The sequence below is a fragment of the Saimiri boliviensis genome, chromosome 3, assembly GCF_048565385.1.
Source record: "Saimiri boliviensis isolate mSaiBol1 chromosome 3, mSaiBol1.pri, whole genome shotgun sequence".
In the NCBI taxonomy this organism is placed as follows: domain Eukaryota; kingdom Metazoa; phylum Chordata; class Mammalia; order Primates; family Cebidae; genus Saimiri; species Saimiri boliviensis.
Genome location: NC_133451.1, coordinates 13,097,059 through 13,169,147, shown reverse-complemented (window position 1 = coordinate 13,169,147; position 72,089 = coordinate 13,097,059). Strand labels below are relative to the sequence as shown.

Here is a 72,089-nt window from a genome sequence, read left to right as displayed (position 1 = left end):
TTGGCTTTATTATTGACAAACATTGGAGAGAAATATCTCCATAGTTGCTTAACCAAACTCTTTTTTAGTAACTCTTGAATGTTGAAGCTGGGCCTATGCAAACTCTATTTCTTTGGGCCAATGCCCACACTAGTCTATTTCTATCTTCTTTAGTAAAAGTATACAATATGTATATAATAAACAAAAATCCAGGTTTTCTATAGACTAAGAGACTATGTAACAGTGTTACAAAGGACAGACAATAAAATCTGTGTTTTGGCATGGACTCCAATAAGAATATGTATCTTTCTCAGAGGGGTTTAAAACTTCGATCCCCTCACATATCTAGGAAGAGACCAAACAAGGAGAGGCATCATTTTCAGAAAAGTAAGTAAAACAGAAGGCCAGGATTTACTGGGACAGTTGGAAAAGACATGGTTGCAGGAAACATTTCAATCATTGAAGATTTAGAAGATTCTTCACAAAATTAGTTAGGATTTACATGTCCAAGTACAAGAAATACATGAAACAAAGTTGAACCTTGATTTCTTGTCTTAGTCATCTTAGGCTCTATAAAAAAAAATGACATGGACTGACAAAAATTTATTTCTCACAGATCTGGAGGCTGTTAAGTTTGAAATCAAAGTGCCAGCATGGTCAGGTCCTGGTGAGGGTCCCTTCTGTTTTGCAGACTTCTTGCTGTGTGCTCACAAGGCAGAAATGTCCTGCTAGCTATCCAGCTTCTTCTTAAAAGGGTGCTAATCCCCTTCACGAGGGCTCTACCCTCATGATCTCATTACCTACCAGTAACCCATCTCTAGATACTATTACATTGGGATTAGGATTTCAACGTATTAATTTGGGAGGACAAAAACATTTAGTCTCCTTCACCCCTCCTCCCAAGAAGAGAGGTGCAGAACATGGCAACACAGAGGAAAATCTAGGTAAAGTAGTTATAGCAGTTTCTAAGCAAGAATCAGAAGTTTCTACTTGTTAACTCTAATGAGTTTATGTTGATTACATATTGATGATTAAGCTGATCACATAGCAAATGTAGTAACATTTTCTTTCCAGTGTGCATACTTTTTCAATGAAAGCCTGCATACTGGGCCTTCATTCACTCCAAGGTTTCATTACCAACAGTTATCTGAAGTGAGTAACTCTCTGAGTTAATCTATTAATATTAAGCCCAGTATTAATAAAGGCTTATAAATAGCCCATATAGCCATAGTTTCTTTTTAAAGGTTTTATTACTGCCAAATACTAGTTCAACAAGAATGAACCCAGCATAATGGTTGATGAATATGTCCTTGTTTACATGTCAGATATAATCTAACAGTCTGGAAAGAGGCAAATTTTGAGCAAGCATCTGCAGTTTAGCAAAGCTGAGCCTGGTTTTTGACAATGAGCTCATACTAAGCAAGAAGAGACCTGGCTATGCTCAATGGCAAACTTCTTTTTTTTTTTTTTTAAGACAGAGTCTCGCTCTGTTGCCAAGTGCCAGGCTGGAGTGCAGTGGCATGATCTCGGCTCACTGCAACCTCCTAGTCCCGGGTTCAAACAATTCTCCTGCATCAGCCTCCCGAGTAGCTGGGACTACAGGCGTGCACCACCACACCAAGCTAATTTTTATATTTTTAGTAGAGACAGGGTTTCACCATGTTGGCCAGGATGGTCTCGATCTCTTGACCTCATGATCCACCCGCCTCAGCCTCCCAAAGTGCTAGAATTACAGGTGTGAGCCACCGTGCCCAGCCAGCAAACTTCTTCTACAATGTTCTTCAGGTTAACTTTGTCTCTAGTACTTTCAACATGATCACTTGCATGACTATAGTGCGATGTTAAGAGAGATAACTAAAAGAAAGGCTATTATCCAAAATACCCTTAAAACCCAGTAGAGATGGTCACAAACCCATGTCCAGAAATTATATCACCTGCCAATCTCTATGGTGCAAACAGAAAGTAAACAGAAGTCTTGACTTCCAAAGAAGCTAATGAGTAGCATACCAGGAAAAGATAGTAGGTGACCAACCAGCAGTAGAAATGAAGAAATTAAATTACATGTATATTACACTATTAGAACTTCAGCTGTATTCTGAATAGTGATTCCCAGTTCTCTGCAAAACTATTGCTTAGTTTCTGGAACTATTTTCAGTCTTCCTGCATTCCTTGTGTGGCCTTATCTAAATAAATAAATAAATAAATAAATAAACAGAAACCAACATAATATTTCACTATGTCTACATGGATTCTTAAGGTATGTCATCTGCCTAACTCCCAGATGTCACCTCTTCCCATTCTACCTACATTCTGGCCACAGACCTCACACAGGTCCTGCTAGCTCATGTTTATTCCTTTTCATCCTCCATATTTCAACTTATTTCCTTTAGGAGGCCTTCTCTGAACCACTGAGCTGCATTGCGTGTTCATGGGTATTAGGAAAGCTTCAGCCAGAGCAGTTGAATTAGATATATGTAGTATGTATGCACATACCTATTTATACACATGTGTATGTGTCACACATATCGTGGGTATATATATATTCACGTGTGTGTGTGGATGGATTTATTATAGGGAGTTGCTTTACACAATTGTAGGGGTGGACTAAGCAAGTTCGACAGGGCAGGCAATTAGGAAGGGAAGACCCAAGGGAAAGAAAAGCAATTACAGGCACAGATAATGCTTGGAGTATCTGATTATGAAGATGCTTTTGTAAGTCTCTTTATGAAACCACAGTCATCCAGAATAAATCTCTCTTGATCAACTAAAAAGTTCAATTAATTTGGAACTTTATATTGTATTGCTAAAATTCCTTTACTGAAGCACTGAGGCTAGCATTTTATTAACCAGGAAAAGATGTGTGTTTGTTGTTACAACATGGTTGAAGGTTCCCTTCCAGCTCTCTAATCTAAAAAAAAAAAAAAAAAAAAAAAAAAAAAAGAAAAAATTTGTAGCCAAACCTAACTGGAAACAAACATAGCAGAAAGGAAACTCTGAGGAGTACAACTTAGCCTAGCTGATCTGTCACAAAGCCATCATGTCACTGCTCTCAGTCCCTTGCTTTCATGGCACTTCTCACAAAATCAAATTACTCATGCACTTATATCTGCCTTCCCCAGAAAACTGTGTGCTCTCTGAAGACAAGTGCCATATCTGTTTCATGGAATATAATATCCCTATCACCAGCACAGTGTCTGCACAAAACAGAAGTCAATAAATATCTGAGGAATGAACAAAAGAATGAATGAACAAAAGAACAAAATAATGTGGTTATGTGAGTATATCTCAACTTTTTTGTCGAACCTATGTGACCCTAACAACCACTGCAGTAGCCAGGGAAATTGTCCATATAATGAAGAAAATAATCTCCACGGAATGAGTGGACACATAAATATGAAGCCATATCCATTTTAGTTAATTCTTTTTACATCTGTTCTTCCAGACCCAGCATAGTTCTTTCAATCTAGTTAAGGTTTTTGATGCAGAAATGGTTCCAGTAATGGATTCATTGAACCAAAATTGACAGAACACCCAGTTCATACCAGGAACTATATGAGGCACCTGAGAAACAAAGATGACAAAGAAAAAGGGCCTGTTCTTCAGTGGCTCACATCACAGTCAAGAACAGGCAGGCAGGCTGGTCTAATGGCCTGTAATTACTATAGTCTAATGCTAGATGCCCATGCAGGGTAATATGGTTTTGCTGTGTCCCCACTCAAATCTCATCTTGAATTGTAGCTCCCATAATTCCCATGTGTCATGGGAGGGACCCAGAGGGAGGTAATTGAATCATGGAGGTGAGTCTTTCCCATGCAGTTCTCATGACAGTGAATAAGTTTCACAAGATCTGATGGTTTTTTGTTTTTTTTTGTTTTTTTTTATTATTATTATTGCATTTTAGGTTTTGGGGTACATGTGATGAACATGCAAGATTGTTGCATAGGTACACACATGGCAGTGTGCTTTGCTTCCTTCAGTCCCCTCATCTGTATCTGTCATTTCTCCCCATGCTATCTTTTCCCACCTCCCTACCCCCGCCCCTCCCCCATTTCCCCCCAACGTATCCCAGTGTGTAAATTAATTCAACCATTGTGGAAGACAGTGTGACGATTCCTCAAGGACCTAAAAATAGAGATCTGATGGTTTTATAAATCGGAGTTCCCCTAGATAAGCTTTCCTACTTGCCACCTTGTAAGACGTGACTTTGCTCTTTGCTGTGATTGTGAGGCCTCCCCAGCCATGTGGAACTGTGAGTTCGTTAAACATCTTCCCTTGTAAATTACCTGCTCTTGGGTATGTCTTACCAGCAGCATGAGAGGAGACTAATACACAGGATATAATGGAGGGAAGAGTAAGTCATGAATTCTCTGTGTTGAGGAGTCAGAGAAGATGGTGCAGAAACCACATGTTTAAAATGCTTCACTCTAATTTGGTTGTCCAGAGTGGTATAGGGGGCTGCAAGGGGAGGTTGCAGCATGAGCAAAGCCCCCAGTGTTTTGGGAGAATTGAAGAATATGTTTATTTAATTATGTGTTTATCAGGGGCAGGCTGGATATAGGAGCCATTGAGCCTGTTAAATCTAGAGATGTACTAAGACACAGATCCTTCTCATGAGCCTTCTTTTTTTTAATTGTACTTTAGATTTTGGGGTACATGTGCAGATCATGCAAGATTGTTGCATAGGTACATTCATGGCAAGGTAGTTTTCTGCCTCCATCCCCCAACACCTATACCTGACATTTTCCCTCACATTATCCCTCCCCACCCTCCCTCCCACTATCCCTCCCCTACCCATCTCCAATGGAATCCAGTGTGTGATGCTCCCCTCTCTGTGTCCACGTGTTCACATTTTCAACATCCACCTATGAGTGAGAACATGTGATGTTTGATTATCTGTTCTTGTGTCAGTTTGCTGAGAATGATGGTTTCTAGGTTCATCCATGTTCCTACAAAGGACATGAACTCATCATTTTTTATGGCTGCATAGTAGTCCATGGTGTATATGTGCCACATTTTCTTTGTCCAGTCTATCATCAATGGGTATTTGGGTTGGTTCCAGGTCTTTGGCTATTGTAAACAGTGCCACAATGCACGTATGTGTGCATGTATCTTTATAATACAATGATTTATGGTCGGTTGGGTATATACCAAGTAATGGGACTGATGAGTCAAATGGAATTTCTATTTCTAGATCCTTGAGGAATTGTCACACTGTCTTCCACAATGGTTGAACTAATTTACACTCCTACCAACTGTGTAAAAGTGTTCATGAGCCTTCCTTCCCACTTCGCGATGACCAGAAGAATCTCTGATCTCAACCTGTCCCTTTGTCAAATCCACTCACAGCTTGTCTCAGTCTTTCATGGAATCCTCTTTGACTTCCAGCTAGGTCTGCTTTTTTGTTTTCAAGGAAACAATTCAAAGACATTGTGTTCAATCTCCCTCCTAATCTCTGGTGCACAAGCCCCTGTTTTACACATGCTGCAAAGATCAGTTTCCTGAGAGCCCAGGGAAAGGTCAGGAGACTATACTCAATGTTTATTAATGAGTAAGTATGTTATGGATCAATGCATAAGCCTTTATCAACTATGCTTTGAGACAATCAAAATAACTCTTATTGCTGACATGTTTCATATCATCCTAAACAGATGTCTGGAGCTAATCCAGGGGTTCTCAAGCTCAACTCTTTCATTTATTTATTTATTTAGATACAGAATCTCACTCTATTTCCCAGGCTGGAGTGCAGTGGCATGATCTCGGCTCACTGCAACCCCTGCCTCCCATGCTCAAGCAATTCTCCCACCTCACTTCCCCAAGTAGCTGGAACTACAGGAATGTGCCACCACACCCAGCTAATTAAGCTCAACTCTATTAACATTTTGGGGCCAGATGATTCTTTGTTATGGTGGCCATCTTGTGTTTTGTAGACCATTCATCAGCATTTCTTGCTTCTACCCACTAGATCACTAGCACCCTCTTCCTTCCCAAATTCTGAAAACTGAAAGTGTCTTCTGATGTCGCTAAATGACCCTATAGGGCAAAATCACCCATGGTTGAGAGCAATTGACCTAATTCTATATTTTGGCCAGTATATTTTATATATACCAATGGCCTCTTTTTATAAATGTAGTATGTTTTCATGGAGTTATTAATAATTTTTCATTGTCACAGATGATATTAATTAAATGCTATTTTCCAGACACTCTATGAAGGGGTGGCTGTTATTTACATAACTTTATAGATAGGAAATGTAGGACCACGGAATTTAATATCTTTTCTATGGGATAGAGCAAATGAGGAGTGAAACCAGAATTGGATCCAAGCTGCCTGATCTCAAAGATCAATCTCTTAGTGACTCTAGTACACTATTTCCTGAGCAAGAAAAACCAACATTTTTAGGTGAGTTTTATAGGAATGCCTGGAAACCTGTTAAAACCTAGTCTATCTAACTCAGTTTGGCAAGCAGAATCCACCAGATGTTTAATGGTTTGTCTACTTGAATAATAAGTGTTGAGATAAAATTAATGAAGGCCAAATCAGAGACACATCTGCTGAAATGTCTTCTCTGATGGCCAACCCATGCCAGGATGAGTTGTGCCTATTTCTTCCAGGGGATTCAGCACTTTCCTCATCATAACACATCACCCATTATATTGCCAATGTATCCTGACTTACATATCTATTCTGCTAGACTGGAGGCTTCTTGAGAACTCAAACGTTTTTCCTTTTTTTTTTTGCAAAAACAAGCATTTTTTTCCATTTACACATAGTAGGAATTTAATCAAAACTGGTAGAATGAATGAATAAATAAATCCCAAATACATAGAAAATTGTAAACATGCAGAATGGGAGTTACAGGTGGTGGCTCCTGGCAGCCGAGGTGCAAATGAAAGCCTTTCAACCACTTACAGAAAGAGTTTTCTATTATCCAGACAGGAAGCCACTGGGGAAAAAAGTATGTAGATTTAAAGCAACAAATAAAGTAAGAGAAAATTGGACTCAAATCAATAAAAATTGTCCATCTTCTTTTTAGTTTTATAATTTAGGCCATGGCTGACCCAAACCACCAAACTCAATTCCACCTTTATTTAGGACAATTACCTGCCTTGTTAAATATTCAAGGACACTGCCCCTCCGGAAAGGGCGTGCGTACTTTAGCACCACAAATCGATCCACAACGCCGCTGTGTGTGCAGCCTGTTGAAAGAGATTACAAAACACAGCGCCTGGTTTGACAAGTTTCCCAGACTTGAAGCTGGCAGCTGGGGGCAATTAGGTGGCCTCTCTGTCCCCACCACCCACAGCTCTGGACTCAAAGAATCGCTCCTTTATTCTCAGAATGAATTGCTGACTTGAAAGATTTCCTGATATATCCTTCCCTCCACAATTTTCATTTTTGTCTTTGATGATGATCTGAATCCTCTTTTGTCGGAGCTGATGAAGCCCAGAGTTACACTGTCTTGATGAGACACCTGAAGACCAAGGAGGAGAGATGGCCTGCCCAACATCCCTCAGGGAAGTAGTACAAAACTGGGGTTAGCTCTGAAAATGTTGGGCAGAATGAGCTGGTTAGGCTGAGAAGCTAATGGGTCGGGTCTTCCACTAGACTTAAAGGGAGGCTCATTGGAAACACTGATCAAGCAGGCTGGAGTTACGTTGGGAAATCCTGTGACTGGCAGTGGCATTATTCAGGATGGCTGTAATTGTTCATTCATTTATTTTTGCACTTATCAAATATCATAGTATGCCTACTATGTACTAGGTAATATGCAAGTTTCTGGAGATAATTGATGAACCAGGCAGACACAAACAGAGCAAACAAGATAGCAGAAAACAGAGGTAATATAATGTATAATATACTAGATGACACAATGCCATGCAATATAACATATTATATTACAGTATATAGTAGCATACATAATCACATTTGGTATCACAAGATACATATTATCTTAGTCCACTCAGGCTGCTAGCATAAAATGCCATAGACTGGGTGACCTAAATGACAGAAATTTATTTTTTCACAATTCTATAGGCTGGAAGTCTCAGATCCTTCTACCAGCGTGGTTGGGTTCTGGTGAGAGCTTTCTTCTGCTTGCAGGTGGCCTCCTTCTTGCTGTGTGGCAGAGAGAATTCCACCATGATGCTGCAAGACTTTTCCTTAGTTTAGCTAAAGGCAGGGGTTCTTGTCCTTCCCATGGCCATGGAAATTTAGGCTCACAGACAGTTTAAAGGGTGAGTAAAGCAGGTTTCTATTGGGTGAAAAGGAAAAAAAAGGAGTGTGTTGGGGAGTGGGGGACAGGGATCCTCTGCAAGGCCAGAGTCCCCTGTTAGAGCACGTCCCGCCTGGCCTTTGGAATACCAGATCCCACACAGAAAGAGGCAGAGCCAGGCTCCTCCCTGCTGCAAAGGGAGCTTACTGCTTAAGGCTCCACCCCTCTAAAAAGGCTGATTGGGGTTTCTCCATGGACCCCCTCTCACCTGGCTATCTCAATGAGGGCCCCACCCTCATGCCCTTGTCTGATTCTTATTAAAGGCCCCATCTCCAAATACCATCTCAGTGTGGTTAGAGATGTTAGCCATCTAACATATGCATATTGAAGGAGGGCACAATTCAGTTCACAGCACATATAATTGGATATGACATGATATGTTATAGAAAGTAAAGACTACTGAAAGAGGAAAAGGCCAGAGAAGGGTTTTTGCAGGAAGTAATATTTAAAATCAAGTGTGACCTTGAGTTCAAAAGACAATCATGCAAGTCAGAAGCTAGAGATTGATGCAAAAGATCCTGACTGCATGTAGGAGTGGATAAGGAAGCAAGTGGAAAGGCAAGAAGGTCCAGCTGCACAGCTCACAGGCTAGAGTCAGGCAGAAGTCAGGCACTTACTAGATGTGGCCATGAACAAATCATTTGAATTCTCTGAGTATTGAATTCCACAATTGTAAAGTGTGGAGGATAATTGTAGCTTATTTATAGGGTGGGTGTGAAAGTTGCTTGAAATTATTTACTTAAAGATCTTAACCCTGGCCCGGTGTGGTGGCTCACACCTGTCATCTCAACACTTTAGGAGGCCAAGGTGGACAGATCACCTGAGGTCAGGAGTTTGAGACCAAACTGGCCAATATGGCAAAATTCCATCTCTACTAAAAATATAATTAGTAAGGCATGGTGGACCACACCTGTAGTCCTAGCTACTCAGGAGGCTGAGGCAGAAAAATCGCTTGAACCCAAGAGGCAAAAGTTGCAGCGAGCCAAGATCACACCACTGCACACCAGCAGGGGTGACAGAGCAAGACTTTGTCTCAGAATAAATAAATAAATAAATAAATAAATAAATAAATATTTAAAAAAAGATCTTAACACTGAAGAAGTCACATTATAAGGGCTTGATAAATGGGAGCTATTATTATTGAAATGTTAAAAATATTCCATCAACACATCCTGTTGGCTTTACCTTCAAAGTGCATCCTCCATCCCACTGCCTCCAAGTCCACCACTCTGGTCTAACATACCAATAATCTGTGTGACCTTGCATTGATTATTTAAATTATCTATGCTTTAGTTTCTGCATCCGTAAAATAAATACAATATTACAGCCTATTCTCATAGACCTGCTATGAGTACTTCTAAATTAATGTACATAAAGTAATTAAAAGGATGTCTAGACCCTAGCACATTATAAGTGCTAAATAAATGGCATTTATTATTATCATCTCCTGTCTGGATTGTGGCCATAGTCTCTCACCTACTCTCTCTCTCTCCTTCTACCCTTCCTCCTGTGGTCTGTTCACAAAGTGGCCAAAGCAATTCTTTGAATAAATAAATTACATTACTTCTCTCCTTGCACAAAATCCTACAGTGAATTATCATCTGGCTCAGAGTGAAAGGAAAGCCTTCTCACTGAACTGGACCCCATGACCTCTCGAGCCTGACTCCCACTGCCTCTGCACCCTGGCCTCTCATGCTGCTCCTCTGACATGCTTGCCACCCTGCATGTCACAGTCTTTGTACTTGCAGCTTTTTCTCCAGGAATGCTCTCGCCTCAGGTCTGTTCATGACATGTATACTCACTCCATTCAGTTTTCAGTTTTAATATCACATCAGCAGGAAAGCCCTCACTGACCTAAAGTAAATAGTATGCACCGTCCTTACACATCATATTACCCTGACCCTTCATCATTTTCCTTATCATCTGACATGCAATGAATTTACACAGATAATTTTTTATTGTCTGCTGTCCCAACAAAGTAAGCTCCATGAGGGCAGGCATTTGGTCGTTCACTGCTGTGTCCTTGGCGGCAAGAAATGTGCTGAGCACATTGTAGAAGTTAATAAATATTTGTTCAGTAATACATGAATCAGAGACATCATTGGGGCTGAGATGCTTAATGTCCCCCCAATTGGCCACTGACCATCTGGGCAAGGGTAGGTCCCTGGGACCAGAATAAACACTGGCTGTTGTCCTCAGTGAAAAAAAGACTTATGGGCCCAGAGTCTTTCCTAGGAGCATAGTCAAAAGTTGCACAGGATAGCTCTTCAGGGCAGATGACAATTAATACACATTGTTTAACAATTCAAGAATTACTTTAATGACCTCATAAGTCACCATAAAAATCTGAGTATCTGCAAAACATGGTGACCTGAGAAACTGCTAACTCCAGCAGTCTCCAGGGGCACTCTATTAGTGATCTGTTTTGGATGGGTCTTTTTTTTTTTATTTTTGTCTAATTTAATTATTATTATTATTATTATTATTATTACTACTATTGTGTTTTGGGCTCTGGTGTACCTGTGCACATCCTGCATCCTGCAGGATTGTTGTATAGGTACATACATGCCATGGTGGTTTGCTGTCTCTACTCCCCTTCCCCCCCACCAACCTCAACAGACATTTCTCCTGATGTTATCCCTCCCCTTCCTCCCCACCCCCCACTGCTGTTCCTATCCTCCACTCCACTACCCCACCTAGCCCAGTGAGTGTTGTTCTCTTCCCTGTGCCCAAGTGTTCTCATTTTTCATCAACCGCCTATGAGTGAGAACATGCAGTGCTTGATTTTGTGTTCTTGTGTCAGCTTACTGAGAATGTTGGTTTCTAGATTCATCCATGTCTCTACAAAGGACACAAACATGTTTTTTATGGCTACATAGTATTCCGTGGTGTATATGTGCCACATTTTCTTTGTCTAGTATATCATTGATGGGCATCTGGGTTGGTTCCAGGTCTTTACTATCGTGAACAGTGCAGCAATGAACATATGTGTGCATGTGTCTTCATAATAGAGCGATTTATAATCCTTTGGGTATATATCCAATAATGGAATTACTGAGTCTAATGGAATTTCTATTTCTAGATGCTTGAGGATCGCCACACTGTCTTCCATAATAGTTGAACTAATTTACACTCCCACCAACAGTGTAAAAGTGTTCCTTTTTCACTACATCCTCTCCAGCATCTGTCGTCTTCAGATTTTTTAATGATCACCATTCTAACTGCTGTGAGATGGATGGGCCTTTTAAAGGCACTTTTATTTTCCACTTGGGTCAGGGTGCAAGAGAATAAAGGGAATGTGCTTCATACAGAGCATTATAATCCATTCACAGGCAAGACAGGGCTGTAAATCCCGCAGAGCGTGTGAATGTGTGTGCCTGTGCGTGTGTGTGTGTGTGTACGTGCGTGCATGTGTGTGTTTGGGATAGGGTAGATTCCGTGGTATTATTTCAAGCAGAAACTTTAGTCCAGGGAAGTCATGAAGCTAAGGCTCTTTTATATATTAAATATCACTGAAGCCACTTCTCAAAGCAGATTGGCTTCCCACAGTGTTTCTTCCTCACCTCCTTACTCAAAGGACTCGTCTTCCATTTCATCCTTAGTGTAGTCACTGTCTAAACTATCCCTGTGTAGCCTTATCCTTAGATCTAGGCAACAAGGGCTTCTACCCTCAGCCTCATTCTTTAATTTGTATATCACAAACTATAAAAAAAATTTATTAAAGAATATACCATCACCTCTGCTTTTTAGCATCCAGCTCTCTGCTCTGACACAGCATGATCCTTAACCGCAAACCTCCTCCCTTATGTGCGTTCAAGCCACGGGGAAATGCTTCTCCACACTTCTCGCCCTATATCCTCAAAAGAAAAGGTCAGTGCATCCAAATGCCGTGAAGGTCTGCAGGTGTGTCACTGTCAGTGTCAGAGATGAATGCTACTGGGATTGGAGCAGCAGGAGCACCTTCAGCAAGAGAATAGACACATTGATTAACTTGTGAAATCTTGCCTCATAACCAGTAAAAATGCAAAAGATTTCTGCATGAAAAAGTAGTGCAAAGCATCCATTTTTTTGCTTGTAATTTAAATTCCATCTTATAATTCTAGACGTAAGAATGAGTTGGTGAGGTATTCACATCAGTTTCATAAAGTAGCTAAGAAACACTGTCTTGTGTTAAACAATTCATATTGCTCTTAATGGGCCCGAAGAGAATAATGCTGATTCTTTACATTAATAACTAAATGGACATTATATGCTAGAATACTGGATAGAATTATAGCTAAAAAAAATTGAGAAAGGTTTAATTAAATTTTCAAACAACCAAATAAGATATTCAGCTTTATTTAAATAATTTAAATTTAACTATTGATATATGATATAAAGTAATTGCAATTTGAGTTTGGACATTTCTCAAAGAACTTAAAAAACTATCGTTCAACCCAGCAATCTCATTATTGCATACAATCCCTGAAGAAAGCAAATTGTTCTTCTGAAACAACACATGCCCTAGCATGTTTATTGCAGCACTATTACAAATAACAAGGGCATAGAATCAACCTAGGTGTCCATCAATGGTGAATTGGTACATAAAGAAAATATGGTACATATACACCAACACAACCATTAAAAAAATGAAATCATATTCTTTGCAACAACATGGATGCAGCTTAAAACCATTATCCTAAGCAAAGTAATGCAGAAACAGAGAACCAAATGTCACATGTACTCACATATAAGTAGAAGCTAAACATTGAGTTCAAGCCACAAGGAAATGCTTCTTCACCTCTCTTGCCTAAACATTGAGTTTAGCTTCTACTTATATGTGAGTGTATGTGAGTACATGTGATATTTGTACTAACATTGAATTTAGCTTCTTCTTACATGTAGGACATGTATGTAACAAACTTTACATCATGAACATAAAAATGACAACAACAGAGAGTGGAAACTATTGTGGGGGGAGGTGGAAAAATTAATTTTAGGTACTATGCTCAGTACCTGGGTGATGGACCTCAGATCCCAGCCACATTTTCTGATCCACGTGAACCAAGAACAAAGTCAATATCTTCATTACTATTTAACTCCTATGAATGTGTCTCAATTGATTCTGAGCTTCCAAGAGGGAAGAAATTACATGAGATCTGTTTTTTTTTTTTTTTAACAACTCTCTTCCAAGCAAGAATGATTAATTTTGATCAAGTCTTCAAGTGTTAGCCATATAACTTCCTTGTGGTAGATCTCCACTCTCACTTTATCTGGCCCACTTTTCAGACAAACCTTCATTTATTCCTATATTAGGGCGTTCTCCACCTTCCTCCTCATGGTCTTTGCCCTTAGTACTCTCCAAAATAACAGTCACCACAGTGAATACTGTATTATCATGTTATTTGTTTATTCTCGGTCTTCACAGTCCCTAGATTCTATGTTCCTTAGAAATAGAAAGATAAAGGCTTTGTCTTACTCTTCACTGTATTTCTTGCAGCTAAACCAGTGCCCAGGACTTACAGAGCAATTAATAATTAAGTATTAATAAAAAGGGAAATTAATAAGTTGATGTGTAACTCTAGTACCTTGGAATTACCTTGCTGTTTAAAAACATTATTCAAAACAATTCAAGAACATATCCTGACATGCTCACATGTTACTCAAGCAAGCAAACTAGTGAGAGGCTATCACCAGGTTGGAACAGGTTCAGTCTGGGGCTATGGGGGCTCAAATGCTAATGCTCCATCTGCCTTCAGCTTGTAGTATAAATTCCAGAATGTGAGCTCTCTGGGTGCATGATTTCAGGCCCACATTTTACATTCTGATAGCATTCCTATGCCTCTATAAAATCATATGATTCTTGATTAATACAAAGTGAAGAAAACATCTTTTGCATCTCATTCTAATGAATGAGGAAGATGAAATCTGCAGAGATGAGTTGGGCTCTTCAAAGACACAATGGCAGAACCAGAGTCAAAAATGGCAGTTTTTGTCTACCAGGTCTGTGTGTTTCTCTAAGTTTTTCAAGAAGCTATCCTGTCTCTCATTAAACACCCACATTCCAGGATTCAGTAGACACTGAAGATTAAATTGGGCTCTGGGAGTTCAGTGTCTGATGGAGGATAAAGTTTATTCAATCAATAGTAATAGATAAAATTGAACAGATGTTATTATGTGGTTTGATTGGGACCCAGTATTATAAGATACCATGCAGAAGAATCTTTTAAATTCACTGAGGTGTGCAGGTCACCTGAGGCCAGCAGTTCTAGACCAACCTGGTCAACATGATGAAACCCTGTCTCTACTAAAGAAAAATACAAAACTTAGCCAAGCATAGTGGCATATCTCTGTAGTCCCAGCTACTTGAGGGGCTGAGGCAGGAGAGTCACTTGAACTCAGGAGGTGGAGGTCACAGTGAGCCAATATGGCACCACTGCTCTCCAGCTTGGGTGACAGAGGGAGATTCTGTCTCCAAAAAAATAAAATATAAATAAAAATAAAATAAATTCACTTAGGTAGAAAGGATGTTAGTCTATTTATTCCAAAGTGATTCTTGATTTGTATAGGAGCAGAGGATAGCAATAAGGAGGTGTAATCATAGGGAAAACTGAGGTAATGTGGAAAGAAATTCTTCCACTCCATTGTCAAACTTACTTTCTATTTTACAATTTTTCCACTTCCTTAACACATCTACTTCTTCTAGAGCCTTTACCATGCAGAAATACAGGTCCCTCCACCAGAAATATTCCCACCCCCATTTCCATGTGGCTTCACATCTCATTCTTCACACTTGACCTTAATTATAATTTTCACAAAGAGGATTTCTCTGTCTGCCCCCTGTCTAAAGAAGCCACCCATCCTCCCATTATTTTTCTCATAGAACAATACATTTTTATTCAAGTGCTTTAGATAAATTTTCATAATAGATTCACTTAGAGGTGAAAGTTTTAATGTTTGTCTCCCCCATTGGACTGTAAGCTTCTGAGAACAGGGATCATTTTTGTTTTCCTTTCTACTAAACACACAATGCCTTATAGAGTACTTAGCACATAATCACTACTTAGTAAAGTCTTTCAAATGAGTGATTACATTCAAGGATTAATCATTTCTATCATCATTTTTAAAAATTTTATGAGTGTGAATAAACTTATTGACAATTAGTGTTTACTAGGCACCTACTATCTACTACGCACTGTTCCAATGGTTTTAAAATTTGTTGCCTCAGTTATTCATCTCAGCATGCTTATGAGAGAAATGCTGGTGTAACCTCCATTTTACAGGTGAGGAAATTAAAGCACAGAGGTTAAGTAACTTGTTCAAGTTTTCATAGCAGTAAATAGCAGAACTGGAATTAAAACCAGATGGTCTAACTAGAGAGTTTGTGCTCTTAGCCAGGATGCTATGCTGCTTCTCATGAATGAATGACTAAGTGAATGAACAAACAAAGTGTAAGCAGAAAACTGTGTTCAGGGAACTGCCAAAGGTTCAGCATGACTGTTGGGGTGAAGTGTAGGGGGGCATAGCTGGAGGGCAAAGAAGCAGAGAGGCTCAGAGCATGAGGGGCCTTGGATACTGAGTTAATGGATCCTAATTTGGTTGGCAGGTGCAATAAAGGCTTTGCAGTAGAAGAAATGGATCAAGATTTTCATTTTAGACATTTGTCCTTAAATGGTGATTCAACTTCAGCTCTGATTTAAGCACCCTAACTGTAACCATGACGTTATATTTCCACCCCATTCCCTTATATCTGTTGCCCTCTCCATAATGACCCTCACTGATTAGTAATGTCAACAGACTGTTTTAAAAACAACCTATTTTAAAAACAACCTGCCACTTGTTAATGTGTCTCCATTCTTCACTGACTCTCTGTTTTGCAGCCAACTGAACAGCACTACAATTAAACTCTCTCCATAGACTATTTTGTTCTACCAGGCTCAAATCCTGCTGATGTATCTAAATTTCCAGCCTATGACATGTCAGGTAAGTGGCATAGGACTTATTTACTACACTGTGAAGGCAGGGAGGTGAGCTCATCTACAGAAAGCAGTATGCATAATATTAAGTAGAGAGAAGGATAAGGAATGAGTAGACTAGTATTAGTTGTGAGGCTATCACAGTAGTATAAGCTGAATTTTAAAATGTTTTGCATTCTCTTGATGTTAATTGGGCAGAACAAAGCAGAGAGTTGCAAGATTGGATGCAATGAAACTTGGAGAATTAATAGCAAAAGGCAAAATAGTACACCAAATCAGAGAGCCTTTTAAGGTTTTCAATCTAAGAATCTGGAAAAAACTTCAATGGCATTTAAAGAAATGAGAAACTTTAGTGTTTAAAATATAGGAAAGGAAATTGAAAATAAGATGAGATTCCTTTGGACATATTGAGTCTGAGGGACTGGCTTGGGATTATAGGGGGACATGTCCAGCCTAAAGCTGGTGATGGGGTTTATAAATTAAAAAAGAGACATAAAATAAGGATACAGCCATAAGAGCCATTCTTGTTGATTTGTTAATTAAAACTGTAACTTGAAAGTGAAGTCACTGAAAGGAGTGTGTAGAAATAGAAGAAAGCCAAGATAAGTGCCATGACAAAAACTACCACATATGAAGTACGTAATATGATACTTAGGGCATAGAGTTTGTAGTCATGCAAATATGCCTTGGCTTCACTTGAATCTAGGCTGCAACACTTTTTGGATGTGTGACTTTGCAAGTTACTTAAATTCTCACATGCTCAACTTCCTCTTCTGTTAAATCAGGATAGTAATCTGCACCTCCTGGGGTTGTAATGAGGAGTCATTAACAAGCACTGAAAGGGCCTGACATGGTGGAGTCAACAGTGGATCTCAGAAAGTACTAGCATTTTCACCTCATTTAATACGAAGTAGTTATGAGTACCATTATCAGTGTTTGAAAAATCACTGCATTTGCCTGCTCTATATAGTTTCTCTTTATACCCTTACCGTAACAGTATATATAGACTTTATATGAATGTCTCCATTATTTATTTGAGGAAATTTAAATACTGACACAAAAAAATGGTTTAAGCTCAAAGAAATTAGGCATTATAACAAACGATTCCCAAATCTTAGCTTAACACAACACAATTTTATTTGTTGCATAATTTATACTCAGTATTGGTTGGGCAGAAATTTGGGGTGACTTTTATAGGAAAAGACTTGGAAATTCAGGTTTTTCCATTGTGTGATGTCACCATTTAGAAAACTTTTTCTACACAGTCGTCCATGGAAGAGGGTGAGAGACAAAAGAGGACAACTCAGCTGGGAGTTTTTAGTTAAAACTGAAGGAGTCCACATAGCTTTTACCCACAGTCTATTGGCCAGAGCCTTGTCATATGTCTGTTCTCAAACTAATTTCGTTGAAAGACTGGAAATGTAGTCATCTTTTTGTCAAGAAGAAGAAATAAGATGAATAGCAGGACTCTGTTGTGTCTTATAGATAACTGGTAAAGGTGGGACTTAAGTCATACATTTAGGGGTTGGAATGAGATAAAAAGATGGAAAATAAACCTCTGATGAGTAAGAAGAGACTCAATATAGGTCCCACATCCTGGAAGCCAAGGGAAGAAAGAGCCTCTCTCTTTTCAGATCCCCACTATGTGCCAGATTCTATTCTAGTTCAATGTTGTTAACTCATGAAGAGACAATATATAAGATGAATATTTGGAAAAGTTCATTGATTTTGGAAATTATACATATGAGAGATTTGTTTCAAGAGAGGTGGATAAAGAGCAGAGAAAAGAGACAGGTTAGTTGTCATATTTTTCTATAGCAGAGGCATGAAACACACAGTTCTATCTCTTGAAAAGAGCAGTGTTGCTTATTTGATCTTTATTATTCTTCTGAAGGAAGAACTCTGTGAGACACCGAAGACCTCTCGAAGAACAATGATAACTTATCCCTGGTTAGAGAATGGCAAATGTGTCTCTCCTCCATCTTCCAGTGAAAAGACAGGATAGACTGAAATGAAGAATTGAAAAATAGGGCTTGGGAGGAATAAAAAAATTACACAATGCCAATGGTATCTCTTCATACTTTTATATTTCATCTTCTGATTGAGGAGTAGCCCTTAAAGGAGAAAAATTAAGCATTAGCCAAAGAGCTGGAGCTAATAGAATCTTTTATAGGAACTACTTTTCATACTCAAGAACTCAGATAATTAAAGAAGCCATCTAACTTTGCAAAAGGTTTAAAGACTCCCTCCTGCCACACCCAGAACTTCAGATTATCTAAAATATGCAGTGGCAGATAACTGTTTCCCACTGGTCAGTTTCAAACGCTTAGCCTATAACAGCATTCCTAGTTTCTACCTCATTGCCTTCTCATCTCAGTTTCCCTCTTTAATGCTTGTGAGTTAAGGATTTCTGTATATAGTCTACCTGACTTCCAAGCCATTATGTCCCTAAGATATCACCCATCAGGACACTACTACAGCTTGCTGAAATCAATGTGCTATGCCCATCTGAACCCATTGTCCAGGATACTTCATGCCATATTAACTCATCATCCTTTCTTTAACCCACCTCATCTGGGAGAGCAGCTTGGGCAGATATGGTCCAGGAAAGACAACGTGATAAGATTCTAGCTGAATATGACTGGCTGTGTTCTTAACTTCAGGGAAGAAATGAAGAAGGCCTCATAGCTTTCAGATTGTCCAGCCCAACTGCTCCACAGGGAAAGAAATTAACTGGTTCAATCAGAGAACATGTCTGTATGCACCAGGAAAGTTGCAGACAATACAACAGTAAAGAAAACAGATTCTATTCCTGTCTCGAAGGAATTCACAGTATATGGGAGATGGGTAAGAGGGTAAGTAGTTATAGAGCATTTACAACACTAGAGACAGTAGTGGATGATAAGGCAGCGCCTATCCAAGCCTAGCAGGAGGGAGTGTGCTCAGGGAATGTTTTCAAGAAGGTGAGGCTGGAAATCTTGAGGCAAAACTACTGCTGAAGAATGGAATCACTGTGACATAGCTCAAAATCTTAGGTGGAAAGAGGCAAGTGGGTTAACAAAACAAAAATAAATAACCAAGGAAGAGGAAATCCTTGTAGTGTAAAGTGAAATAAATAGGAGACATGCTGACTTTATGAGCAGGAAATAGAGCCCATAGAATTTAGTATTTAAGGAAAAAGAAAAACCGAACATATATGTGAACTAAAGGCAACAGGTCAATAAAGAGGGACATGCTGAAGATGCTACAGAGTGAGAGGGGTCAAGCGCCACATCCCCGAAGGTGCCAATTGGATTTGTAGACAACTTCCTCCATGTGGAACATCTGTCAGGGAGTGAGAAGTGAAGTGACAACACAAACTGCAATCCCAAAGGGTAAAAGATAATGAAAGTTCATAGTCTTTGCAACCCCTTTGGTGAAATGGAAGAGGCTGTGTTCCGAGTTAGAAGATCTGGTTCTGTTATACAGTGACTCAAGGAATTTCAAAAAAACTTCCCACTTTCTACATCATCTTTTGGATAACGAAGAAATCTGAAGGAATAATGCTATGGTTCATTTCCAGGAAACGAATCTCCAACGCCTTTTTTTCTTTCTATAGGTTTGCACTTAGGAAGTAACTTTCCTTCTATGTAAGCTAACATCTAAAATAGATTTTTTGATGACCTATGAGACTCCAAATATCACATATGAATTTTCATCTGTTAGCATGCTTAATTTAGAGTCATCCCATCAGAAATGATAGTTGGAGACTTAAGATGGGTGAGAAATTCTTGATTCTAAAACTCTCCAGTCTATTAAAGAAAAAAAAAATGCTTTTTGTTAGCTGCACTGTCATGGTCATTTTCCTTCTATTTTCAAAAAAAGAGATATCACAGAATTTTATAAAAACTCATTTTGGTGCTCATGAGACTGAGGGAACCTGGCGTTTTCTTCTATTAGTTGTTGAAAGTGAAGTCTGTTGACTTCTGCTGCTCTGAGTGAAGGTATGTGTAAGCATGTATGTGCTCCCAGTTCAATAGGTAATAAAAAGATTACATCTAAAAATGGTTCTATTCTAGAAGATATGACATTTCACATTGAGTTGTATTTTACAACATTTTTAGGTAGAATTTTATTACTGTGAACAATTGACTATTGATTCATGTTACTCAGAACTCAGCAGGGCATCGAGAAAAGTCTTAGCCAATTGCAAATTCTTGGAAAGTGTTCTCAGGCAACATGGCTTATAACCAAAAGTGCTGGGCATTTAAGCAAAATCTTAATGGTTTATTCCTACACTCTATCAATGAAATAACTTACTCCTCCTCACTGAGCTTCCCTGGGACAAATATAGCTAACTCCTCCTACATCAAATGTCAGAACCATATAAAATTGGTTCAGTGTGACCCTGGCATTTTCAGTAGTACAGTTCCAGCTGAAAAAAAAAATTAGATATTATCTTGCCTCTATAATTAAAGCCATTTCAATGTAGCCTTAATCTTTACTGTGCCCAATCAGCTCTGATGGTCATCAAAAATTAACATGTTAGATATTTAAAACATTCAAAAGATTCATTAAAGTTCAATAGGTCTGAGTTCAAATCCTAAACTGAGAGGCCTTGAAAAACTATCTTAACCCATCTGAATGTCATAAGTAAAACAAGGCTTACCTTGAAGGTTTCTTGTAATGTTTAAACGAGATAACAAAGGAAAAATGGAAAATAATCATTGAGTGCTTACTTAGCATTGTTTCACTATAATCTTACTGTGAGCAAATGTTTACCAAGTACTTTATGAGTATTAACTTTATGTAATCCTTTCAACAACCCTATAAGTTTTGACACTGGTATTATTACCATTAATGGTAGAAAATATTATCTATAAAATAACTAAGTCCAAGACAAGTTAGGTGATGTACCACAGTAAGTAAGTGGTAGTTTTAAGCTTCGAATATGCTAGATCCTATGCTCTTAAATACCATAATATGTATGGCATTTTATTATAATCCTGTCAATGTGAGCTTAGACTACATTTATGACTTAAAGCCTTCTCTGATTCCCATGATAGATTTGGCTCATTTTTTTATTTACTGCAAAATGATTTAGATATGTATTTAGCTATTTTTAATAATATAACAAACAGAAACTTAAGATGGAAAAACCAAACTGTGAAACTTTACAGTAACTTAAATCTCACTGTAAAATTTCCTCATCAGGTCAGACCTCTACTTCTACAAACAGGCTGTAAATATTAACTAGAATACTGTATTTGTCATTTCCTTGCTTTTCTTTCTATGTAGTGCCATCTTTTTGGATTTCTAAGCATTAAATGCAAAACATGCACACTTGCACCTAATAGAAAATTTATAATTAATACATTTTACTTTTTTGAGACAGGCTCTTGCTCTATCACTCAGCTGGAATGCAGTGGCACCATCTCAGTTCACTGCAACCTTGATCTCCTAGGCTGAAGCAATCCTCCCACCACAGCCTCCTGAGTAGCTGAAACCACAAACATGTGCCACTGCATCCAGATAATTTTTGTATTTTTTTTGTAGAGACAGGGTTTCACCGTGTTGGTCAGGCTAGTCTCGAACTCCTGAACTCAAGCTCTCCACCCGCCTCAGCCTCCCAAAGTGATGGGATTATAGGCATTGAGCCAACATGCCCAGCCAATAATATGTAAATTTAAAGGTTACTTTTTTCTTTACATTATGACACTAAAAATTCATTTCTATCTTTACTATCACCTTGACCCTTATATAATACTCCATGCGTGACTATTTCTCAGTCTATTTATCTACTCCCCTGAGGATAGACAAGTATGGTACCAGCTTATCATTATCGCATTTATCATAGTACTCATTATAGCGCTGCTGGAAAACATTTTTCGCATGTCTTTTGCTATACATGAGTAAGGGTTTCTCTTTTAGTATTACTCCAGAAGTTAGTTTTCTGGGTCAGAAGTATGACAAAATTTAACTTTAGTAAATAACTTTGAGCCATTTTTAGGAGCAATTCTACCGTCTTAAAGGTCCACCAGAGAAAGTGTTGTGAATCCACATCCTCTTCAACACTTTTTATTGTAATTTTATTTTAACTGTGCTGATCCAATAGGTGCAGAATAATATGTCATTGTGGTATTGATTTTGTAATAAAGGTAGCCATTTTCTTTCTCTTTCATTTATGCATCAGATATGTTCATTTGAAACACATACAAGATACAGGTGTTTTTTCTTTTATAAAATGCATCTTTATATCTCTTGTACATTTTTCTATTTAGTTATCTATATTCTTATTGTATAATCTTGATACTAATACTTTGTTATTGTAAAAAACATTTCTACCTTTTCTCATTATGTAACTTAGATTTTCACTTTCAGAGTATTTCAGTGGAAACTTATTTTAACTTTTAGCAATATTTAACTCACTGTGTCATTTCTCTCTATTGATTGAATCCAACTGATACACATGCATGTTAATCCTAAGGAAGATTAAACCCTAAAGAAGTAATTAAATACGAATTGATTCACAGATTCAAAAATCAAATAAAATTCACGAGAGAGAGCAGACTAGGATAGGGGACATGTAAGACATCAGTACTTACTATACAGCTGAGATTAAGAGAGTGGATACTATTAATATTTATGTAAGTAGAGGATAGAAAATTGACCAGTGGAATAGACTGGAGGATCCAGAAACAGATCCTTATTAATATATGAAAATGTAGTATGTGACAACAGCGATGTGACACATTAGTTGTGAATAAAAAGAGACTGTTCAATATTCACAGTTGTATAAAATGTATCTATAAAAGAAATCTATCCCTGCCTTATACATTATGCTAAAATCAACTCCAGATGAATTAAAGACCAGAATGTATTATAAATGGAAAATTTTAATAATCTTAGCACATATTGTTGGTATCATTTAGAACCAAGGATAAATACGTATTTCTTAAAAACAACAAAAGCTTTAATCTTTTCACCATGTTATTGAGAATCTCTTCTATGATAAATTCTCTTTGATAAATATCAACATGAGATATTCTCATTTGTTCACATGCATATCACTTCCCTAAGACTCATTGTTTCCAATCTTATATTCTTATTCCATCCAGTCTCCACGTCTCATCAGCCATGTCATGTATTATTATTAGGAACCAATATGAGGAGATAGTCCCATTTGTTCACGTACATATCACTTCCTTAGGATTCTTTGTTTCTAACTTTATGTTCCTATTCCATCTAGTCTTCTATCTCATCAGTTATGTCATATATAAATATTAGGAACCAATTAACATGGTATCCATATATACCATACTAATTCTTACTTTACAAAACAATGAACTAATGAGGCTTTTGTTACCTGCTAAATATGCTGCTCTTGTAAATTCAGATACCAAAAATATAACTAACAGACTAGGTTTATAGATTAATTAGACATAATAAGAAGTGAAATTGGCCTCTGTAAGTTCCCTGTCTAATCAGAGGACCATGGGGACACTTACAGATTATGTGGCCACTGGTTTGGCAACCCTGTAGTCAATAGTCTCTAAAATATGAATCACTCCCAGCACCGTTTTTGGTGGCAGTTAAAGGTTTTTATGCGAAGTTATTAGAAGCATGTTTATTATGTATTTGTGATGGCATTTGGGGTCTTTCCTTAAGGGGTTCTGGCCTCTGCCGTCAATCAATTGGCTTTGGATTTGTGAATCAACTTCAATCACGAAGCTGAATGAGAGGCTATAATTTTCTGGTGCCTTGGTTGATGTTAGCCCTTGTCATTCTCCACTGACTTCCATTACTCTAAGTTACAGGCACAGAATTTCAATTGTCTTGCACTTCCATGTTGTGTGGGCACTGACCCATCTCTCTCACCTCAGCAGGAACAGAGAAACCTGAGATTAGAAGATGAGAAAAGTACAGTGCCATCATGAGGTTGTATGATTTTAGATTGTGCCTATATAAATCACTTGTCATAAGTTTTTGAGTAAAGCAAAAGGCCAAGAGTCCTAGAAATAGTTGTGGCCAAGAAGGCATGGGAAGAATAATAAGATGCATCTACTATAAGTTGATATAAAGTTAATGAGGATTGGAAATCCTCTCAGTAGGAGAAATTAAGAGCAACATCTTTTTTTCCTACAATTTTTAGATTGGATTTATATAATATATATTCTGTACTATATAAATGTCCAGAGGGGACATCTACTTTGGAAGTGTTCACTAGGACAAGATAATTTATACTGTGGATATCAGTATCTTTCTCAAGGCCTATTGATATTTGTTCTGTAGGCCAATGCACAAAGTATCCTTGACTTTAAGGAAGAAAGCTATGCATGAGCACAAAGGCATGCATTTATTATTACTAATAATGTTGTGAATTAATTATTACTAAGGCTGATCCAGGTACTGTCATTGCTGAATATCTATCTTGACAAGAATGGATGCTAATATTGAACACCAAATATAACACCCTTTCCTGAGATAACTAGCCAGTCACCTATTGGCCAGTTGATAACATTGGATCCCTTCCATCATTGAGGTAGTAATTTGTATTCTTGGAAATAGATACCTATTCTAAATAACGATTTATTGTGTCTATTGCACTCTGTAAGCATCATTATTTGTGGACTTGCAGAATGCCATTCTCGTCACCTTGGGCTGCAATAACAAACTAACATAAACTGGGTGACTTGAATGACATTTATTTCTCATAGTTCTGGAGGCTAAGAATTCTAAGATTAAGGGGCTGGTAGACCTGATGTCTGGTGAAGACCTTCTTTCTAGTGTGCAAATGACTGTCTTCTTGTATCTTTACATGGCAGAGATAAGAGGAAGGAAGCAAACTCTATCAAATTTTTCTCATAATGGGACAAATCTCATCATGAGGACCACACCCTCATGACTTCATTTATACTCAGATATCTCTGAAGGTTCCTCTCCATATATCATCATTCAATATATAAATGTTGGGAAGACATAACATATTTAATCCACAGCATATCCAATATAACATCTCTTTCAACTAAGGAACTGATTATGTGACAAAAATAAGTAAAACGCAGCTTTTGTTTAAGCAATTTGCTTGTCTTACAGTGTCTAACTTTTTAACTATAAACATTTGACCTAACAAAAAGTGGAGCTTATGCATAGCCTTCCCTGTTGTCAGGGATACTACTTAAAGCTTATTCATAGAATGACCTGTAAGAAACCACCTTCTGGTATAATGCTGTCTTACATAATGCAATATTTGATTTAAACCAATAACCATCATCTAGTGTTATTTTCCCCAAGGTCAAAATACATAGGTCTAGGAACTAAGTAATGGAAGTAAAAGGGGCCATTCTTACTATATTACACTCAATAACTCAGAGAACATTTGAATTCCAGTGGTTGAATTTCTTAAGAAAGGAATGATTCCCTTAGGAGTCATAGCCAAGTTTCTATTAACTTAGAGGCCAAGTAAATACCCTGGACATTTGGGTTCCTCATGTCACTGAACTGACAGACAGAAAACGTGCTTAACATAGGTGCTTGATTTCATTTACTAGAGAGAAATTTAGTTGCTTCTAATCAATAGAGAAAAGGAGAAATATGGTTGGAAATCAGTTAAATTGTTAGAGTAATATTGATATTTATTCTGTATATTCTTTTTTTTCCCCTATGTTATTTTATTGTTATTTGAGCCATGGACACTGACGAAAGCATTAGGAAAACTCTTTTCTCTCAATTCCTTGAATAGTGCTTCTTTCTTTGTTAGTGACCCACATATTTATACAAATTATTCTATCTTTATCGGGTTGCCATAACCTTTCATTTACTGGGACTATTAGAAAGAGAGTGACAATATACATTGTGTCCTCATATTAATTTGAGCTCTTAAAGATAAGAATATACAGAACAGTGATAATTCTGTCAAGGAGCTATCACTGTTCTGTATATTCTTATCTTTAAGAGTGCAAATTAATATGAGGACACAATGTATATTGCCACTCTCTTGCTAATAGTCCCAGTAAATGAAAGGTTATGGCAACCCGATATAGAATATTTTGCATAAATATGTGGGTCACTAACAAAAGAAAGAAGCACTATTCAAGCGGTTGAGTGAAGAGAGAAGGAAATTAGACTAAGTAATAGGAAAACAAAGTTTTGATTACCAACGTGTTTATCTATGCATAACAAGTTATTGAGTTATTTATTCTACCCCTCCAATGTTTACAATACCATTGTTTGAATACTGCTGCTGATGTCTAACATTTACATCCCCGGTGGCAACATAACAGAATTGGCACCCCTGCCACCGTAATTGCAACTAGGGTGAGGCGTATGAGACTCTTAGGACACAAAATTTAAGAAGTCACTCCCTTTTAGGGTGGTAGAAGTTCACAGTGCTATCTGTGCTGAAGTGGTGTTCCTGCTGTATTTTTCCTTAGTGACATCCTGTTGACACTTCTATAATTCTAGACTGACAATATACATTGTGTCCTCATATTAATTTGATACTTCTATGATACTAGACTGACATCCTGTTGATACTTCTATAATACTAGACTGACAATATACATTGTGTCCTCATATTAATTTGAGCTCTTAAAGATAAGAAGCTCTACCTCATTCAAGTCAGTGTTCTTAGTGATTAACATAGTGCCCAGAGCATTGTAGACCCTCATTAAGTGTCTGTTCAATGTAAGTACGTATGGTCTCAAAAGATAAATGTTTGTTTGTTTATACAGGTTTTATTACACAAGTGTTCGCAAACCAACACCAGCACTCTACATATGTTCTTAAGAAGGAGCAGGGTCACTGCTTACAATGAAATAATCAGCATAAATTTCAAGTTAAAATATGAATAAAATATTATATGAGAAGAGTTTAATTAAAAAGAAGACAGATAGTGGGAAATATGGATAGTAAAACCTATATTTAAAGAACAAATCTTTTAATTACTAACTCTTGGACCTGATAAAAGTTACTTAGTCTTACTGTTAACTTCCTTTATTTCTAAAATAGTGTATATTATCTAGAATGTCAACCTTACAGAGATGTTATGAAGAATTAAAATAAGTTTTAAATATATATGGAAATAATCTATAAATTTTAAAATACTACAGAATTGTAACAATTTATATTTAATTATTTTAAGGCTTTTCTAATGTAGCAGTAATCACAGATTACTCAGTGTGATAGATGGTTCTGCATGTATTGATCTTCTCTTTATAATAAAGGTCTCTGATGTCAGTGGAGATTCTCTCTCTGTCTCTTTTTCTCTGTCTCTTTCCTTAATATCTATCCTTAGAATGTACTACAAGTTAAGGACTCAGTGATTTCTATTAGTTGAATTAAATAACCTCTATCAAAATCCACTTGTTTAACATTTTTTGTCACGTGTTAGGTGTCATGTTTATCTTACACGAGTCATGATTCAAACCAAGTAAGTGCCTAAAATTATAAAAATAAAAAAAAAAAACCAAACGGGCAATTAAGTTGATATAACATCACATGAAATTACGTTTTGTGGTTTCAATGAAGCAAGCTGAAGGGAGTAAATACTAAGAATTTCTGCGAGAAGATAAATAACACTGAGCAGAGGGAAAGGAGAAGTGAATTGGTCTAATACAGAGAAAAGCTACGGCACCACCGTGCTCCGTGGTGCTGTCCACGGTGCTGACCAGTTTCTTAATCTTGGGGAAATTAATAGTCCATCCAGTTTCTCCCTGATTTTCCTAACCAGATAAGTGAAGAAATCATAAATGCAGACACAAAGAAAACTCTAATAAATAAAATGGATTGAGGTTGTTGGTGATATTTATATAGCTCTACAATATTGAGGAAACAAGTATTTTTTAAAAGATCATTATTTGAGCATCATTTTTATGAAATCCAAAGTTACCAAGATAGGAACCACAATATGATATTATTAGAATTTCAAAGTAACATAAAATTATAAACATATAAGACACGATATAAAGACTATGCTAGCGTTAAAAAAAACCCACTTTTCACAATGCCAAGACTGAAGTTACATCACCAATCAAAATAGTTTTTTTTTGACAAAGAAATATTGACTTTTTAAAGCTGCATTTTTCTTTCTGAAGAATTAAATTATGAATTCTATTTTGAAATATGTATTATTAATTTTGTATTAGTATGACGGTTTTAATATACTCTTGACTATTATAATTCCTTTTAAATCTATAATTTATTGTATTGGGGGAACATACAGGAGACCCTGCCTTTTGTTTCTTTATCCTATGTCTGATACTTATGTCAGAGTTATTAGCAACAAATTGTCTCTTCTCTTCATGTGCTTTTAACAGCTGTTATCATTAACTGTCAACAACAAAGCTAGAGGTCACACTTAAGTCCTCTTTGTGTTGAAATTGTTTTCTGCTAGACCTTTCCAAATATATAAAATTATCTCTCTATTGGATATGAGCTACTTTCTTTATAATTAAAACAAACTCCATATTTATTTGACCAAGATTTTCTTTTTATGACTCACTACTCTCATAAAACTGTTGTAGTCCACTTACTATTCCAAAAACGTGCCATGCTTTCTATGCTTTCAGGTTTTTGCTGATGCTATTTTCTCTACTCAGAATGTCGTTTTTTTTATATTTTTTTTTCTGGACAAAACTCTGGTCATTTTCAAAGACCTAGTCAAAAAGTTACCATGAAATGTACCAGCAAGAATTATTTATTTTTGATAATGTCACTGTCATAGTTCTTAGTCTGGATAATTATAGCAGGCAATTATAGACGACTGTAGACTAGGAGAAAGCATAAACCATGGTATTAAAAGAATTGGGTTTAAAGTTAGCACACATTCATTCAGCAAATATTTGCTAGAACTTTTCAGGGACTGGACACTTTTCTAGGAACTGTGACGGTGAATAGAATAGTAAAAGTACTTGCCTTCATGAAGCCAAATTTTAAGTCAAAAGTGGTACAAAATCTTAATATAAATGGAAAACATAAATTAATGAACTAATTTTAGATAGTAAAATATATTATGAAAATAATAAACCATAGTAATAGGCCAGTAAGCTTCCATATATGGCAAATGCTTTGCTGCGTTGACTAGGAAAGTCTTCTTTGATAAAGCAAGTTTATCCTGTGTGTGTGTGTGTGTGTGTGTGTGTGTGTGTGTGTGTGTGTACATAGTGTGTGTATGTAACTGAGTAACTGAAAGCCTAAATAAAATGAAGGAGTCAATGATGTAAAGGTAATACTCAAGAAGAAAGAAGGAGATGGTGGATGAGTGTTAAGAGAAGGAGGATTATGGTAACAATGTGGTAACAATGATTATGATAACCAGTATTTGGAACTTTAATGTCTTTCATCTAACTGATTAAAATTGTGCAATTATGAGCTGGGCAATACTACTATTTCCATTTATGATGAAGCAAAATAAGTGTTCAAAAACTTCAAGCTCAACATAAGTCAAAAAGCACAATCAGGTTGCTTAAAAAGGATTTTGGTCTCAAGATGTCTACATTGGCCAGTGAAAGGAACTGCTTTCTGAGGTCTCCTGATGGTTTTTACTTGTAACCAGCATTTTTATAACCAATAATTTACAACTGATACTAGCAAAAAGTGCAAAAAGTAGAAAATGCACACCAAGATACAAAAAAGAATTCAAAGTATAAAGAAAAATTATTATAAATTATTGAGGGCTGAATCTACATGTATATATCCTTTTAAAAATGTGCCTGTGTGCATTCCATATGCAAAAGGACTGAAGTACATAAGTTCATGTACAGAAAAATGGAATAGAAAAACAAATTTTTATTTTTATTTTTATTTTTGAGAAAGAGTCTTGCTCTGTTGCCAGGTGCCAGACTGGGGTGCAGTGGCACTATCTTGGCTCACTGCAAATTCCACCTTCTGGGTTCAAGCAATTCTCCTGCCTCAGCCTCCCGAGTAGCTGGGACTACAGGCACATGCCACGAGGCCCCACTAATTTTTGAATTTTAGTAGAGACGGGGTTTCACTATGTTGGCAAGGATGGTCTTGATCTCTTGACCTTGTGATCTGCCTGCCTCGGCCTCCCAAAGTGCTGGGATTACAGGCATGAGCCACTGAGCCCGGCCAAAAACTGTTTTTAAAAAGGTTAAATTGAAGTAGTGTATAATAATGGATACAATAAAATATGGCATATAATAATAAATATAAATTTCAAAAAGAAATACTGTATGGCAAAATAAAAAGTCAAGTCAGGAAGAATAAAAATGTGTGTGTGTAGACAGCTATTTATATAAGTGATTGTGCATTCCAAGAAATTGCCTGTCTAAAATTGTCTGCGGATAAATCGTAGTAAAAAGATAACCTTAGGAAAAAAAATTAGACATTTTGCTTTAGTCAAGTGATTATTTTGTCAGTGTGTGTGCGTGTGTGTGCATGTGTGTGTGTGTGTGTGTTAGTTTAACATTAGTCTTGAATATTGCTTTCTCTGATCTAAGTAAACTTATTTTCAAATTCTAAAGTTTGCCAAGGCTTCTTTTTAAAGAATTGCTTCTCATATAAGTCATTAACCTAGCATTTCATTTTTCAGAAAGGCTCTGAATCTAGCCTTTCAATCACTGGTGGATATTACCTCTATTTTGTTAACAGTCATGTAGTTGATGCACAGATAGTTAATTGTGAGATTTGCTTACACAGACTTAGCAGTTATTTATGACAAAAATTTTTTATATTTATTTATGAGATATGTGTGATAAGAAACCAATGTTCTCTGCTGCATGTTTGTTGATTTTTTTTAAAGGTTGAATTGCTTGGAGATGCCTTTTGTTACAAGTAACTATTTCTCTCAATTTTGAATGATTGTTTATAAATCATACAAAACCATCCTTTTTGTAATTGATTTTCATACATATCACAAAGTGAGTGTAGGATAAGTGCATCACGATTTATTATGTTTCTAAGGGTAACCAAATACAGAATAAACAAGTTACTCAACAATATTTGTAGGTCAGGGTATGTAGGAATTCCACTGACTGATGTCCGTGGGCTTTTGACCACTCACCAGTAAGGAAGTATCTTGCTACTTAGGCAGTTGGAACCCTACTTCTGAAAGTGTCTCCTCTAACTTCTAGACTGAGCAGGATGCAATAGTAGATATGCATTCTTTTATGTATGGTCAGCCAGGATAAACTTCATGAGATTCTATGTCCTGATATTTCTGACTCTTTGTTATTTTCGCTGTGATACATTACATTGAAACCAAGTAGAATTCTTTTTCAGAAAAATTCCCAATAGAACAGTGATGAATGAATTGAGGTTAACTGTGGAGCATAATGTAGTCAACATATATTTTAGCATGAAGTATCTAACAGTCACACTTTAGAAAACCACAGGCAAAGAATGTTTGACAATAAAAAATAGAAAATAAGACAGAATTAATTACTTCCTTGCATTATGGAAAAACTTTTTCAGATTTTTTTTCCTTTTTTTTCAGAGAACAATCAATGAAGTTGTTCAGTTTTCAAAGGCACAGATTATCACTTCAAGTGGAAATACCTCTTGTACAGGTAGAGCCTATATAGTCTTCAATTTTCTTGATTCATTTATTCTGGATATTAGAATTTTTATTCCGTTTTATTCACATGTCAAATTAACTGAATAGTCTATCTGAGTAGTCTTGTATCATCTGTCTGAAACTCCTCAGGTCTTTCATACCTGCAGACACAAAATACTTTATTGTAACATTAGCCACATGAGAGATCCCACATATGAAATGAAATGCATACTGTTGTCTGGGTGTGCTGCTTCATGCCTTTAGTCCCAGCACTTTTGGAAGCTGAGCTTGGTGGATTGTTTGAGCCCAGGAGTTTGAGGCCAACCTGGGCAACACGGTGAAACCCCACCTTTGCAAAAAAAAAAAAAAAAAAAATTAGCCAGGCATAATGGTGTGCTCCTGTAGTCCCAGCTACTCTGTAGGTTGAGGTGGGAAGATAGCTTGAGTCTGGGAGGCAGATGTTGCAGTGTGTTGATGTGCCACTGCACCACAGCCTGAGTGAAAGAGACAGACCCTATCTCAAAACATAAAATAAAATAAAGAAATGCATGCCATTAATTAGTTAACACAAAAATGCATAAACATGTGCAGAGAAATAAATACATACAATAAACATACCCAGACACAAGCACATATATATCTGTTTTCTACAGTGTGTCTGACACTAATTGCCAATTTTGCATCACAACTACATTGGTGAAGAGACTAATATTAGTGAAGATACTGCAGGTAGAAAGACTATTTAGAGACTACTGTCATGACTAATGCATAAATTAATGTCTGATGTGATGGACAAAATAAGTTGTGCCAGTAGGTGATGTGTGACACACAACATACAGAATTTGAAATCTGATTGTATTTAGAAGTGAGGGAAAGAAAAACTTCTAGAAATGGCTTTGAATTATTTAGCTTCACCGTCAAATGATACAAGATGTTAGATAGATTTAAAGTCTATGTGAAAAAAAGAAAAAAAAATAAACAGAGGATACTCTTCAGCTGCAAAGATTGCTGTTTGTGGGTTCAAGAAGCATTCTTAAAAAAAAATGCACAAAAAAGGCTGATAGTAAAGAGGAATGTGAAAAAGAATACCAACATTTCCTCTGAATATATTCCATGACTACTCTAATATTAGTCAGAAGACTAGGAGAGATTGCAAGAAAAAAATGACCCCACAATCTCAATGCTTAAAATAACAAGCATACAGTTCTTATGCTGCATGTCTGAGCAGGTCAGCAGAGGGAGGGGCAAAAGGTGGGAGATTTTCACGTTGAAAAATGGCTTTTTCTGCCACTCAGAAATCTGGCCTGATGGAGCAGACACTGTCTCAAACATTGGCAGTAAACATACCACAAAGAAGGAGAAAACTGGAGGGTCTTAACCTAGTGATTAAGAGCTTGTCTTTTGTCACATTTTCTCACAATCTTGGTAAAAAATATTCACCCAGATCCTCTCCAGCATCTGTTGTTTCCAGATTTTTTAATGATCACCATTCTAACTGGTGTGAGATGGTATCTCAATGTGGTTTTGATTTGCATTTCTCTAATGACCAATGATGATGAACATTTTTTCATATGTTTGTTGGCCTCCTGTATGTCTTCTTTTGTAAAGTATCTGTTCATATCCTTCGCCCATTTTTGAATGGGCTTGTTTGTTTTTTTCTTGTAAATCTGTTTTAGTTGTTTGTAAATTCTGGATATCAGCCCTTTGTCAGATGGGTAGACTGCAAAAATATTTTCCCATTCTGTTGGTTGCCGATTCACTCTACTGACTGTTTCTTTTGCCGTGCAGAAGCTGTGGAGTTTGATTAGGTCCCATTTGTCTATTTTGGCTTTTGTTGCCATTGCTTTTGGCATTTTGGTCAGGAAGTCCTTGCCTACGCCTATGTCCTGAATGGTTTTGCCTAGATTTTCTTCTAGGGTTTTTATGGTGTTAGGTCTGATGTTTAAGTCTTTAATCCATCTGGAGTTAATTTTGGTGTAAGGTGTCAGGAAGGGGTCCTGTTTCTGCTTTCGGCACATGGCTAGCCAGTTTTCCCAACACCATTTATTAAACAGGGAATCCTTTCCCCATTGCTTATTTTTGTCAGGTTTGTCGAAGATCAGATGGTTGTGGGTATGTTGTATTTCATCTGAGACCTCTGTTCTGTTCCATTGGTCTATATCTCTGTTTTGGTACCAGTACCATGCTGTTTTGATTACTGTAGCCTTGTAGTATAGTTTGAAGTCTGGTAGTGTGATGCCTCCTGCTTTGTTCTTTTTGCTTAGAACTGACTTGGCTATGCGGGCTCTCTTTTGGTGGGAATGTAAATTAATTCAACCATTGTGGAAGACAGTGTGGCGATTCCTCAATGACCTAAAAATAGAAATCCCATTTCACCCAACAATCCCATTACTGGGTATATATCCAAAGGACTATAAATCATTCTATTATAAGGACACATGCACACGAATGTTCATTGCAGCACTGTTCACAATAGCAAAGACCTGGAACCAACCAAAATACCCAACGAAGATAGACTGGATAGGAAAAATGTAGTACATATACACCATGGAATATTATGCAGCCATCAAAAATGATGAGTTCACGTCCTTTGTAGGGACATGGATGGAAACCATTATTCTCAGCAAACTGACACAAGAGCAGAAAATCAAACACCGCATGTTCTCACTCATAGGTGGGTGTTGAACAATGAGGACACATGGACACAGGGAGGGGAGCACTACACACTGGGGTCCGTTGGGGGGAAATGGGGTAGGGATGGGGGGATGAGGGGGTGGGAAGAGATAGCATGGGGAGAAATGACAGATACAAACGGGGGATGAAGGCAGAAAACCACACTGCCACATGTGTACCTATGCAATAATCTTGCATGTTCTTCACATGTACCCCAAAACCTAAAATGCAATTAAAAAAGTAAAAAAAATAAATATATATATTCACCCAGAATTTACAAAGAACTAAAACAGATCTACAAGGAAAAAACAAGCAAGCCCATTCAAAAATGGACGAAGGATATGATCAGACACTTTACAAAAGAAGACATACAGGAGGCCAACAAATATATGAAAAAATGCTCATCATCACTGGTCATTAGAGAAATGCAAATCAAAACTACATTGAGATACCATCTCACACCAGTTAGAATGGCGATCACTAAAAAATCTGGAAACAACAGATGCTGGAGAGGATGTGGAGAAATAGGAACACTTTTACACTGTTGGTGGGAATACAAATTAATTCAACCATTGTGGAAGACAGTGTGGTGATTCCTCAAGGACCTAAAAATAGAAATCCCATTTGACCCAGCAATCCCATTACTGGGTAGATATCCAAAGGATTATAAATCATTCTACTACAAGGACACGTGCACACGAATGTTCATTTCAGCACTGTTTACAATAGCAAAGACCTGGAACCAACCCAAATGCCCAATGATGATAGACTGGATAGGGAAAATGTGGTACATATACACCATGGAATATTACGCAGCCATCAAAAACGATGAGTTCACGTCCTTTGTAGGGACATGGATGAACCTGGAAATCATCATTCTCAGCAAACTGACACAAGAGCAGAAAATCAAACACTACATGTTCTCACTCATAGGTGGGTGTTGAACAATGAGAACACATGGACGCAGGGAGGGGAACACTACACACTGGGGTCGGTTGGGGGAAAATGGGGGAGGGACAGGGGAATGGAGGGGTGGGAAGAGATAGCATGGGGAGAAATGACAGATACAGGTGAGGGGATGGAAGGCAGCAAATCACACTGCCATGTGTGTACCTATGCAATGATCTTGTATGTTCTTCACATGTACCCCAAAACCTAAAATGCAATAAAAAAATAAAATAATATAATATATATATACATATATATATACATATATACATATATATTTTTTTTTTCACCCAGCCTCGCCTAAATTTTAAAGGCATCAGAAGTTCTATTCTGCCATGGGCTTAAAAAGACGAAAGTCAGGAATATTCCTTAAGTGGAATTTGAGGCTACTACAACTTCCATGCTTCACTTTTGTGAGCATTCCATTTTTACCTATAAATAAACCTATTCTTTGATTTGTATGAAAGCTTTTGTCTGACAAACACTGATCTCCTGAATGAAAGAAAGTGGTTTTTCTTTCTTAATATTTGTATTTAGCAAGAAAATATATAGCATCTCTGCTAGGACAGGTGTCCTTATTTTCCAGTCCATAGAAAATATTCAATTCAACTGAGTCTATTCTATCAACTCTATTCTATTCCATAGAATCTGATCCAATAATTAATATTAGCAGAATCAAAAAAGGACCAAAGCTTTTATAATTACAGAAAACTGATCCCTTGATATTCACTACTGCTTGTCATCAATCTGCACGATGACACACATTTACAAAAAAAAAAAAAAAAAAAAAAAGGAGAGAGAGAGAAATTTAGTCTTTATCCTAACAGGTGACACTACAGTACTCACTGAGCCCAAGAAATAAGCTCCTCTTCCAATAAATACCCTTTTCTGGGGATAGCCATGTGATATGGTAGAATGAATCCAGGATTAAGGGTTAAAAAAGCTTGAATTTCATTCCTTGCTGTATCACTAACTATGGAATCTTGAGCAAAATGGCTTACTTCTCTTTGCCTTTTTCTCTCTGTGAAACCAGAATAAATAAAATGCTTTAAACATGGAAGACTTGTAATACAATTTTGTATGGTTCCTCCATCCTTTCCTTCCTTAACTTTCCTTTAACCGAAATAGCACTTTATACTATTTACACAATTATACTCTTTCTTTGTGATTTTCATTTCTTGATAATAATATTTGCAAATATACAAATGAGATGACATTGTTAAGAAATAAGTAATTCTGTTTACTATAACCCTTGGCAATCCTGTATCAGATACTATATCAAATGAAAATCCATTTTAGAGATGAAGAAACTGAAACTTCAACATAGATTAATCAATTCCTACTCTTTTCTACCTCACCAGGTAGTAGGGATGATGAAATTTAGCAATTTAAGCCATAGCACTGTAAATGGCAAAGTACTATTTCCTCACAAATCATAAATCCCTTTCAGGCAGAATCTATATTTATTTTACCTGCTCATTCCCATAGAATCAAGTTCAGCACCAGGTAATGGTATGAGTTTGAGAAGCAAAAGTGCCTTTAAGAACTCTCTTCCTTGCTCAAGAATGCATGGAGACATATATATTAAAGTAATGTTTTAGCAACCTGTATACTTACAAAGAGTATGGTGAGCCAGCATGATTAATGGCAACAGCAATCTTTTTTTATTTTTATTTATTTTTATTTTTTTGAGGAAATATTAGTTTCACTCTTGTTGCCAGGCTGGAGTGCAATGGCAACATCTCTGCTCACTGCAACCTCTGCCTCCCTGGTTCAAGTGATTCTTCTGCCTCAGCCTCCCAAATAGCTGGTATTACAGGCTCCTGCCACCATGCCCGGCTAATTTTTTGTGTTTTTAGTAAAGATGGGATTTCACCATGTTGGCCAGGCTGATCTCAAACTCCAGACCTCAGGTGATCTACCGACCTCAGCCTCCCAAAGTGCTGAGATTACAGGCATGAGTTACCATGCCCAGCCAAAAATAACAATCTTTAGTCACACACACACACACCTGTATTCAAATTCTGGTTCTGCCACTAAAATCTCGGTGTTCTTGGGCAACATGAACTTGATTTTAGATTGAAAAGAGTAAATAAAATAATTTATATAAGATACTTTGTATAGCTTTTGGAACACAGTGGAACACAATAAAAATAAATGGTAGAACTCATCCTTTCCATGATTATTTTAGAATTGTGTGATATATGTGGAAGGAATTGACATAAGGCACGAAAGCAAGGCATTCATAAATGGTGATAGATTCACAATTATATGCAATATTGGATTCGCGATTATTTCCTTTCTTCCTGTTCCAGGATGTCTATATTCTTGCATTTTGTATGTAAGTATTGATAGTTTCTTAATATTTAGCTCAGATGGTTGAGGAAGGAAGATTTATACAGCTGTCATAACTAAAATTTATTCACAGAGATTAAGGAAACTACTTGTAGAACCACTTGACTTACATGAACCAAAAAAAAAAAAAAAACAAGCCGAGAACCTCAAAAAGGAAAGAAGAAAAATCTTTACTTTTTGGGCATCCACTTAGAACATAAATTACCTATGCAAATTCATTCTTTAGGCAGAAATTCTGTATTAAATTGCTTCAGGTTCTTTAAAAACCTGTGTCACCTATATTCAACCTTGGAATTTTTTCCATTTCAGTGAGTCCTCTACTTTCTGAAGGAGAAAACACCCACATAGGGTGGGATAGAACTACTAAAGATATTTTGGTTCAGTCTCCTGCCTGGGAGCAGGTGTTGCACTGAAATTGTCTATCCAAAATCCCAAATCATAGTATTTCAGGCTGATTATAAACAAGATAATTTTCAGTTGACCTTTGTTTTTTGTTGTTGTTGTTGTTGTTGTTGTTGTTGTTGTTACTTTTGTTGGCTGACTATTAAAAGCATCAAATGGAAATGTGTAAAGCATTAAAGTAAGAAGACAAGCATCAGGTCAGGAAAGCTGATTAAGTCACCTCTCCTTTAGGGTCTTCAGTGTAGGACTGGGGGCTCCCAGGGAAATTTGTACAAAACATTTTCTTCCTTTGTATTCAGGCAAGAGAAGGTTATAATAAAGACCCAAGATTTAGGGGTCATGTAGGACAAAGATTCTGGAATCACATGGTTCCAGTGTCAGCCCTGATTTTGCCCATCACTAAGTCTATGACTTTAAGGGAAAGTCACCTAACATCTGTTGTCTGACTTATTTATTACTGACTTCCCCCAACCTTGTACCATTTCTAAAATATAATAATGCTGATTAGCTACTTTTTAATGTAGCAAATGAGTGAACATATAAAATTTATTCTTCCCCTCTGTAATGTGGAACAATAATTATTTCTTCCTTATAAGAAATAATGAGAAAGGCATTGCACCCAAACCGAGATGGGGTGAAGCCTCCTCAACTATGACCTCAACCGGCCATGATTCCACCACAACCAAGCAGTGAAGAAGTAGGCAGAACCCCCAGTGTCACTTCAAAGCCAAACATTAAAAAGGGAGCAGTTCCCTGCTCCATCCTCCGTCTAGCGCAGGTAAAAAAGAAAGGCAAAATAAAGAAGCTTAGCCAAGCAATTGAAGATCTCTTCGTGGGACTGCAAGGGATGGATCTGAACCTTGAGACTGAAGCACTGGTTGGCACTGGCTTAGTGTTGGATGAGCAGCTAAATGTATTTCATTGTCTCTGGGATGATAGCTTCTGGGAAAGCCTTGAGCAGCTTCATGCCATCAAGGAGCAACTGATCCAGGAGGGCCTCCTAGATCGCTGTGTGTCCTTTCAGGCCTGATTTACTGAAAAGGAAGAGCTGATGTTGAATATACTGATAGATATATTGGTATGTATCTATCAGCCTAGAATATATTGATCTAATGGAAACAACGCAGTACATGAATAAGGGAGAATTCCGCGTCCTACCAGACACCTATGACTCAGTTTGTTTTCATCTGAACTTATACTCCTGTGCCTGCCTGGCCTCGGGCTCTGTCATCAGGCTGGTGGATGTGGTCCTGGGGGCTGAAATCTGGAATGGCATGGCATCATTAGGCTTCCTGGACATCATGCCCAGCACAGTCTTATGGACAGCTATTGCATATTCAGTCATGTGGCTGTGGTAGCCCTCTACGCTCAACAGAAACACCACATCTGGAGGGTCTTTAAGGTGGATTGGGATGTGCACCACAGTCAAGGAACACAGTTCACCTTCAACCAGAACCTCAGTGTCCTCTATTTCTTCATCCACCGCTACGAGCAGGGTAGGTTCTGGCCCCACCTGAAGGACTCTAACTGGTCCACCACAGGTTTTGGCCAAGGCCAAGGATATACCATCAATATGCCTTGGAACCAGGTGGGGATGAGGGATACTGACTATATTGCTGCTTTCCTTCACATCCTGCTGCTGGTCATCCTTGAGTTCCAGCCTCAGCTAGTCCTGGTGGCTGCTGGATTTGATACCTTGCAAGGGGATCCCAAGGGTGAGATGGCCGCCACTCCAGCACAGTTCACCCAGCTAACCCATCTGCTCATGGGTCTGGCAGGAGGCAAGCTGACCCTGTTTTTTGAGGGTGGCTACAATCTCCACATCCTGGCGGAAGGCATCAGTGCTTTGCTCCACACCCTTCTGGGAGACCCTTGCCGCATACTGGAGTCCTCTGGTGCCCGCTGCCGGAGTGCCCAGGCTTCAGTCTCCTGTGCTCTGGAAGCCCTTGAGTCCTTCTGGGAGGTTCTTGTGAGATCAACGGAGACCATGGAGGGGGACAACGTGGAAGAGGACAATGTAGAGTAGAGTGAGGAGGAAGGACCTGGGAGCCCTTGCTCCCAATCCTGACATGGCCAGTGCTACAGTCTCACACAGGGCTGGTCTCTGACCAAAGTATGATGAATCACTGCAACTTGTGGGACAGCCACCACCCCAAGGTACCCTAGCGCATCATGAGGATCATGTGCCGTCTGGAGGAGCTGGGGCTTGCTGGGTGCTGCCTCACCCTGCCATGGCACCCCACCACAGACGCTGAACTGTTCACCTGCCACAGTACTGAGTACGTAGTGTATCTCCAGGCCACAGAGAAGATGAAAACCCAGGAGCTGCACCGTGAGAGTTCCAACTTTGACTCTATCTACAACTGCCCCAGCACCTTCACCTGTGCACAGCTTGCCATTGGCACTGTCTTCTGCCTGGTGGATTCTGTGCTCTCAGGAGAAGTTCTGAATGGTGCCGCTGTGGTACATACCCCAGGACACCACGCGGAGCAGGACGCAGCTTGTGGTTTCGCTTTTCAACTCCATGGCTGTGGCTGCTCGCCATGCTCAGGCTATCAGTGGGCATGCCTTGCAGATCCTGATTGCGGATTGGGATGTCCACCATGGTAATGGAACTCAGCACATGTTTGAGGATGACCCCAGTGTGCTATATGTGTCCCTGCACCACTACGATCGTGGCACCTTCTTCCCTATGGGGGATGAGGGTGCCAGCAGCCAGCTTGGCCGGGCTGCAGACACAGGCCTCACCATCAATGTGGCATGGAATGGGCTCCTCATACGTCATGCTGACTGCTTAGCTGCCTGGCATCACCTGGTACTTCCCACTGTCTATAAGTTTAACACAGAACTGGTGTTGGCTTTGATGCTGCACGGGAGACCTGCAGGGGAGCTGCCAGGTGTTACCTGAGGTTTATGCCCACCTCACCCACCTGCTGATGGTCCTTGCCAGTGGCCACATCATCCTTATCCTAGAGGGTGGCTATAACCTGACAGCCATCTCAGAGTCCATGGCTGCCTGCACTTTCTCCCTCCTTGGAGACCCTTACCAGTGCTCACCCTGCCAGGACCCCCACTACCAGGGTTCCTGGCCTCAATCACTGAGACCATCCAAGTCCGTCATAGATACTGGCCCAGCTTACGGGTCAGGAAGGTAGAAGACAAAGAGGGACTCTCCAGTTCTAAGTTGGTCACCAAGAAGGCACCCCAACCAGCCAAACCTAGGTTAGCTGAGTGGACAACCACATAAGAAAAGAAGGTTCTGGAAGCAGGCATGGGGAAGGTCATCTCGGCATCATCTGTGGAAGAGTCAACTCTAGGCCAGACTAAGTCGGAGCCAGCTGTAGTGGCACTCACTCAGGACCAGTCAGTCCTCAGAGGCAGCCATGGGGGGGAGCCATGCTGGCCCAGACCATCTCCAAGGCAGCCATTGGGGGAGCCATGCTGGGCCAGACCACCTCAGAGGATGCTGTTGGGGGAGCCGTGCTGGGCCAGACTACCTCAGAGGAGGCTGTAGGAGCTACGCTGGCCCAGACCACCTCAGAGGCAGCCAATCAGAGAGCTGCACTGGACCAGACTACGTCAGAGGAAGCTCTAGGGGGCACCGAGCTGATCCAAACTCCTCTAGCCTCGAGCACAGACCACTAGACCTCCCCGCCATCCTCACCTGTGCAGGGATCTACACCCCAGATATCTCCCAGTACATTGATTGGCAGTCTCAGGACCTTGGAGCTAGGCAGCAAATCTCAGGGGACCCCAGAATCTCAGGCCCCAGGAGAAGAGAACCTACTAGGAGAGGCAGCTGGAGGTCAGGACATGGCTGATTAGATGCTGATGCAGGGATCTAGGGGCCTCACCAATCAGGCCATATTTTATGCTGTGGCACCAATGCCCTGGTGTCCCCATTTGGTGGCAATTTGCCCCATACCTGCAGCAGGCCTGGACGTGACCCAACCTTGTGTGGACTATGGAACAATCCAAGAGAATTGGGTATGTCTCTCTTGCCATCAGATCTACTGTGGTTGTTACATCAATGCTTACATTTTCTGACACCACGGAAACTCTGGACATCCGCTAGTCCTCAGCTACATCCACCTGTCGACCTGGTGTTACTACCGTCAGGCCTATGTCCACCACCAGGCTCTCCTAGATGTGAAAAACATTGCCCACCAGAACAATTCTGAGGAGGGTATGTCCCACCCACACCAAACCCCAGAATACGCTCCCTCTTCACCTTCTGAGGTCCACGGTAGACCAGCTGTAGCTCATTCCAGCCTGTACCTTGGATGAGGGGTAACCTCCCACTGCATTCCATCCTGAATATCCTTTGCAACTCCCCAAAATTTCTCATCTAAGTCTTAATACTTTTAAGAGAGCTGCGATGATTAATTGTGGATCTCCCTATGCCCATTGCCTGCTTGAGAGGCACCACTACACTAGCCCAGAAGGAAAGGGGGGAAACTCAGTGGCCCGAAGAGGGAGCTGATATCATGAGGATAACATTAGCTGGAGGGGAGTTAACTGGCAGGCATGGCAAGGTTGCATATATAATAAAGCACAAGCTGTTCCCAAAAATAAAGAAAGAAAGAATAAAAATGAAATGTGCTGTAAAAGGTATACCTAGCAAAAGAAAAGGAGGGTAGTGGCAATGCTATGTAAGAAGACTTGTAATTTGAAGAAGGGTAGCTCATGTAGTTGGCTTTGGGAAGATGGACTGGCTGGTGGCGGTTGGACAGAACATTGAACTACATACAGTAACTTTAGTGTTCTTCCACTTACTAATTAAACTGTAATTCATTCATCTTTAAAGTAGGGATAATAATCACACCTTTCTTATAAGTTTTCTATAACAATTTTTTAAAACTTCAGGTAAAGTACCTTGAATAGAGACTACACAGATGCATAATAAACTCTCAATAAATATGAGTTATTACTACCATTATTTTTATCTTGAGCTCTGAGGGGTAATCCAGAAGACAGCCTCACACATCAGCATCCTATGGAGACTTCCTTCACTAAATACAGCCCAAACTCACAACCTGTTCCTTGGACTGTCTGCACTTCATAACTGCTCAATATAAGGGTAGAAACTAGACTTGGACTTCTGATTCTTAACTTGAGTCAATGCTGAAGGATCATCCAGTCTTAGTGCTCCCCAGAGGATTGGTTGAGGCTTCTGATGAGGCTGCATCACTAATCTTTACTTATTGAATTTCCCTGGGAACCTAATCTACCACATTATTATAATTCAAAATGTCTGTCACCTCTACATCAGTCCCCAGCAGGAACAAACTTCAGAAAGTCTAAATGTCATTCAGGCAACGTGGAATAAGCCATTGATCCATTTTTCTGCTTTCTGGTCTATTTCCTGTATATCTGAATCTCGAACACCTCCCTCTTGCTTCCAATCTATAATGAAATTCTTAGAAATATTCTTGACAGAAAGTCATATTTTATTCAATTCTCCCTATACTTGTTCCCCAGTCATTTAATTTCTAAGAAAGGGAAAGTCAAACTAATTTTTGAAATTGACTAATGAAATAATCATATATAGAATGAGTAATTCCTCACATACACCTTTATTCTAATATTAGCATGTTTCCTGACCTATTGTGTCAAGATCTTATTGGTTAAATGCTCAATGATTGTCAGCTCTCATAAATGTACCTGTTGTTTAGAGATGGTATTTCTAACTTGAGGAATATATTACAAAGTAATTGTAAAATGACTGAGAATTTTACAAGAGATTTCATAAAATGGATGAAAGTAATGAAATAATCTTGGAAAAGGCCCCAATTCTCATAAAAGTGTCGATTGATAAGAAGATGGAAGGGTTAAACCAGACAGCCATTGAGGAAAAGACAAACTACAAAGATAAACTAAAGTATCTCCAGGGAGAATAATGTGATTGTTAAAAGATTAAGAAGAGACTTTTGAAAAATGAGTGAAGTGCTAAATACTTTTGAAAACAGTAAGTACTTTAAGGTAATGCTATAAAAGGAAACAGTACTTTCCTTAAGGTAATGCTTACAGTAACACTGGAAAGTGAAGAGCATTTTATCCGGATCTCATATGTGTATAACAAAAATTATTTACTCACCTTTAAAACAGTAAAGTCTACTCGATCCATTCTTTGCTTATTCTAAGTATTAGATTGTGATTGCATTTGCAACTTACACTTCTAAATAAGATAAACTTGTAATTTTTAGTTTGATTTATCATGCACTTTCTCAGTCAAACTCGGTTTTACTATTTTTTCTAAATAGGTGTCCCAATGATTGTGGATTCTCTTTAAATGGCCTTTTCTTGTATAAATTATCCTGAGATAATGAGGCATCCCTCTCCTGTTCCCCTGGGTTGACCTCCCGCTTCCTCAGCATATCTTTATTTCTACTGCTCCTCTGGACCATATATTACCTCTGTTCATAGACTGTTAAGGTGTTACATCTTAACATCTTAAATTTTACCATCCAAACTAATAGCATCCTGAAAAGCCAAACCTCTACTCTTGATCATGCTCTCAGCATCTGAAACCTCCCACTAGGAACTAAATTTCTATTTCTTTATAAACAAAAAATTATTATTTTCCTGAATATAAATAAAAACGAAAAATATTTGCAGGTGCATAGCATTGAAATATGTGCATAGGCCAGGCACAGTGGTTTGTGCCTATAATCCCAGCACTATGGGAGGCCAAGCCAGGCAGATCGCTTGAATCAAGAGTTCAAAACAAGCCTGGGCAACATGGCAAAAATCTGTCTCTACAAAATTACAAAAATTAGGCGGGCCTGATGGTGTGTGCCTGTAGTCCCAGCTACTTGGGAAGCTTAGAAGGGAGGATCCCTTGAGCCTGGAAGACGGAGGTTGCATTGAGCCACGATAGCACCACTGCACTGCAACCTAGATGACAGAGCAAGACCCTGTCTCAAAAGAAAGGAAAATTGCAAAGGTGTACTTTGTATAGATGGAATCTGTGTGTATAAATACATGTATGTATATATGTGTATCTAAATATACAAAATACCCACACAGGTTTCTATTTTTCACGATTTAAAAATCCATGAAAGAGAAATATTCATATGGGCATATGAAAATGTTATGGCATATAAATTTAGTGATTATAATCTAAGTGCTTTTAATTCCCCCAAATCCCGAACCACAATAAGACTAAGTTACTAGAGTGACTGTGGAAATGTGGTAAGTTACCAGACTTGGCTAAGGAAAAGGATGTTCTGCTGATGAGATCTTTCTTGCATGACAAACAACGGGGGCATCTATCAAATTAAAAACATGTTCAATGTGAAATCCTATTTGCATGATAAACAACAGAGCATAGTCAGAACACACACTAGTGCTTAGGACCTGGTAAAAATTCTGCAGAAATAAAAAGCAGCAAAGGAAAGTGGGTACCGAATTTAGGGTTAAACATGGAGGTCAGAGAGAGGCATAGGACTTTGGAACAGAATGAAGCCGGTCTACAAGTTTCAGGAAAAAGCATTCAAAACAGCATGCTTGTGTTTTTATAGCTTCGTAAAATGAGAATAAAGTTCACACTAAAAGAGGAAAGGGAAGGAGGGGAGGAGAGAGGAAGAAGCAGGAAAGGGGTTGGCAAGTAGCAGGAGGAGAGAAAGCATGGGGAGAGAGAGCGGGGGGGAGGGTGGAGATTGAGAGAGAGAGAGAGAGAGAGAGAGAGGGAGAGAGAGAGAGAGTTCTTTCTTCCCTGGAAAGGGGACACAGGCAGCACCAGGTCTGAAGGGAGATAATCCACCAGCCCAGCAGTCAGTAGCTCAAGGGTTTGAAAGGCTGCAGGAAGCAGATGTGCTTGGCTGTAAAGCAAACATTGCTTGCCAGGCCCCGGCATCTTCCCAGACTCATGTGTACCATGCAGACACATGTGGCTGATGATAGTAACAGACAGAAAGAAGCTGGCAGCTCCGAATCAGGTTTATACACAGACCTCAGCCATCTCATACATCCTCAGGCTTCTTAAGCTCTCTACTAGGAATCTGGAAAAGAAACTTTGGAGTCTGTCTTATCCATGCCTTGGCACAGTGTTAGAGAGTCAGTCTGTCATCATGGAGAGAATATGAGCTCTGGATTTAGGCAGAGGTGGCCTTATAACTTACTAGTTCTGTGGCCTTGATTATGTTTTCTTCAGTGTCCTCATCTAAAAATGAAGACAAGAGTATAGTTTTTTTATGCAGATTAAAAGAGATACAGGTGATCACACAGGGTATACACTATGTGTTGAATACAGGGCAGGCCACACCCCTGTCTTGGTTATTGGCAGGGCCTGTCTTTGGTAGGGTTATGGCCACCAAATTTAGGTTTCATGTCATTTTGTGAAGGAGACTGCTAATCTGCATTCTTTCCTCTTTAATTATGAAGTAGTCTTTATTACGGGAGGCAGCATGAAGAATTATACAAAAGCAACTCTGAACTGAGAACCAAGAGAGTTGGGAAATATCCTTTCTTCTTTCTTGGGCACTAGCATAACTTTAGAAAGCTTCCATCTCTGTTTTTCAGTACCCTTATTTGTTTAAGTCAGAGTTCTCCAGGAAGACAGAACTAATAGGATGTGTGTGTGTGTGTGTGTGTGTGTGTGTGTGTGTGCATGTATGGGTGTGTGCGTGTGTGTGTGTGTGTGCATGTGTGCATGTGTGGTGTGTGCGTGTGCATGTGTGTGGTGTGTGCGTGTGTGGTGTGTGTGTGCGTGTGTGTGCATGTGTGTGTGCGCACATGTGTGTGCATGTGTGTGCGTGTGTGTGGTGTGTGTGTGCGTTTGTGTATGTGTGTGTGCGCATGTGCGTGTGTGTGTGTGTGTGGTGTGTGTATTATAAGGAATTGGCTCACACAGTTATGGAGGCTGACAAGTTCCAAATCTGTAGTTGGCAAGATGGAAAGTCAGAGGAGCCGATGGTACAGATCCAGTGTAAGTTTAACAGCCTGAGAACCAGGAGAGCCAATGGTGTAAGTTCTGGTCTAAAAGCCGGTGGAGTCAAGACCCAGGAAGAGCCAGTGTTTCAGTTCAAGTCTGAGGGAGGAAAAAGAATATGTCCCAGGGCAAGGTGGTCAGACAGAAGGAATTCCCTCAGACTCTTAGGAAGATGAGGATTTTTGTTATAATCAGGACTTCAACTAACTAACTGGGGGCCCATACACATTAAGAAGGACAATATGCTTTACTCAGTCTATGAATTCCAATGTAGTATCTCATTCAGAAACTCCCTCATGTCACATCAAGAACAATGTTTAACCAAGCATCTGAGTACCCTGTGGCCCAGCCCAGTTGACACACAGGATTAACTGTCACATCAACCACACCATGTGGGAGGAAAGAGAAGAGTAGAGGTGTGTAAAGTCTAGAAATGTAGAATTTGACTTCCTGGGAATCCACTGATACTTAGCATCCTCCAGAAAACACAGTAGAACATCTAGATTCTGTAGAAAACTTGGAAAAACACATGGAAGGAAGTTGGCATTGTGCTGCACTGTGAAGAAACTGAGCATGAGCTTTCTAAAATGAATTAAATCCTTAACAATGAAGAGGGTTATTACTACTGTTTTAGTGTGTGTCTACTATGGGTGAGGCACTTTACGTACATTATTCCTCACAGTGACCCTCAGAGCTGGGCTTCATTATGTCTCTCTGAGATGAGAAACTGGAGGCTTAGAGGGGTTAAGTCACATGCCCAAAGCCCACTTAGCTGGTTAGTGACTGTGCTGGGACTTGCCTACCACCAAAGCTTCTACTCCTTTTACCCTGTGGCTTAGTTACCTGCTGCATGTGATGTGTTCTGTGCCTAAGACCTTGCCTAGAAAATGGCAGGCATGCAACAAACATCTGTGGAGTGAACAAGGTGCGGCACACACACCACCTTCAGTCTCCCTTTGATGTCACCAGCTCTCTCACCGGAATATCCAGTCAACCCTGCTCACCTGTCACATTGGCTCTGTTTCTGCCTCATTCTTAAACAGATTGAGAAAAGGTCCTTAATCTCAGCCCTAACAGCTGATAAGGGCTGGATATTTCTTCTCACAAAAATGAAGTTTTCCATATCGTATAAAAGAACTCTAGAAACCTGTACAATCCCAGTATTGTAGTGCTTCAAATTCATTTCCCTGTGGGACACTCAAAACAAGACTCATGCTTCCTCTTTGGCCTTCCTTTCCAAAGAGGCACACCCACACCATGTGCTACGAAGTGCTCTTCTACATGACAACCACGAGAATAATTGCCATCAATGGGGCCTGAGTTCACACCTGGTTCTCCAATTTGGCCTTATTAATGTGAGCAAAGAAATCAAATTTCTAGAATGCTTTTCCCATCTGTAAATTTTCTGATTGTGTCTAGCATATAGGGCTACTGTGAGGACTTAATGTGTAGATTCATGCCAAGTGTGTAGCACGGTGCCTGGCACATGAGATGTGAGGATAAAGAATGATGTACTAGCTATTATTATTGCCTAATAAAAGCTTCTAGTTTCTGTCTACACAATGTTTTTTGCGTCTCAAAAAAAAAAAATTAGCCTTTTAGTGCTATCATTAGTCTAAATGCTACCTGAATTGTGTTCACTTTTTGGACTCTGCATTAGAATGGCTGCCCTTGCTGGGTCTCTTTTGCTAGTTGAGTTTCTCTCACCTCATGCCCATCTTTTGGCTTCCGACTCATATTGACTCAGCAAAACACTCAAATCCTACGATTCTCCCATCCCTACATACTGCGCTGTCTGCCAGTCTTGCTAGCTATGTTCTCATTCTCCTTATTTACATAAAGAATGGTCTCTCTCTTTCAAAAAGTTCCCTTTTATTTGAATTAACAGCCTACTTGTCTTAGGTCTCCATTTCCAAAGTGACTCCAATAAATAGAAACCACAAGCTTTGGAAATCACCGCCAGCCCTCACTGTGCAAGTTTCACCAGGAAATCTCTGGCAGCTGCGTGTATTCCTAATGACCTTCAGTTGCTCAGAAAATGTATAATTCATTCCCTACTTATCTTCACTAATCCCACTTTCCTAAAATAAATATTAACTCAACTTATTTGCTAAAACAAGCCAAAATCAAGTCTCTTATCAAATGAACTCAGAGGCAGAACAGAAAGCTGAGAATCTGGTCAATAGGAAATTGCCTTCATTGAAAAGGCAGGTATAAAACCCCTTTGGCCTGCAGTTTTATTCAATCCAGTTCAGCAAACCTTATTGAACACTCTATATGCAGGCAGCAACAGTTCTATAGAGGACAGAAAATTGGATTCAAAGTTAGGAGGCCTGCTATCAAAAGAATTGGATTCAAATTTTATCTTTATCCTTGACCAAATTGTGAACGTCAAGAAAGTCACTCTGAGGCTCAGTTGAGGTATGATAATAACATCACAACTCTTACCAGAATCCCTCAGCACCTTCACCTTCACCCTGCCTCCCTGATACACACAGCTTTTAGTAGAGGCTCTCTGAATTTGCCAATGATAAGACAGTGTCTTGTGAAATATGACAAAAAATTGAAATCTTTATGCATGGATGGATCGTGACAGTGGATGTTGAAATACCTCTACCTCAGTTCAAAGGAGAAAGTTGTTTTATTTCATGAAAATGTATAAGTGCCATTGACAATTGGAATATCTTCTATAATTAAATTTTATTTTCACCCACTTCAGTTCTAGTATACTAACAACTCACTTGCTTGCCACTAGTGTACAAGACCAGAAGATCATGCCAAGAAATGTGACCTGAACCTCAAATTCAGAGGCTAATGCTCCCAAGGGACCAATCTAGTGATGCTGCCTTTTTGTTTGAGCTTTCGAATGCCACAGTTTTTGGAAACCCCCCTCTTCTACCTGGATCATCCTGGCACCAGGGATGTTATGTTGAGCCGTAAATACCTGACCCATTTTCTAACAGCAACAGGTAAGGGGAGAACCAAGGTGACATAGATGACACATGGGAAATGGTTCTAGTTTTGTCCTGCTAAACCACATCTACAAAGATAATTTTAAAATTACCTTTCTATGAGAAAAGGGCACGCAGAGTTCCCTATGTTGAGCTTCATCCCAGTGAATTACACTGTCTAAACAGATAATGGATATTTTCAGATAAACAAAAGGAGTAGGGGTAGCAAAGCACAGTATTTGGAAATCTTTAAGGTAACTGCTGATTGACCTTTACTTTCAACCTGGCTTCTCGATATTGTTCCTAATGTGTGGGTTCTCCTTGCAACACCCTATGTTTCCTCCCCAAGGAGGCGATGAGCAACTTAGCAAACGTTTGTGATTTTGTCAAATCCTGGAAATGCCAGAGATCAGTGCCATTCTTAGCAACTGAGATAGATACTATAAGGGGTAAAAGATAAAAATCTCATGACCCCCCCAGTCCTGGATGAGTGCATGAGTGAGAACCAGTGAAAACTGGCAACAGAATCTCCAAAAACAGCAACAAAAAAAATGACTGAGCATTGTGCAAGAGAAATGATAACAAGATAAAAATGCAGATGTTTAGGAAAATGCCTGAGCTATTAAGAGAGTCAAAACCAAATGGGATAATTATGGAGAAGACGTTACAAATGTCTTAGAAATCTTCAAGGAAAATCATTTTTTGCCCTCTGCAGGGACCTACCAATGTACTCTCTGTAAAGCATCGTTAAAACTGCATGGGCCTAATGAGGTAACTCCACATCATCCAGTTATTAAACAAACAAAAAGGTCTGTTCCTACTTTCCAAAGAGCTCTCCAGCCCACGCATCTTTACTTGAGTTCAAATTAAGGAATTAAATACTCTCACTTCTTGTACCAGACTGTACTCAAGTCTTTGATTTATGGAGTTGGAAGCAGAGAGGTAAAAAGAGAGGGTATATTTATAGCTTATTTTTCTCATTGGCATCTATTCATTAATGCTGTTTTTCATAAATAGGATATAAACTGGAAACACATTTCATTGTTATAAACACTTGGGGGATAAAATGATATAGTTTTAAAAATACAGGAAACACACGAAAATGAAAAAGACAAAATTGTGCTGTTGTCTCTCATGTTACAGGTTTTTGCCTCTTCATTATTACCTGTCAATTTTTAAATATATTTTGATAGCATAGGAATAAATGAATTCCCATTAGTTTATTATTATTTTTTTCATTCTAAAAATGTCTGATAGACTACATGTGGCCCAGGAGTTTTAAGTTGCTTTCTACTGCTGGAGTATACCATTCCTGTACATTCTAAGGGGCTCTATGTATGGAAAGACATAAAGATGGAAACTACGACCCTGGACAAGTAGGAAATTGAAATGTATTATTTTTGAAATATCCCCAGGAAGTTTTCAGAAGTTGACAATCAGACTATATGATGTGTATGGCCACTTGGATTCTTAAATTAATAATGCTGGTGTATGAAGTTTTACTCCTGACATCCTAGTAATGAACAAGAAACAAAAGACAAAGGCACATGAAGGTTTTATCCAAGACCGTTTTTCTTATATTAGGAAGCCTTAACACAGCCTCAGTCTCATGATGTAAATTCAGCAGAATGAAAGACTTTTAGATACAGTGAATTCAGCCACGACTCCTGTTCTTGCCCATTTCCTGCTCCTTTCTCAAGGAATAGAGGTACTTTCTCTTGGGCCTTTGTCATGAAATGCAGATGACTAACCAGGAAGGAAGTGCCTCTGCCTATGGCACTCTACTTCTGACTACTCTGATTATACAGTTAACGACAGCTTCTACTCTGTCCACCTGTATGAAAGCAAAGTCTTCTCCAAATCATCAAATAGCGAAACTTATGAATTTTAATTCTACTTGCATAACCTATTTGTTTCAGCCACTTTTTCCCTACTAACTTATTTTTTGTTGCTCTAAAAATTTTTGGTGGACCACATTTGTCCCAGAAGTTCCAAGCAGGCTCTCTACTGCTAGAAAGCAGTGTTCATCCAAAGGAGGGGTATGGATGGCAAGTCATAGATACAGAAACTACCACCTTGAGACCAGTGGGTACTTGAAATGCCTTTAATTTGAATGTTTCAGTTATTCCCAAATGCTTAGTTAAAGCCTACGTACTAGAAAAATGGCACTCAGAAAAAAAATGACAGAGGATACCAAGACTACACTGCTGTGCTGAAACCAGCTCACACTGTCTCACACAGGCAAGCAAGACCAACTGAATGCAGCTCTTGCCAATTTCTTGTTCAATGACTTCTTGTTGTTAGCTAGAGATGAGCCATGTGATAATATTTACACCACGGAAATCAGTAAACATCACAGAAGGTCCGTTATTAAATTTTTACTAGCACAGGCCTTTGCGAGCTAAAGGCTTGAGGAAAGTCCATGTTTAAAGAACCATGTGGCTCTCCAAAGCCTTAGAAAGGCCTCTTCTTCTTTGTGATTTCTCAAAGAAGTGCCAGCAAGAAAGGAAGACACATTCTATGACTGTTTCTCTTTCCATGCTTTAAAACAACCAAAACTAGAGTTCTGGCCAATTACCTCCTCTCTTTGTTTTGTGCAGTGTATAAACTTCAAAGTAGCTAAATGCCTTTAGCCACATAAGTTTTTGCACCTTTATTGTACTACAATCTGGCCTGTCAGGTTCTGGAATTATTCTGTGAATCCATTATTTAAATTTTCCTTTTCTTCTGCTTCACTCATCAGGCCCTAACTTTCTTTCTTTTTTTTTTTCTGGGAAAGGATTTTTTTTAATTGCATTTTATGTTTTGGGGTACATGTGAAGAACAGAAGAACATGCAAGATTGTTGCATAGGTACACACATGGCAGTGTGATTTGCTGCCTTCCTCCCCTTCACCTATATCTGACATTTCTCCCCATGCTATCTCTCCCCACCTCCCCACTCCCGTCCCTCCCCCATATCCCCCCAACAGACCCCAGTGTGTAATGCTCCCCTCCCTGTGTCCATGTGTTCTCATTGTTCAACACCCACCTATGAGTGAGAATATGTGGTGTTTGATTTTCTGCTCCAAGGAAAGCTTCCCCGAAGTGGTTTTCTCTCCTGCTCCACTGACTCATGTTCCATCCTCCTTACTCCCAGAGGTCAGCCTGCCACCTCCTCAGTTTGAGCCTCTAATCCTAATCAATAATGGCTGCTTTTCCCTGGGGCCATGGCTGATCCATAGTCTCTTCTTTCTCTTTTTTGGAAGTTATGGCCCTAAAATTCCTCACTTACCAGCACAGCTATTATAAGCTGTGTCTCAGCCTACATTTCTGACTGATCTTCTTGCCCTTCTTGATTGGGTTTTTCCTACCCCAAGACCCTAAATGTAAAGCTTTTCAAGGAGTCTGAGATAAGGATCTGCCATTAAATCCACATGGCAAATGGTAACTTCTTTTCCAAAAACCCATGTTTATATTTGCAAATATGACATTCTGTATTCTTTACAGATCCTTTTAAAGTAAGAGATATTATGTGGAACAACAGCTTCCACTGATGACCCCTCCAACATCCTCAGTTTCCCAGTGTAGCATGTGACAGCTGTTCTCAAACACGGATATTTGTCCCTGAAGGGACATTTGACAACACACACACACACACACACACACACACACACACACACACACACATTTCACAATAGAGAGGATGTGCTACAAGCTTCTAATAGTTAGCAGTGATGGGTGCTGCTAAACATCATACAAAGGTGTTCTGTACACAGAGCAGCTGCACAAAAAAAGACTTTCCTGGCATAAATGCCAATGGGCTAAAGTTGATAAACCCTAACTTAGAATGACTCTGTCATTACAGTTTTGCATAGCAGTTCACTGGCTAATGGGAATAAGAGTTGGGGTGTAAAGGGTACTTAAGGAAACACTTGTTCTTGAGATATATAAGCACAACTGCATTTTGTCAATTTCTTTAGTCGCACTTATTTAACCACTCAATACTTCAATGCCATAAGGTTTGCTGTGCTCATCTAATTATCTCAACCTTGAGACAGGAGGTACCCCATTAGATTTCCACAAAGTCTTGGTTCGGACCCTCTGACCTCACTGAGTTCACCGCAGATGAGCAATTCAATCCTTGGATGTGTTTATAATATGCAAAAAATAAGCCATAGGATTAGGACTATGTGTGTGCATACAAGGCAGGAATCTGCATCCTTAACAAGTATGTCAAATGTGTCACAAGCTTATTCACATTTGGCAATTACTAATTTAGGTAAAATATAAGTTAGTGAGTAGAATCAAAGAGCTCAAAGGCTGAACAACAGTTATGCTCCTAACTGCTTGACTGACTGAGTCTTTGCTGAATCTTGTTCAGTATTCTGGTCTGCAAAATGAGAATACTAATAAAACACTCCTCTTGGGGTTCTGAAAACTAAATGAGCTAAGGCAAGCAAAGTGATTAGCAAAAATGCCTAGCAGCCAGTAAGCACTTAGCAAATATGAGATGTTGTTAGTAAACCAACCTTAGAATTTTTGGTTGGAAAAAAAAAGATAGAAGCTAAAAGATTATTTTAATATTAGGGGATTATGGATTATCATCAAATAACCTACTTTCTATAAGTACTCCATCAATGTTTGTTGTACTGAATTGAAATGAACTGATTTTAATAGAGTATACATTTATCTCATCATTTGTAACCAAGCAACAATTCAAATACAACAATGCAGTGTCTGAAAGGAATAATTTATGGCACTTTAAAGCAACGAGGGAAGAAAAAAGAATATAGTACATAGAATACAAGATGTATTGTTGTGAGGGAAGCCTTGGATATCATCTATTTCTACATTAGCTGTGTCTCAAGAGTCCAAAGCTTCTTGCTAATCTGATCACTCCCCACAACATCCTGGTATTATCATTCCAATTTTTTGGAAACCTGAGCAAACTGAGCCACAGAAAAATTGAGTGAATTGCTCAAGGTCACATGGAAGTCAAACCCAGAGTAGAACTGATGTCTGCTGGTTTCCCGTCCAGCTATGACCCTTCCCAATACACCTTATTTGAAGCAGTCTGGTCAGCAGTGGCTAATGGGTTTAATATCCTTGAACCATTAATATTTTTTTCTGAGTAACATTCTTGGCAAGCTTGCTTATTTTCCAGGGTGAAAGATAAGTCTGAAAATAAAGTTACTGGACAATGTTGATTGTCACCATAAAAAGAAATAGCCTTAAAGCAGTGAATGAATTTTAACCTAAAAATGTGGCCTTTTAGATTATATTTATAGCAGTGTCATACCAATATCATGCATCTTGAAAAACAGAAAGGTTGAATGAAAAATACTGAATATCAAGGTAAGAGTTTTGAAAAGGTTGGAAAACCTGGATTCGGAATAACAGCAGACCTTTGGCAATGAGCTTGAATTCCTGCCAGGAAATGTAGTCCATCTTGGCATCCTGCCCTGACCTCACAATCCTGGGCATTGGCTTATATCTCGTGCTGCAGCCAACTCATTTCCTCCAGCCCAATCGATGCTTTCTAATAGCTAAGCATCCTGCTCTGAATCACTTGCAAACCACTAAGATACACTTTCAATGTTTATTTTCTGATTTGAGACAGAGAAGAGCAAGGTCAGTTGATTCTTTCAATGATTGCTCTTAAAATAAAAACTTTCACTGCAGTCGTTTGAACTTTTGAAAACCAATGTCCAATAATACAGCCATTTAGCAAATTCGGTTGCTCATGATTTCAGTTTTTTTATAGCTTTATCATCTTTATCTCTATGTATATCAATGCATATATTAATGTATCAGCAATTATTTAATGGGCATATGCTTTTATATCTGTCATCCATAATGCCTTATGCCACATCAACACTCAATAAATGCTAAAAAATAAAATGCATATAAAGATGATAAATGGTTCTTTTGCAATTAGAGAGTTACTTTTTATGCCAGCTAGAATGTTCATATTATAATCAGAATAATCATATATTTATCATGTGATGGGAAGAAGAAAAGTTTAGCTAATGAGAAAGGAGTGTGTCTACGAGCTGTGGAAGACATTACTGAATTGGCTTGTAAGTTAGGCAGAGAACATAACCTCGATGTTATAGGATAATATGAGCATAAGAATGGAGTGAAGTCGAGTCACAATATGAAAGTTTTAGTGTAAAATTTCTGTAGGAAATAAATTCACTGCCCACAATCTCCTTGACAGCCAATATTTTCATAAGCTTTTTCACCACCATCACCACTACCATCAGTATCATCACCATCTTTCCACTATAGGTCAGAGAGAACTAGCCAAACTGGCCATCAACAAGTCAGGAAATTGGAGCATCATTATTATTATCAATGAGCATTCGTAGGATTTCATAGTTGATGTGTGTTTAAGACCACTTTTACATCAACTGAGACAAGATTGCTTACCTTCTCAGGATTTTAAATATAAAGTATGTGGCAAATAATCTGCCTTTGAGTACCAATTTTCAGATTTATTTAGTCATCATGTTCTTCATGTGAATGTGATGAATTAGCAGACAGGAATGAAAGGCTAGAACTAACTGCTGACCAATTATGAAGAAAACAGTCAAAGTATGTAGTAAAACCAGTTTATCTCTTATTTTAAAGCTATGTTATCTTTAACTTAATTGCTGTTTTAAAAGAAGATGCTATTTTTCAGATGCCAGCCCCTTTAAAACTGTGACTGGAATAATATGAGGTGGTGGTTGTATCTTTTTTTTTTTTTCTTTTTGAACTCTAGATTCTCTTTCAGATGTTAGTTGCTTGTTGTTAAGGAAACCATTATACACCAATTATCATTAAAACAGTCTCTGAAATTAGGTATCTGATGAAGAGGGAATTGTTCTCTCTTTTCTTAAAGGCCAGTTCTTGGACAGACATTTTCTCTGTTCAGAAAAGCCCATTTGTGTTCGGTTACTTTTCAATTTCTCCCCATTTCTTAGGAAAATAGTGAAAGACAATTTCAAAAAAAAAAATTCATGGAGAAAAGAAAGCAGTAAGACTAATAAGACTGATAAGCTCTTGACATCAGAGTGAATCTATAGACTCTTGATAGCTGTTATAAAAGGAAATTTCATTTAAACTTAGGAAACAGTAAGAAGCATTTCTATTTTACCATTTTTATCACTAGGGACACAATTTACATATAACAAAAAGCAGAATTTCTGTATATTTTGGTAAGCTTTAACAAATGTATAACACATTTGTTCACCCAGGCCCTCAAGTAACAGAATATTTTCATCATCCCATAGAGATCCTTTCTAGTACCTCATTCTGGTCAATTCTCATCTCCTAGAGACAATTACTGCTCTAATATCTGTCATCATAATTGTTTAATAAACAATAACAACAATGATAATCTGTCATCATAATTGTTTTACCTATTCTGGAACTTTATATAAATAGAATCATGCAATATATAATTATTTGTTCTGGCTTCTTTTGACTAAACATAAGATTTTTGAGATTTGTCCATTTAATTACTCTTATGGGTAATATGTTACTTTTCATTGCTAAGCAATATTTTACTGAATCAATATGTCACCCTTTTGTGCCCATCAACTGTTAGTGAGCATTTATTTTATTTTTAGCTACTAAAAATAAGACAGTTGTTCTTATTTTAACTAAATGTTTTCATACACATTTGTGAACATCTGTTTTCACTTCAAGTTTAGGATTGTTAGTCACAGATTTGCTCTGATGATCCCCTTTATAAGAGGCTTAAGTAGGGAAGAGATTATTCTGAGCAGAAGAGCCTTTTCTTCATCATTAGTTCTTTGGTTATCTCAGCCCAGGACTTCGAACCATACCATCACTACCCATCTCCAACCTTGAATACACATTGTAGGCACACCCCAAATTCTGTGTTTCCTGGGATATGACAGCCAATCAGTATAATAAAGTCAAGTTCTCTTCCTCCTTCCCATTCTCATTTGAAAAATTAAGGCTTCTTTTAACATCTTAACAGTTTGTAGCTAGTAAGCAGGGCCACTGTAGGCAGCATCACTCAATAAATTAAAAGCTGCTGGCATTTTCAGAGTTATTACTTCAAAAGCTTTCCTGGGAGTGATGTCACCAAAATGGCAAAGAAGAAGAAATCTGGTTCAACCAGGTGAGCCTGAGTAGTGCCTTACATTTTGCAATCATGGTAGAAAAGAATCCAGATTTCAACATGTCATATTCTAGGAAGATTCTGAATGCCTCTCTAAATTTTCTGAGCTGTAGTAAGAGATCTATTAATAAGGCTATCCCAATGCTGCTTTGAGATCTTTGCTGAGAAAGACATGCTGAGGTGTTTGCTGTAGTCCATATTAAGGCCTAAAAATTTAAGGACTTTATCCCAGGAAGAATGCTTTCCTGGGGAATGGCAGTCTGGCATAGACACACAAGGGCACTTCTGCTGTCTGATGAATTAGTAAACATGGTGTCAGCTATTCAACTCTGTTATGCACAGGTTATGCCTGAAGTTCTCACATGCATCTGGGAATACCACATCTTTAGCTGATTTGATTTCCATGAGCTGGGTCTTTCTGTTCCTTTTTCTGAGATGAGCTGAGGGTACCATTTAAACACTCTTAACTGTTTCATCTCCTCCTGGTTATTTTTTGTTGTTATTTTGGTCCCAATTTTAGCCACCTTCTGGACTTAGGCAAATGGCCATGGAGCTCTTTGTCCATTTTACGTATGGCAAAAGTGAAACCTCTAGTGGCTTGTCATGTTGCATGATATATTATGTAGCTTTGAGCATTATCTTTTTCTGAATGGGGACGGCACATTGTCTTTGTTCTGAGAAAAATCACTAGAACAGATTCAAATTTCTTAAGTGGAACATGGGGGAAGCTCATATAATGAACAAGAAACTGAACTCCCAGTTCCCATTGATATGCATAGTCAGTTGCTAAGGCAAGGGTCAGTAAATTTGCACAGGAACAAAGAAATCTCCTGAGATAAAAAGAACCTAGATTCTGACCCCTTCTGGTTTTAGGAGTCAATATGAACATATCTGATGAATTAGGATGGTCAGAACTGAAGGATGCTAGCAATAAAGAAAAACAAATTCACCAGAGGGGAAATTATCATGGGGAAAGAAGTAGTCTATGCAAGTAATCTGAAAACATCAAAGACTAAAATAGCAACATCCAATAGAAATATTATGCAAGTCACCTGTGCAATCTTGAATTTATTAGTAATTGCATTTTAAAAAGTCAAAATCAAAAACTGAAATTAATTTTAACATTTTATTTGACTTAGTATATTCAAAATATCATCTCAACAAATAACTAATATAAAAAACTATTGATGAATCATTTTATATTATTCTTTGTGTATTAAGTCTCTCAAATACAGAGTATGTTATATTTACAGTATATCTCAATTTGGATTAGCCATATTGTAAATATTTTAGTCCTTATGTGGCCACCGTATTGGACAATGCAGATCTAGATATTCATGGGAAAAGGACTGGAAATGTCATTTTACCAGTGACTCTCATGAGGCATCTGTGTCATAACTGTGACATGCATTTGTATGTAATACAGAGAGCTGTAACTATGAAATGGTGAAATGTTCCAGGCTATTTGTCAAGGACACAAAGGTTAGTGAAAATGATACCAGAGACCACTAAATGATGAACTACAGCCCTATGCTGGCAACCCCATGGGGCCTTATAATTTTCTTTTTCTCTCTTTCTGTTTTATGGAAATAGAGTTGATATCAGAATTCTTGACAAGTTTGGTGGAGAGAAAAAAGAAGGACTCAAGAGAGTGTTTGATTTTATGGCAAATTGAAGCAAATGAGACTTTGGCCAAGAATCTAAAGAACAAGAGAAATATAATGTCCTTTGTTCTGGACATTTTTCCTATAAAGTTGTTCAAATCAGTCACAACTATTTGGCTGTACATCAGCCATTCTTTTCCAGTATGCTGTGAGCACCTTAAGTCAATAAATTAGAACTTGATTTTTTTTCAATAGTCCCAAAACCTTATATAGCACCACGGTTGTGGTGAGTAGTGACACAGACTTCTTCAACCTTTTCCTAGCACCCAGAAAAGGATGTGACACACAGTCACATGTATTAAAAAATCATTGAAAGATTGACCAGAGACACCTGATCTCCCTCATTTTCCAACTGCAGTTGCTTCCATGAAAAATGGACATACCTAGATGGTTCACTCTGTCCATATCTCAAGTAAGCTGCTGTGCAGATATGTGTGATTATCTTTCATGGGAAGAAAAGTGATAAGAATAAAAAAATGTTACATTTACATGTTGCTTTAGATCACGTAGAAAGGTTTTATGCTCAAATCCCGTTTACATGTCCACATTTTACAAATGCAGAGAGGGTAAGACACTTGTTTAAAATCCCGTAATGAAAAAGTCATTAAACTGAAAATTGAACCAAGAATGTCCAACTCATTTTCGGTTTCTCTTTCCCCTTATCACAGCCACTGCCAAATCTAGGCCCACATTTTCCCATCAATATGATATTCTTGACAGATACTTAGTATTTTTATCATGTTGTTTTTAGGAGCATCTCAGTAACCCCTAAGTAAGAAAATGTCATCCTTATTTGCAACTACCTTTGCTCTATCTTTACACATATTAAATATAACTATTGACCAGTCAGAAAACCCAGCGTGGTTCTACATAAAGATTTTCATTTTCCAAATTGTACCATAGTGGTTTGTCTTTCATGATAAAAATAACTTTGTTGGAAGCAGGGGAGAATTGATTTTTAAATCTGACCTGGACATGGAATGGTGTGTTTTATTGCATGAGTCTAACTGAAAGTTTTCTGAGTAAGATCTCCTCTTATGAGAGCAAGTAGGTTTTGCACAATTTATTCATCAAAGCACTGAGGAAAACAATATCAACGCATTTTTGTTCAGTAAACAATGGAAGAGGAAAAATAATCTCCTCCCAAGTCAACAAAAAGTGGGAAAGGACAAACATTTGCTCTTGCCAAGTTCAGTATGAATTATTTGTTACCTGCTACAGATCAGGTTATGTTAATAATATTGTAAGAAGCAGTGAAGTTCTGACACCTTCTCAAGACATAGTTTGTAAATATCAGTCAATTATTGCACATCAGCCTTTGCAAAGGTTGAGTTATGAACAGCGGTAACCATCATTATACTCTTGTAGGATCTGCATTTTTGGAATAATAAAATCTAAATACATCTCAACAGGATGTTGAGAAAGATTAGTGGATGTGAAATCCAAAGACCCAGCTTCCCTTTGTAGCTGCGTCATCTTGCACAAACTACTGTATCATTATTAAGCAGGTCAATAATATCAACTTCACAGACTTATGATAAGAATCAGTGAGTAAATAGAAGTTAAATGCCCTTGTACAATACCTGACCCACAGATAGCTGACCCATAGTGAGAACACATACTCATAAGCACCATTTTTCTTATTTAAATATGGTTGTTAAATAGGTCATTAATGACTAGCAACCTGTTATAGCTGTTCCATACTGGACTTGAAATTTGACAGTAATATACCATTCATTCATTTATTCTTTTATTTGTATAGTCATTAAATTAAAATTTAATTTACAGTCCACTATGTTCAAAGCACTGTACTATATCCTGAAAATATACTAGTTATCAAGGCAGACAATATTTCTATCTCCCATAGCTTACACTCAGTAGGCTACTGTTTGGTAAATGCTGTTCTACAGGAAGAGACTTGGCTTCCTAATATACAAATCTCAGTCTCTACTACAAACAGTAAAGTACTTCATGAAAAAGGAGATTTAAGTCACCTGTCAGCATCATCCCCACTTGCAGTTACAGAATACCAAGGTGAAAGAGCCACAATATCCTACAGCAGTTCCTGTTGACAAGTCCAGTAGGTAAGCTGCTATTTTATGTGGCATGTTAAGAAGCAAGAGTTCACTGGTGATTAAGTTGAAAAAGCTCCATACTTAAACAGTAATTTTTGAGCAAAAATGAAAGGGGAAAGTCTAATATCTCACTTCTACTCATAATAAATATCCTGAAACAGAAAGCAGAAATCACAGGATCTGCTTGATCACAGGTGACATGGCAATCAAGACAAACCCCAGGCAAAGATGGAGTTTAAAATATATGATGCTAGGAGAATTGGGTAACCATTTGGAAAAAAATCAAGTAATGTCTCATATCCTATACAAGAATAAACTCCAAATGAATTAGGGATCTAAATAAAAAAAATAGAACTGTACAAATATTACATGGGTGAATTTCTCTTTAAATTCAAGACAGGAAAAGAATAACCACGACATAAAATTTGAAGGCAATAAGAAATGAAAAGACTGATAAATTTGACTGTGGAAAAAATATTTAAATGCATGGCATGAATCACCATACACAAAATTAATATACAACTGAAAAAAATGAGAAAATATTTGTAATACATACCATAAACAAGGTTAAAGATTCTTGAGATATAAAGAATTCTTAAAAATTGAGGGACAAATGATGAAAGTTAACAAAAAATATAAAAATGGACTTCAAACAGACTAAAAATCTCAAGATGACTCATAATTAAAGAAATGTAAGTTATAACAACACTGAGATACAATGTCTCTCCTTTCAAACTGACAAAAACTGAAATGTAGGACAAAAAATGGTTCTAGAAAAGCTGGACATCCACAGGAAAAAAATGTGAATCTAGACGCAGGCATTGCACCTTTTTCAAAAATCTACTCAAAATAGATTATAGATCTAAATGCATAATGCACAACTGTGAAACTCCTAGAAGATAAGAGAACATCTACACAAACTTGAGCATGTTGATGCTTTTTTAGATAAAGCACCAAAGCCACAATCCAGGAAAAAAAAATGATAACCTGGCCTTCATTATAATTAAAAGCTTCTAATATCCAAAAGACACTAACAAGAGAATGAGAAAAGCCACATACTTGGAGAAACATTTGCAAAAGGTGTATGGGATAAAATACACTGTTTATCAAAATATACAAAGAACTTTTAAAACTCAATGATTAGCAGGTAAACATGCTGATTTTAAAAATGAACCAAAGACCTTAACAGATACCTCACCAAAAAAAAAGATAAATTAGATTATAAATAAGCATGTGAAAGACACTCCACATCATATGTCATTAGGGGATTGTAAATTAAAACCAAGCAAGATACCACTATACCCCTATTAAAATGGCTGAAATCTGAAACACTGACATCACCAAATATCAGTGAGAATTTGGAGTATAAAAAACCTCTCAATCATTGCTGATGGGAATGCAAAATGGCACAGCCACTTTGAAAGACAATTTGGCAGTTTCTTACAAAACTAAATATCCTCTTACTATACAATCTATAAATCACACTACTCAATATCTAGTCAAAAGAGATTAAAAGTTACATCCACATAAAATTCTGCACAAAGATTTTTATAGGAGGTTATTCATAAGTGCCAGAAGTTGGAAGAAACCAAAATGTCCTTCAGTAGGTGAGAGGGTAAATGCACCACTAGTAGATTCTGGTGTATCCAGACAATAAAATGTGATTGCTCATGAAAAATAAATGAGCTATCAAGGCATGAAAAGTCATAGAGGAAACGTAAATGCATATTATGAAGTGAAATAAGCTATTCAGCAAAGGATATATACTGTATGATTCCAAATATATGACATTTTAGAAAAGTCAAAACTATGGAGATTGTAAAAAGACCAGTGGTTGCCAGGAGTTAGTGGGGAGAGAGAGATGAATAGACAAAACATAGAGGATTTTAAGGCAGTGACCTATTCTGCATGATACAATAACGATAGATACATGTCATTATACATTTGTTAAAATGCAAGCAACATACAACACTAAGGTGGAAACTGTGGGTTGGAGTAGTAATAATGTGCCAATGTAGGCTCATTGATTGTAATGAATACACCACTCTGGTTTGTGATGTTGGTAGTGGTGAAGGCTGTGCCTGCTGGGGGCAGAGGAAATAAGGGAACTCTGTATTTTTCATTTTATTTTGCTGTGAACCTAAAACTTCTCTAAAAATTAAAGTATATATATTTATTAAATGCAGGACAACACCTCTGGTTAGCAAAGCTACAAGGAAACAGGTTTTCTTCAAACATTGTAGGTAGGCATGAAAAGCAACACAACCTTTCTGACTGGCTAAAAAATAACTACCAATATACTTATCTTTTAACCCCACAGTTCTAGGAACCTACAGTATGAAAATGCATATATGCATAAGGATATGCATTGAGGATTTTTTGTTATTACAAGGTATCAGGAAATACCTCAATACCCATATGTAGGAGAGTTGTTGAAAAAAAAAAAGGCATGTCCACACAGTACAGTAATTTGCAGCTATAACAAGACATAAAGGAAGATCTTTATTAACTAATATGCAGTGATGTTCATGTTAACTGTTAAGTGGGAAAAGGAAATTACAAAGGTCTATCTATAGTAAGTTATCTTTTATGTTCAAAAGGAAGAGATATAAGAAAATACACATACACATATTTTGTGCAGAAGATATACAGGTAGGGTAAGCCAAAAACTAAGATGAGTTACATGCAGGGTATGGGTGAGAAGAGGCTGAAAAACAGCAGAGAATAATAGAAACAGGTATTGGGGATAAAGAGCGATACTTCTTCAAGTAGAACTTTTTGAGTATCTCTAACTCTTAGAATCATGGAATTACAGAGAAAACCCCCAAATTCAGTAACTAAAATCATCCAGAATTCAGGTGAATCCAAAGTGCCATAGATATAATACTAAATGAATGTAGCTGCATGTAAAGAAATAACAAAATCACACTGAAATGGGTGGGGATGAAAATAACCCAAGAAACTTTGAAAATTTTATTTTTTCTGGACAAAATACTTTATAAACAGAAAGACAATAAGAACTGTACACAAATGCTGTAAGATAATTCATTTGTTTTTCATTTGGATGTGGGTTAACAATTCAAAAACTGAGTTTAGTAGTACTGAAAGGATTATCGATTTTAGTAATTAAATGTATGTGATGAGAACCATATTTCCTGCAGCTAGAGAGCTGGGGAACGGATCGTGGTATCCTTCTGCATTATCTTTACAACTTTCTGGAAATTTATATATTTTTGTAAAGCTGAAAAGCAATAGAATGGCAAAGGTAGCAAGTGGTTTTAAGGACTGGATTGAGATGCTTATTGTGATTAGTCTAAGAGGTCCCAAGGATTATAGAACAGCATTTATAAGAAATCACACTTGCTTTTGGGGAGAGAGATGTGTGTGTGTATGTGTACACACACCACACACTCATACATGTGTGCATGTATTTATAGAAAGGTGATGATTTTCAAAAGGTTTCTATTTTTTTTAATTTCTGTAACTTTTTATTCTTCTACTATGAATATGTATTATTTAGAATTAGGAAAAATAAGGGCATGTTTTAAGTGTGTTAAAGAAAAATTTAGGAATGGCTTGTCCAGCTTAAACAGTTTACAGATGAAGAAACCAAGGCTCAGAGGGCTCAAATGTCTTGGCTCAAGTTGTCCAGGAACTCCATGGCAGGGTCAGGATTACTGCCATCTGTACAGGAGCTTCATCCACTAGGACTGTGACACCCTTCTCTCTGGTGGGATTCTATTACTTCTCTCTTCTCTTGAGTTCATGTTACTATAGGAACCTGAATGGCAGGGCTACAGAAATATGCACAAAATAAATAAAAAAGATATAGCTAATATTCCAGAAACATATTTTCAAAAACGAAGTTGGTAACCAAAAGTATTCCAAACAAGCTGTCTCTACGTATCAAAGTGTAGCACAATTGTTCAATATTTCATTTTTTCTATTCATGAAAATTCTAAATAAGGCAAATCAGACTTGTAAGCAACACAGTAATGCAATAAACTTCAAAGACATTTAAAAGTCCCCAATGTACCTCATTTACATGAAGTCGTTTTATTTCCCAAAACTCAAGTTGCAAAATAATCTTAAGTAACTATTCCTAAAGTTAAATAAAAACATAAAATGCTATTATTTTATTAAGATTCTCCAAGTCAGAGATCTTAATTCTTCCTTGAATGAAAGAACAAAGAATGTTAAAAATAATAATAAAAATTCTAGCAGCTTGAATAATCTATATTCCTTAGAAATTTTTGAGACTATGTCCATCACATGATAAAAATCTAATATGAAAGTTTCACTTTGAAAGTAGCTATTTCTCAGGTGTGAAGGAAAGTCTATTTTATAAAAAGTAAAATGAGTAGAATTTTTTCAAAAGTAGTTATTTTGTTTTTAGGTTCCATTTTCAGTATGTGTGTTTGACAAAGACCTATTAAGCATTTCCTTTGGACAAGCTCTATTTCCATTCTAGGTTCTGGGCATACATCAATAAATGAGATCAACAGTGCTTAAACTGTAAAAAAATTTCTCCAGATCTAGTCCCAGGAATACTGGAAAAAAGAAACATTTTTTTTCCACATTGAAGAAGATGTTCTACTTTATTCTGCACCCAAATGGAAGGAGTATTGATGTTGCTTGAATTGCCAGCGTTTTGCTAAGCACTTCATGGAGAGTGTTTTGTCTTCATCACAACCACCCTCTAGGGCAGATGATTTTCCTACTTTTTTGCATACCTGGAAACTATGGTTGAGAAAGCTGAAATAAGTAAATAGGAGTAGAAGCAGTTAGTAATAGGGATATTTGAAGAATGGCAAGAAGTTTCTGACCTCTGCAGTATCCAACAGGTCCTTCATTCTCATTGCCCTGTTGAAAAATTTTTAAAAATGCATAAATGAGTAAATGAATAAGTAAATGAATAAGTGGAAAGACATAGAGATTCTCATTCTACAATTTTTCCTTGTTCATGTAGGGCGAGTTTCATGGTGTGCTTTAGAGAGTAAATAGCTGACCCTTCGATTTCAAGAAGCCTTTTATGGAGCAATAAAGCATCAGAAATTAGAAAGAAAGGATAAGAATGTTTCACAGCTCTGATGGAGACACCAGGAGGTGGAGAACCTGGGACAGAGCCCCCATCTTATTTCCAGTGACTACCTGTGTGATCTTAATTAAATAGCAAGTATCTTGAACTTCAAGTTCTCCTCCATAATAAGAATAATAAAACATCCCTCATGTACAGTTGTGAGGAAAAAAAATAAGAAGCATATTGCATGCAAATTGGTTGGGGGGTTAGTTGGCACTGAATTAACATCATCCCTCTTCATTGGTCCCCTTCTGAGGTCAGAGAAGGATCATTAGAAACACTGACTTTGAGTTACCTGAACTTCTAACCCAGAACAGGCACAAGTCCAGAGTTGAGGCAGGTCATGGGAGGGAACAGCTAAAGGAATTAGGATCCAGATGGACAGAATCCACACAGTGTGTTCGAACAGTGGCACGGATGTCATGATTGAATTTGGGTGTCGGCCTCTGAAGGTCTTTAAAAGTCAAACTGAACCTAATCAAATGAGGTTTTTACCTAGAAGGAGCAGATGGTCTTGATGGTTTTCCAAGACCCCTTCTAGCCTTCATGTTCAATGCTAGAATCATCTTAAAACCAGTCAGCCTTTATTTTTTTTTTCCAGTGCTTTTTTTTTCCCCTAAGGTTGGAGAGTGAAACTGATGGCTTATCTTCCGTTGCGTCTCAGTGGGGTTTATTTATAGAATATCCACATGACAGCCAGAAATACCTTCAGACCAGGAGGGACGCCGACCATCTGTTCCTCTGATAACATGCTTCCAGTGATTTCTCTGGGACTCTGGTACTTAACAAAATGTTGCCACAGCATCCTCCAATCTGTGTATTTATAGGAGGGAAAATGTGTGTATGTTACATATTTGGACTTGTTTCTTTCAGCAGGAGAAATATAGCCTCTGCCATATGTTTGCCACACACATAATTACCTCTCCACTCCACACATCCCATTTCAAATATCTCAACATTCAGATAGCAGCAGGTTAGAATCTTCCCCTTGAGTCCAGATACACTTAAACCCACCATCCTGGAACAGAAGCCCTTTGTGGGATGGCCATTAATCAGATAATTACTAACTTTCAAGCTGATTCTCTAAATAAACATTCTCTGATTTGTGGTATCTCCTGCAGCCAGGGAGAAGGCCATGTTTCTCATGTTGATTCCTAGGCATGAGCCCTCACACCCACTCTTTCCACCTCCTCCCAATGCCCATGGCACCTCATATGTAAATTAAGGAGTGAATAATTATAATAAAAATCACAGGTCTATTTACTGAGCTTGCTCCTTATAGCATGCTGTGCTAAACGTGTTATGTGCATTATCTGATTTTATTTCTCACAACAGCTCCAGATGGTGGGATTTATTATTCCCATCTTACAAATGAGAAAACTGAGGCTTAGGGAAAGTAAATAGCTAGTAAGTGACAGAACTGGCTCTCGGTCCCAGATCTGTTTCTCTAAAGGGAGCATCATTTTGTTAAATTCTTTCAACATTCATCTATACAACTAGTATTTACAGAAAGTCTTCCAAGCACTATGCATGGCTTTAGGCTCTGGGGACACAGCATTCCACAGAAGAGGCAGCATCTCTCTCTCTCTCTCTCTCTCTCTCTCTCTCTCTCTCTCTCTCTCCTTCTCTCTCTCTCTTTCTCGACTAGTAATTCTGGTAGAAGAGGACATATGATAAACAAAGAAGAAAATAACAGGTAATAATGAAGCTGGCAAGATGGGACAATACACAGAGAGAGTCCTGTGGCTGCTCTGACTTTCAGTTTGGAGAAGTGAGCTGAGACTGGAATGAGAAGAGGTCTGGCAAGTGAGTTTCTTTGAGAAGAATTTTTCAGGCAGAGGAAACAGCTCATGGTCTAAATGGGAACAAGCTCATCTGCTTCCAGGTTCAGGTAGAAGGCGGTGGGACCAGAGCCTGGGTAAGGAAAGGGAATACAGTAGGGAAAGATGTCCTAAAATCAGGCAGAACCATGTCACATGGGCTCTGTAGACCCCAGTAGCAAATTTGGACTTTTTTTTTTTTTTTTTTTGGAGATGGAATTTCATTCTTGCTGCCCAGGCTGGAGTGCAGTGGCACAATCTCAGCTTGCTTCAACCTCTACCTCCTGAGTTCAAAAGATTCTTCTGCTTCAGCCTTCCAAGTAGCTGGGATTAAGACACCCACCACCACACCTGGATAATTTTTGTATTTTTTTTTTTTTTAGTAGAGACAGGGTTTCATCATGTTGGCCAGGCTGGTCTCAAACTACTGACGTCAGGTGATCATCCCACCTTGGCCTCCCAAAGTTCTGGGATTACTGGCATGAGCCACCATGCCTGGCTAGGGGTTTGGCTTCTGTGAAGGTGTTTGAGTGGACACCGGCAGGGTAGAGATGTTAAGTGGGGGAGTTTTATAATATTACTTACATTCTTTGGGATTCAGAATTGATCACAAGATGATGAGGGATCGAGTCCAGAAGCAGGAAGAACTATAAAAGGGCTGCCATGGTAACATCAGGGCAGTGGAAGGAGTGTTACTTTCACCTGGGTGGGCAGTGTCCACACGGGACAGGATGTGCTTCTCATTTGTGATCTTTCTAGAAAGTTCAATAGGATTTCATCAAGTGAGAAAGGATGAAGGGTACCTTCGTTAGAGGGGACAGTGATTGCAAATGTACACATATCTCTTAAGTACACAGTGTGTGTAGGAAATAGTAACAATTTATCTCCAGATTGTGGTAGAATCAAAAACGTCAGGGGCAGACAGTGAGGGGCCTGGAGCAGGTGCATCCCTTTCCCATAGGATGCCTCCCATCAGGCTAATAAGCAAAAGGCGCCCCGTCCTTCAGGTGCATGGGGCCCCACACAAGAGTACATGGGAAGGAAATGAGGAAATGATGATCAGTTCCACCTTTCTTCCTGATCTCACTCTGAGCCCCATCAAGAATAGTGCACAGAGGCCAGGCACGGTGGCTCACACCAGTAATCCCAGTACTTTGGGAGGCTGAGGCGAGTGGATCATAAGGTCAGGTGTTTGAGACCAGCCTGACCAAGAGGATGAAACCCCGTCTCTACTAAAAATACAAAAATTAGCTGGGCGCAGGGTGGGTGCCTGTAATCCCAGCTACTTGGGAGGCAAGAGAATTGCTTGAATCAGGGAGGCGGAGTTTGCAGTGAGCCGAGATTGCACCACTGCACTCTAGCCTGGGTGACAGAGCAAGACTGTCTCAAAATAAATAAATAAATAAATACAGTGTGCAGAAATATCTAATTTTCCTTACCTACCCCAACCCCTGACTCACCCTCCCATCCTCTTTGAGTTTTAGTCACTCTTGTGCACTTGGAAAATCCGCTCCTTCATCATGCTGTGTTATTGATGTACAGGTAGAAACCCCATTCATACAATTTTTTTTTCATTAAACTTACCATCTTTTAATACATTATATAATTTCCTAATTTTAGTGTTTGGGTCTGAATTTTTTGCTTTAGCTGTTGTTGACCAGGCTGGAATACAGTGGCGCGATCTTGGCTCACTGCAACCTCCGCCTCCCGGGTTCAAGTAGATTCTCCTGCCTCAGCCTCCAAGTACCTGGGATTAGAGGTATGTGCCACCATGCCTGACTAATTTTGCATTTTTAGTAGAGATGGGGTTTCTCCATGTTGGCCAGGATGGTCTCGAAGTCCTGACCTCAGGTAATCCACCCACCTCGGCCTGTCAAAGTGCTAAGATTACAGTCATGAGCCACCTCGTCCAGCCAACGGTCTGAATATTTTTAATATGAAATCAGAGCGAGGTGGGCCCCAGTCTGAAGCATTAGGTCAGAGGGAAGACATTTTTAAAACCCTAAAATATTAAATTGCCACTCATTATATATGAAATGTGTCTTTGAAGCTCATGCAACTTTTTTAATTTTAGTGTTAGATGGCATGCTGCTGTGTCTTAAATCTTTGCAAGAAAAAAAATCAATTAGCATTGTAGAGCTGGTAATTCTGTACTATATTCTGCAACAAGGGGAATGACAGAGAAAGAGCAATTTAGGCTGATAGCTACATCAACCACAGTACAGTTGATTAAAAATTTAACAGTTTTTCTGATGAATGTCCTAGCTCAGATTTGGAAAACACTGACAAATTTAATTTTCCACTGACTAAATAATCATTTTATAAGCCATGTATAATTCATGTAATGGCAATGTTATGGGCTTGTTAAAAACGACTGCTACTAAATAGTTAACACTCTGTAGCAAGCAGCTTGTAAAGGATCATTACTGGAATTAGTTGGCACCCGTTAACAGAGAATAGGTTTCTACTTTCTGAATTTTTTTAATGAAATGAGTTCAATCTTTTAATATAAATAACATTTCACCCCTCAACCATTACCAAAAACAAAACACACACACATACACACACAAAATTGTGCACTGGGAAACAAGTGATTTTTGTTTTGTTCTAACCTGGTTTTTCAGTGGAATAACATGGAACAAAACCTTCAGCTTTCCCAAGCTTGGTTTCCTTACCCAGATGATGGAAATGCACGTGCGTACCAAACAGCATTACTAGGGGGAGTCAATGAAGTGATGCTTTCAAATTTACAGTGAGGCTGATGCTATACCTTTACATCAGCTGTTCCTTCTACCCTTAAGGCTATCTCCTGAGCATCTATGGGACATTCCTTTACTTTTTGCAGAATTTGCTCAAATGACCCAATAAAACACATGCAAGAAACCTGGTTTCAAATTTCAAACTGAATTTTGTACCACCTCCCCCTTTATCTTCTTTCCCTGTGTTATTTTCTTTGTCCCATTTACTCTTAACATACTGTAGAATTTATTTTTACTTGTTATTAATTTATTACATATTTTTATTCTTTATTAATTTTGTGATGTTGTTTCTCTGTCTTTCACAAGAAAAAGGTGAGCTGCAAAAAAAAAGAAAAAGCTACATGTTTTATTGTTTTATTCCTTGATGTCCTCCAGGATAGGGCTTGGCGCATAATAAATGCTCAAAAAATATTTGTTTCATGAATGAGCGAATGCTTCAGATATTTTTAGTAATATTCTCTTTTCCCCACTGTAACGTAGGTTACAGACTCACTGGGTGGAGCTGTAGAAAATGCAATTTCTTGGGAAGTATTCCCAAATATTCTCCAATCAAGATAGTACCTAAGAATCAACATTTTTGATGCACATAGGTAAAGGCCACAGTTTGAGA

The 72,089-nt window shown here is 38.2% G+C and overlaps 2 pseudogenes; both read left to right on the top strand.

The window, feature by feature from the left end:
• Positions 1-38,747: 38,747 nt before the first annotated feature.
• On the top strand, positions 38,748-39,110 carry LOC101037936 (protein deacetylase HDAC6 pseudogene; annotated as a pseudogene).
• Positions 39,111-39,398: 288 nt separating this feature from the next.
• On the top strand, positions 39,399-42,367 carry LOC120360112 (protein deacetylase HDAC6 pseudogene; annotated as a pseudogene).
• Positions 42,368-72,089: the final 29,722 nt, after the last annotated feature.